This window comes from Copadichromis virginalis, linkage group LG10 (genome assembly GCF_057382275.1).
Source record: "Copadichromis virginalis isolate Kocher_CV1m ecotype Utaka linkage group LG10, C_Virginalis_male_GT1.1, whole genome shotgun sequence".
Taxonomy (NCBI): Eukaryota; Metazoa; Chordata; class Actinopteri; order Cichliformes; family Cichlidae; genus Copadichromis; species Copadichromis virginalis.
Genome location: NC_140627.1, coordinates 13,749,364 through 13,813,525, shown reverse-complemented (window position 1 = coordinate 13,813,525; position 64,162 = coordinate 13,749,364). Strand labels below are relative to the sequence as shown.

Here is a 64,162-nt window from a genome sequence, read left to right as displayed (position 1 = left end):
CTCTTAGTCAGTGAGAAGCCTAAATACAAACCTTTGTAAAGGCTGCAGCACAACACATCACAAACCAGATTTATCTCATGACACAGATGTGTTCCACTACCCCCGACTTCTCCCGGTTGAGGTTGGTAATTGCCTCATTGAAAAAGCAGTACAACTTCTATTAATATCTGCACCGAGTGGAAGATGAATGTTTATATAATGTACCTCAGAGCTGATAGAGTTTATTCCTCCCTTGCCTGTAAAAATAAGATGGACCTTTGGTGATAGTTTCTCTCAAAGGGGGGAGTGGGTGGCATGGAGGGGCGACACAGGGGGCTGGGGCTTGGCTAATTTATCTGTGCAGTGCAGGCACAAAGCCAGGAAATTAGGTGGTTTGGGATTTGGGACTTCGGCTAATATAAAACACAATATGCACACGCACACCCAGCGTCAGAGACGCAGCGCATGTCGAGATCTCTCGGGAGGAGGCCAAAATAAATATTAATTCATGATGAGATTAACCTGGTAGCTGCCTGCTGATCAGTCCCATCACATAACGTTTAAAGAGGGCACAATGGAAATCAGTTGGATCACATAAGTGTAAAGCACGCCTGTGGTTACCTGTACCTCAGGGCTCAATCTTCAGCCAGGATGACATTCTTATGGGCGCCTGCAATGTTCCAATAAGATGTAGCGAACAAGCTACAGTTTTGTCTGTGATTTCAGCCACAAACATAGAAGACTTGAAAGTTATGTGGCATACATCTTCTCCGTCAAAGGTATACAGGCACACAGTAACTTTGTTGTAACAAATTGTCATTTGAGTTATTGTGCCTTCCTATCAGCTCAAAGCATTCTGGCATTGTTACCTAGAGAATTCCCACTTACTGGATATGTTGTTTTTCCAGACTATTCTCTTAACTAAAAAATGCTTGTGTGGGAAAATCCCAGCAGATGGCCAGTTTCTGAAATACTCAGACCAGTCTGTACGGCACAAAAAACCCAATGCCACATTCAGTCAACCAAATCACCTTTCTTCCTCATTTATTCTCCATCTGTTTGAATTTCAACAAGTCATCATGACCATGTCTGCATGCCTAAGTGCACTGAGTTGCTGCAATGTGATTGGCTAATAAGATGTTTGCATTAACAAGCGATTGAACAGGCGTACCTAACAAAGTGGCCGGTGAATATATGTGCATTTGTGAGAAATAAACAAAACAGCTTCATTACTGATTTTTAGTGACTCTGCTACATTTAAACAGATCATTCAAGCTGGAGACGCCAGCAAACAGCACCTCTCACAGGCCACTTTGCTTTGGAGAAAATGGAAAAGTCAAAGTGAAAATATTTGTATATCAGTATTTGCCAAACTCATATGAAACTATAGATATTTTTATAAGAAACTTTTAACTGGGCCTGGATATATATATGGTCTCTCTTATCAGTTTCCAGGCAGAAATGCCCTGTTAGGTGTATTCTATACATACACAAAGTAATGTATAACAATGTAAACACCTCTGGTGTCTACATACATCTCTTTTCAGAACTATTTAGCTTCTATATTTATAGTTCCCTCTTGTTCTTAAAGCTGGCAAAATGTTTGCCATTCCAGTCACTCATCACACAGTGCGAGCTGTAAAGCCAACCAAACACAGTTCCCACAGAGAGTGAGAGGACTGTAAAAGCCTCGGTATGAGTCAGAGGAAGTACCTGCCTGGTCAGCACTGGATATGGGGAGCTACAGTCAACAACTTTCTGAAACCGACAGTCTAGTAGTCATTACTACTATGTGTGTGGAAGTGAGAAAGAGTGCCAGTTTGAAACTTTATCAGTTTTCACATAACAGCTTCTACAACACTGTGAGTGCCTTCACAGAAAGCTTGTCCACAGATCTTGGATATTATAAACTGTTGTATGAGACTCCATGTTGTACAGAGTGCATTTGTGGCATGCTGAGGCCTTGGGGGAGTTTCGGTTTGTACAAACTAATGGTATCTGGGAAATTTTTAGTTACCTACTTATATTCCCTGATTGTGATCAAAAGTTTTGGAAAAACCAAAGATCTTTAAAGTGAAGCCATGCCCCGAGTTTGTCACCTTGAAACTATTTTGCTTACACTATGCTTTTGTTAGCTAGTATGACGAGAGCAACAATACCATTTATTGCACTTTCCATGAGTAAATACTCAACATCTTTTCTGAGTACATGACTCAAAGGTCTGCTGGTGTTACAGGAAGATATATGGACATACACACTTTTTAAAGTAATAAAAGTGAAATATTACTCACTAGTTCAAAGAATCAAAACAATCATCAGCTCCAAATTAGCTTTTCTTTGTCAGAAGTGACATATGGCTGTAAGTGTACTTAATTTCCTGCGAGACAAACTACTTCTCAGAGGCCACTGACTTTTTCCATTTTCTCAAAAGCAAAGTGAAAATATTTATAAATCAGTATGCTTTCCAGCTTATTCTATGTGGCATACTCATATAAAACCATAGATATCTTTATCACCCCACACCATCTTTTCTGAGTACACGACTCAAAGGTTTGCTGGTATTACAGGAAGATATGTGGACTCGCACACTTTAAGTAATAAAAGTCAAATAGTACTCACTACTTCAAAGAATCAAAATAATTATCAGCCCCAAATTAGCTTTTCTTTGGCAGAAGTGAAGTATGGTTAAAACTAAGTGTATTTAATTTCCTGAGAGACAAACTAATTGTATGACTCATAGATACCTCACTTCTTTCTAAAGACTTTTTAAGGTAGTAAAGTTACAGTTTGATTTTCTGAATAAACTACAAAGGTTTCATACCACAGTAAGAGCCGTCTATAGACAGCAGCATAAACTAAGATTAAAAATGAATGTGAAGAAAGCTATCACAGAAAATGAGAGCATTAAAGGTCCCATTTTGTACCAGTTTAGCACATGTTCATATTGGTCTTACATGTCCCCCAGACAGTATATTTTGGGTTTCAGCCCCAAATACCACACAGTTCATTTTTTTGTTTCATGTCGATATTCTCCTGGTTTGCAGCTCAGTATCGAATGAGCTATTTCATTTTCTGTAGCTTTAAATTGAAAAGGAAGAACAGTTGCCCATACTTTACACTTTGAGTTTGTTTGCTGAAGTTTAAACTGAGCATCCACTGGGAAAGAAAGTGTGACTTAAGTGGGTTTGCTTTTAACGTGGCATGGTTGCTGGTTCCAGAAAGACTGGTCTGAATATTTCAGCACCTCTGAATGCACAACGCACAACCTTGAAGCAGATGGGCTACAGCCGCAGAAGACCACACCAGGTACCATTGCTTTAAGCTAAGAACAGCAAACTGAGGCTACAAATGACACAGGCTCACAAAAACTAGACAAAAGACTAAACACAAGACTAAACTAGACTAGAGGAGGAAAATGTTGCATGTTCTTATGAATCTTGATGAAAACAACAGGAACCTCATCATCTGGCACCAATAAACATAGATCTACTAGATGTACACACAGCTATGACTATACATTATACGCCAATTCAACAAAAGGCTTACCTGCTTCAAACATAAAACCATAACCAATCAATGGTCTCAACCTGATCTCAATTTCCTGTAGATTTCGGTGCCACTGGTTTTGAGCAACTCCCAGCATCATATACTAACAAGAGAAACCTAAGTTTACCTACCTTGTCTTCGGTGACATGCTAGGCTCGAGGCAACTTTAAACGCAAACTCGAGAGCGGGCAGCAGACAAGAGATGTGGGGCAGCACAGCCACCCTGCTGAAACGTACTAAAGAGAGTTAACTCAATCAGAGTAAACACCTTAACCATCACTCACCCACTAAAAAAACCCTCTGATGTTTAGTCTCCACAAAAATATCCAAAATAGAGTCCAAAATATCCCGGACGAGCCGCCTCAAAAGCCAAACAGTTGGTACCATGAAGATCATAAAACCAAAACTGGTGTGCCTCCACAGCCTGCCTCAAGCATGCCTTTATCCACATGCCATGTGTGGTCAATTGGCAATTGAAGACTCAATTGACAACTCTTTGCACTGCCACTGCAAAGAGAATAGAGGTTGCAGAGGGGCGTAACAATGGCAGGAGTGATAATAATAATAATAAGTGAAATAATCTAATACATCTATGAAATGACAAATCTTACTCTTTTGGCTGCTCTTTTTAAGGGGACACCTCAGCAGATCATCTATCTCTCACTGTCATCATCTTGCCCTGTCTCTAGCATCCTGGTCTGTCACACAAACACTCTGCAACACTCTGTCTCAAAACTGCCCAACCTGAGCTGTCCCTCTGATTTACTTATTTTTTTTCTGTCCATTTTGGTCCGTCCCAGTGAAGATCTTAGCATCTTTACTTGTGTGAACTCCAGCTCCTCCTCCTGTCTTTTTGTCTTTTACTCTTGCTGCTGTCATTCTGTCACAAGCCACCTGGGCACTCATTTCCATCCACTGCACTCTCTTCTTCACCTCTTTTGCATGCTGCCCATTCCTTTGGATGGTTGACCCCATTAAATCTACTCATTGGATGTATAAAATAACAAACATTCACACTTAAGAATCAAGTGACGCACTAAAGCAAAAAAAAAAAAGACACATCATTTCAGTCCTGCCTTTGGCGATGTATGCATTTAATGGATTACATAGAAAAAAACAGCATTCTTTGAAAAATATCTGGACATGAATACCAAAGATATCCATATATGTTTATATTTCTATAAGATATTTCTATTTACATGTTTGAACTAACACAACAACTAAATCAATCAATGAAAAAATAATGCTGCATTTTATTTATCCTCAAAAAAACACATTTGCACAGAAATGTGCACATTAATTTGTGTTACACATAAAAAGAAATAATACCCTTTTCCTAATTAAATATAGCAGGCTCAAAACATTTCTACAAAAAAATCTTCATAAGGTAATGTTAAACTATTTAAACTATGTTAAACTAGTCCTGGGACATACTTATTTTGATATGACAGAAAAATGATAAGAGACCTCTTAATCAACAACATAATTAAATTAATGTGATAGAATACTTTTCAGCGAGTTTTGTCAATGATAAATCTTTCAAATGACTTAGGTTTAATTAATCCTGATGTTATATAGAGAGATCCGTAAAGAGGTCCCCATTTATATAACTTGTTGCAGAAATAATGAAATATGAAAAAATATGTACAAAATCAAAACTTTGAGATGAAGACAAATCAAATACACAATACTCAGTGAAGAAAATTGGAAGGAAATGTTCCTTCAACACTTCAGAGGTAAAATTTTGAGGTATGAGTGTTCATATAGCCACTGATATTGTTTGCACTGTGATATGTAAACAACCTTGTCTAACACAATCATACATGCTGTATAAGGGTTCAGTACTACAACAATTAAGAGGTCAAAATACACAAAAAAAAAGTAATACTAAATAAAATATGTACAACAGAAGTTTGCGAGATGATGTTAACACAATAAATTGGCACTTTTTTTTACAATGTGTCTTTGGTGACATATGAAGCTGCCTGGAAGTAAGCAGCAAACACTTGCCTATGTTGGTTAAGTTTCATCAACCATTACATATTTCCAGCTATTTTAGGATTTCACTACTACCGGCCTTTTAATCGACCTCACATTCCCAAAAATATCCTTTTGATCTGAGAAAGTCATGAAAAACACATTTCACTCTTTAAATTATCCAGTACAGTTTTTACAGAAATGTTTAACGCATGGTAGAATTTACAGTGTCCATGTAATGCTGTAAAAAAACTGAATATATGTTGCAGTGATTGTTACACTGATAACCTTTCCCCCCAAGAGGCCAAATAAACTTAAGAAGCATTAGTATTTAGAGGTATTTCCAAACACTAAAATTCTCTAGAATTGTTTTAATGCTGTTAAAAACTGCTTTAAAACAACATTAACATAAAATAGAACATTTGCATTGGTGGAGATCTATATATGAGCCTTCTCTTAGATTTAGATTAAGAAACTGCAGCCATCTCAATACAATACATACAGGATATTATACAAAACATATGATTCACAAAGTTCAAAATCGAGAATTAACAGATTACAATAAAGAGCAAAACATGCAGTATATAAATTTCCTATTTATAGTTTCAGGTGGGGCTACAACGATGACATAATCGATAACATCGACTTTAAAAATTCGTCGACGGTCATATTCTAGAACCACGTAAATATGTTTTTGCAACTGCAATACACTATAGGAAGCTATGGGGGCAGTGTCGCCTATATGGGCTGCCAATACGGCATTTAGTACTAACGAAGAAGAACGTAGCGCGAAAAGTAAAACAGCTGGCGTGGGGAAGAGGGGAGAAAATGCAAAAAAATGTGAAAGTTAATTGCAGACTGTGCAAAACCTTTCACGACAGCACTACTGCAGCACAAGAGCATGTCCGTCAGCACCCTGGTGCGGTGACGTTAACTCTGAACGGGTCAGTTTTAGAGAGTTACGTTAGTGCGTCGCGTTGATACCTCGTTTATGTTTATGTTAATGTTTGTGTTAGCTTGCCTGTCGGAAATTTCTCATGGAAGATGCTTGCTAAGCAAACACCATTTCAGTTGTGTTAGCTAATGAGTGAAATACGATGGTAAAAACATTAAACAGGAGTAGCAACACTCTCCCTTTTTTCTTTAACATTAATATTAGCGTTTATTTCGAATAGTAAACCTCTTCTAGATGTTATTTTGGACTGGAAAATAAAATCTTTTTGATTTAATTTGAAGCTTTATTTGAACTTACGGAGAAACGTTTTTAGTTTGCGCATTGTTTTTTTTGTTTGTTTGTTTAAATACTACTAGCACTTTAATTTGTATTGCTTTATTTTTATTTACTTCATTTTTATTCTGTCCTACTGAGTAATGTTAAAAATAAATTGGATTATTATCATATTCATATGTTTTCTGTGTCATTACTTTCATTTTCTTTGGGTAGAGGCAACAGGGTGGGCAGACTTGAAGTGAAGTTGAGAGTTATTGAAATAATTGCTGACTAATCAAAAAAAATAAAATTTGCAGATTCGTCAACTACTAAAATGTAGGTCTGCAACAATTTTGGTGTAGCTCATGTTTCAAGGTCTAATCACATCTGATAGTGAGAACATATAGCTGATACTGTTTTGACAGAAGTGTATCACAACATCATTTGATTCATAAACTTGCATGTGGTGATTATGCAGAGGTATATTTTTGTGGATATACACTTTTTTCCAATACACAGCTTTTCCTCTATAATGTAATTGGTATTACTGATCAGACGATACACTACTTTATCTATTGATTATCAGTTAACTGTAATGATTTCTCCTGGTTGACAGTGTAATTGTTTTGCTGTTGATGGCTGGTTCCTAAAACACATTTCTAAATATAATCCCTAAAAGCTGAAATACTTTACTAATTTGGGTCATAATCATATACTATACTGATTACATGCTATCAAGTCCTCTTTTGAAGAATCTGGTGCTAATTTTCCAAATTGTTCTTCTAATTTCAAAAAATTGATCAAATGCCACTACTTGATAATGTAACTTATTTTCAATGTGGAAAGATTCATCTTGGTGAAGATGCCTCTTTGTCCGTCTTGCCTTCATAGTTACCCTACATGATGCTGTCTCCTTGCACCACAGGGTAGCAAGTGAAGAACTATTTTTAAATCATCTTTCAAGATCTACAAAGTAATGTGTGTTGGAAAATAGAATTATTGTGTTCCCAGTGTACCTTTTAACAAAATGCCTCTAAACAGCTTTTACACTAATCATGCTAGAGTAAAAATAAGACTGCAACCTCATTGCAACTAGAAAGGAATGGTAATTACCTGGTGATCACACAGATTTTTTTTTTTACTGTTGAAAACCAATTGCAAGTACTTGTGGTAACTAAGTGGCTGCTCAGAGGTTCAGCACTCAACCTCTCGGTGCTTGCAGTTTGCCTGGTGGGAGGAAATCTGTCACCAAACAACCATTGTCGGACTCTAACTGCTATTACTCTCACGGATTGCAGAAGGTTTGCAAATAATTGTTATCTGATCTATAAATGCAGACAAACTGACAACATATCATAATCAGTTTGAGTCAGTCTGCACTGATGAGACACAAATCAGTTTCTTTGCAAAAGAGGACTAAACCCAACTGGTTCTAGTCTTGTTATGTTCCTATATAACAGCAAGGTTGACAAGCACCTATGTCATTTCGCAATTAAATTGCAGCAGCTACATCACAATTTCTGTTTCAAATCTACGAGCTTCTGGCTTGACTCTGAATGTAAGTAGTTTGTGTAAAAATCTGTTTAATGTAGACAGCAACAGATTTATCACAGTTAATTACCATATTCTCGCAGACAAATTGCATGTAATTGCCAGCTTGACCTCCTCCAACCTGATAGCAAACTGACTCCATCTTATTGCCATTTACGGCTATTGGCTGCAAGTGGTTGCAGACCTGGTGCCTGTCTCTGAAGCAACAAATTCAAACTTGAACTTATTCACGCGTTCGTTGTACACAGTTGCAGTAATCTTGGTCATTCTGCATTCTGCAGTCATTGTTTCCCCGTGTGTGATTGTAGCACAAAGACAAATTCGTGTTACGCTGGTTCCTTCTTATGTATTATAACATACATACTTTTGAACATACATACAGTTTTTGATAGGTAGCTGAGAGCAAGTTCACAAGTAGTTCACTTATGCAGGCTTGTCTCTCTGTTTTATATTCACTGCAGTGATGGTTGCGTCTTATTTCTGCGTCAGGACATGACTGATAAACCTCTTCTGATCTGTGGATAATGATGGTGAAAGCTTCTTTGGATTCCACTCTCTGAATGAAGGTGAGCAGTAGAGTGATGTGGAGAAAAACCTGCGGGGGTGAATGAAATGGAAAATGTTCAGGGATGACAAACACTCTGAGGGTGTTTATGTTTGTTATCTGTAATAAAATGTAATATGTATAAGAAATTAAGGGCAGACTAATGATCAGTCTCACCTCTCTGCGATGCTACCCTGACACCCAGTTGTGTGTGGTCGTCTTCACCCTCTGGGAAAACCCATGAGGCCCAGCTGCTGGATCAAAATTAAAGTCCAGCCCCCCACCATCCATGAGTGTGTCATGGAGGACGGACTCCAAGTCACATTCAAACCTTTCAGTAGGCACACTGTCCAGATCACTGGGTAGGTGCTCTTGATGATGATGACTGTGTGGGTGTACAGAGTTGAGTTCTCTGTAGCTGTTGCTGCTGCCGTAGGTCACTGAGGCATCATTAGTGTGTGGAGGGAGTCCGAGGGGGAGCTGCATGCACGTCCTTGGACCAGCCATTCGAAGAGAGGGCCCTGAATGGCTAGTCAGGCGTATCATGTTACAGCTATTCAAGTCTTGTGAGGCAGCTGGACCCTGGCTATGCAGAGTATGTGGATTTACACGAGGAAGTGGGTGACTCTGAGAGGGATTCATCATTTTTACTCCATTATGACTACCCACATGGCTTTGGCTGCTATAAGTAGGTATTGGACAACTTGCCCTCCCAACTTCAGAGTGCATCATGTCCCTTCTGGTGTCTGGTTCTCCTGTCAGCAGCCCAGAAGGGAAGATATACTGGTTCTCGTAAGCCCCAAAGCTGGGCTTAGTCTCTGGAAGTGTCTGCATAGGAGCAGGGGACAGGGAGTGCATTCTCACCTGACTATACAAGCACTTCTGGTAGTCTTGCTGCTGGTGTGGGGTCAGTCCAGTGGAGTTATAGGGGCTACTCTGAAGCATGCCGGCGTTTGAGGAGCGCGGGGAGTGTGAGGAGTCAGAGCTGAGCTGGGAGGGTTTAGGAGACAGCAAGTTAAGGTTATCCAGCAGATCCATGACCTTTTCTGAGCGATGCTGGCCCATGGATCCAGACACCTCAGACAGGCTGGGCAGGGTAGAGGTTATCTTAGCACCAGCAACTCCAGGATACATTATGTGGCCATCGGACTCGCCCACATCATCCTGTTCAGAAGGGAAAGGTGAACGGCGACCACTCAGAGTACTGGCATCAGAGCTGGTACGCGTCCTAAAGGTTTTCCAGTTGTCAAAATCTTCGTTGCTGTGGGAGTTTGGACTTCCAAGCCAGGTAGAGTACTGGGAACTGGGGCTGCCTGCTCCTCCTTCAAGCCCTTCCTGTAGAGCCATCTAGAGATAGTAGAACACAAGAACACTGAGTACATGTAATCTAGATTCAACAGAATTAAAAAAAAAACAAAAACATTTGGCTGAAATATCTATGAAGGTTCAGTTCAGGAGCAGAGACCTTTTTCTTTGCGGCTCTTCCTCTACTCTTGACAAACTTATTGCTGTTGTCCATGGAGGTAGCTCTGCGTCGAGGTGACTTTCCATTCTTTCCTCCCTCTGGGTTCAGCATCCACCAGGAGCTTTTTCCTGTTCCCTCGTTCTGTATGCGCACAAAGCGACTGTGCAGGGACAGGTTGTGTCTGATGGAGTTCTGAATGGGAGAAAAGTGATTCATTTGTAAGTTTTCCCTCACACAAATATCATGGTCAGTTTAATAAATCAGTGCCTGTCACTGAATATGATACTGAACAAAATAAAGTATCGTCAGCAACATAACTTAAGAGACTCTTTTCTCCAGAAATACAGGACCTATTCAATGAAAGAGGGAAGCGGTGATAAATGTTGGACACAAGTGTGACAAAGATAGATGACAATTCATATTACACTATAGTATAATAGTGCAAAATTTGACCAAAGAAACATTTCTCGTTAGTTTCTTCACTCGGTCTGCTTTTTTTTTTTTCCTTACATTTTTCCTGTTTTCTGAATACATTCTGACTTTTACGTTGTATTCATCAGTTTTTCTCATGCTTTAACTGCTTGTATTGTTTTGAAGGCCCACGAGAGAGCTTACTAGGGTGTCCATCTTTCCTCACTGCGGACTATAATCATGTTTCCTGTGATTTCCACTGACTTTAATCAGCGCAGCCCAGCAGCAGCAACAACAACACCGTTCGCTTTGGATCCAAAGTGAAAAACAACAGTGAAAAAACAAGGAGAAAAACAACAACAAAAAACAGGGTAATTTGGAAGACACGTTACAGAAAAAAAACCATCACTGCTTAATCTTGCCTGTGCCCATCATCGAAAATTACACCTCTGAAAGAGCTCATTGAGATCACTGAGCTGCTCTCTTTTTTTGTATGTGGTCAAATTTGTCCTCGTCCAAATATGCACACACCTAAAGCCTTATTCAGTAGATTTTTAATGCCATGTTATGTATCCCAAAAAGGATGCAGTAGACTCCTCCTGTGGTAATGCTCTCAGGAAGAAAACCAGTGTCGGTCGGGAGGTCATGAAGACAGTTAGACATGGCACAGACACACTGTACAGACTGGTCTTTCTGTGACACTAATATGCAACTTGCTGAGCTTGATGGGGGGGACAATGAAAGACTAAAGTGTAACACAATACGTGCAAGTATGGAATTTCCCCCTAAACACCCATGTGAATAAGAAAGCAGCTCCCTGCAGTTAGTAAACCCAGATGTTCCCAACCGCAGGATTCAGCAGGGATATACAAAGCACTGAGATAAAGATGTTCTCATCCAAAACAATAGATGGATTGTCTCAGTGTGTCTCTGACATTTTGGGGTTAAAGTTAAGCTTCTGGCAGGAATATGACTTCTAAGCTATAAAACTACTCTCAGTGAAAGTATTATTTCAAAGTGGAAATTATCAAAGTAGATTCAAGGAATAAAACCAGAAAAAACTGCAAAATTGGAACAACTTTGACGCTTTTCAAGTATTCTTTTTTGTGCCGTCGTCATAAGAAGGTGCTGAAAGATGAGTTCAACCTCAAACTGTAAACTGACAGAGTGAAAACAGAGAGCGGTACACAAGTTAGATTTTTTTTTTGTTTTGTTAAACAGAAACTAAGAGGAGGTCACAGAGTTCGAAGCTAAGTTGGGGAGGGCGACACTGTAGGATGTTATTGCCGGCAGAGCCGGGGTCAATGAGTTCACTGTGTGCTAAACACGAGCTGCTCATACGAGCTGACGGGGACATGCAAACAGGTTGGATGGCAAAGGAAGAGCGAGGAGGAGAATCATCAGATGTGACACGCTGGGTAAGACCCGCTTCGTGAGACTCACCAAAACAGCTTCTTTGGACTGCACCCCACCACCAAAACCAGACTCCTCCCTTCTCCTCCAGTGACTTTTAAATGAGGCTTCCTGTGTCAGAGGACATCCTGCACATGTAGACTGAAGAGACCTGAGGTTGTATGGTTTCAAAATGCAATTCAATCATTGCATTTTATGCTCATTTGATTTACGACCCTTTTCTCCCCATTTTCCTTTTTTTAAATGATCTCCTGTAACTAAAGACAGGACCGGACATCTTAGCAGTGTGCTGCACAGACTCAAGCCTGCAAACCAACATTTATTTCACTAACCAAATGTGAAGTCTCGCTCACGCATGGCAGAGATCACTGTTGATATGCAAATCTCTACAGCCTTTGATTAGCACCTACTACAGATCGTGCACTGCAAGGCAGTGCTGTGGAAAGGGAAATTTTCTTCTCTGCCTTATCTTTGACAAACCTCAACTCAACTCAAAGACAACAAAAATTCCCCTTCCTTTTTAGTTCAGGAGGTGCCCCACTCAATCATTATTTCTTTGAAAGAGCCGCCTAAGGTCCAGTCTTTTTTTTTTCTGTTGTGTTACGGCATATTTTGTAGTAGTAAAATGTGTGCTTTTGTGGTTGCAAAACATTTCATGAGAAATCTATTTTTTCCTCCGCTGCCCTGCTTTGGGAACCAGGGTAGTGACGAGGTCCAGATTAAAGAGAAACTTAAGTGACATAAATGTTTAAGAGCAAAGATCCTCTTAGAGAAGTGATGCCACACAAGTCTGCAGAAGAGTATTACAAAGAAATCTGCAACATTTTCTGCTCTACACTTGAGGACATTTAGTAGTGCTGCCCCTGAAACAAACCGGTGCAGCACGGAAGAGACATTAGACAGCTTATGCAAGAAATCCTGAAATCAGGAAAGACTGAGTTGGGACAAAATCTACTTTCAGTTCGTCCTCAGAAATGGGTCATTAGGCTTCCCACATGAAAGGAGAAAACAGCACCTGCCACAACTCAGGTGAGATACCCGGTAGAACACCTGAGCTGGAGTAAGGAGAGTCATCCATCACCATCATCCATAATGCAGCATGAAATGACTCCTCCTACTGGACTTCAAAACAATCTAATTGACGCAGCTGCTGTTTCTTGTGTAGTGAAGCATGAGGCTTGCAGTAACGGTCGCAGGGTAAGTAAACAAACAGGGCTCGGTTGCAAGAACAGGTGCGGCCTCAGTGAAAGTGGCCTCAGTTGCAATTGGTCTATGCATTTTACATACAGCGCCAGCTACAACCACAGACAGGACAGAGGATCTCCCAGGAGGCTGACTGCTGGAGACCAGCTGCTTCTCAAATCAGTAACTTGGTTTTTATCTCAATGATGAAAGCTTACATGTAGTTAGTGATGGGGAGGGGGGAAGGGAGAATGACCTTGTCTTCCCATCAGTAAATTTCCCAGGCAGGAGAACGTGAGAAAATATAAATATAATTTTTTTCTTTGAAGGCTTTAAAAGTTAAAGTGTACTGTGACTTTTGATGCTAAATGTTAGCTTAGGTTTTCAACCTTTAGATATTGCAACCCTGTAGATAAGCATTTGTGTTTGTATTTGTGCCACTGCTATATTTTTTCATTATCTTTTACACAGTTAGCAGCAAAACCTATAAATGGAAAATAGTGCAGTTTTTTGCTCATCGCTGACAGTTATTCAGTCCTTCTCATTGGATTGCTTGATTTCCCAGTAAGAGAGCCAAGAGGTACTGTCCTAATCTTTGCTAACATTCGCTAACGCTAGCCACGATAAGCTGCAAAAATGCCCGGGTAAATAATGGTGCAATTTGTTGCTCACAAATTCAACTGTTTTTATATATTCAACCAAATATAAATGCTGTTAGTCACACCTGTTCAACTGCTCATTAATGCGACTGACTAAGCAGCTAATCAAATGGCCACAACTCAATGCATTTAGTGATGTCGATATGGTCAAGATGACCAGCTGAGTCTAAACTGAGCATGGGGAAGAAAGCTGATTTAAGTGATTTAGTAAAATTGTATGGCTGTTTGTACGAGACAGGCTGGTCGAAGTGATTTATAAAATGCTGCTCTGCTGGGATTTTCCCACACAACCATTTCTTGGGTTTACAGAGAATGGTCAGAGAAAGAGAAAATATTCACTGAGCAGCAGAAAAAAGGCCAGCTTGCTTTGATCTGATCGAAAGGGAATAGTAGCTCCAATGATTTTTCGCTACAATCAAGGTATGCAGAACAGCATCTCTAAATGGACAACAGTGAACCTTGAAGAAGACAGGCTATAGCAGCAGAAGACCACATCAGAAACCACTCCTTTCAGCTAAGAACAGGAGTCTGAAGCTATAGTTGTTATAGAGTAGTTATAGAGGTTGAGCAAAATTGAACAACAGAAGATTGAAAAAACATTGCCTGGTCTGATGTGTCTCAGTTTTTGGATGATTTGGTCAGAATTTAAGATAAACAACATTAAAACTTTTAAAATTTTGTATGATGGATTATGTAGAAAAAGTAGAATTGGGCTGAAAGATCTATCGCTTTATCACCTATTCAGGTTGTAAATCGTGTTTTTAAAAAACACGTAACTAAGTAATTAATTACTTTTGAAAATAAGTAATCAGTAAAGTAACTGGATTACTTTTTGGGGGAAGTAATCAGTAGGACTAGAAAGAGAGAGCATATTTCTCCTGTTTTGGCTTCCCTTCATTGGCTTCCTGTTAAATCCAGAATTGAATTCAAAATCCTGCTCCTCACATACAAGGTCTTAAATAATCAGGCCCCATCTTATCTCAATGACCTTGTAGTACCATATCACCCTATTAGAGCACTTCGCTCTTGCTCTGCAGGCCTACTTGTTGTTCCTAGAGTATTTAAAAGTAGAATGGGAGGGAGAGCCTTCAGTTTTCAGGCCCCTCTTCTGTGGAACCAGCTTCCAGTTTGGATTCGGGAGACAGACACTATCTCTACTTTTAAGATTAGGCTTAAAACTTTCCTTTTTGCTAAAGCATATAGTTAAGGCTGGACCAGGTGACCCTGAATCCTCCCTTAGTTATGCTGCAATAGACATAGGCTGCCGGGGATGCCCATGATGCATTGAGTTTTTCCTTTCCAGTCACCTTTCTCACTCACTATGTATTAACAGACCTCTCTGCATTGAATCATATCTGTTATTAACCTCTGTCTCTCTTCCACAGCATGTCTTTTATCCTGTCTTCCTTCTCTCACCCCAACCGGTCGCAGCAGATGGCCGCCCCTCCCTGAGCCAGGTTCTGCCGGAGGTTTCTTCCTGTTAAAAGGGAGTTTTTCCTTCCCACTGTTGCCAAAGTGCTGCTCATAGGGGGTCATATGATTGTTGGGTTTTTTTTCTCTGTATCTATGAAGCGCCTTGAGGCGACTTATGTTGTGATTTGGCGCTATATAAATAAAATTGAATTGAATTGAATTAATTAGTTACTGATTACTTTTTTCAAGTAACTTGACCAACACTGGTTATACCAGCAGAAGCTCAGCTGTTCTCAGATAACCTACACAGTCACAAGACAGCAATCCACTGGAGCACCTTTGAATTGTGGTAAGATGGGAGTGTCGCATTATGGATGTGCAGCAATTGTGTGATGCTGACATGTCAATATGAACCAAAATCTCTAAAGAAATGTTTTCAACAGCTTGTTAAATCTATTCTATAAAAAGCTTGAAGGCAAAAGGGAGGGGATCAGCATAAGGTGTACCTCGTGTTTTTGTCTTTTTAAGGCATACATTTCAACATTTTACTGACCTCAGTGATAGATTCCGCTGCACTCAAACAAAGTGCTTGTGCTGTGTCTGCCAAAAGGTTTTCAAACAAAGTTGTAGAGAATGAGGAAACTGGAAGAACAATTGTCTATTAATCAAGATCACATTAGCAGGGAAATTAGGAAGTGTGCTAATCTATGTAGCTGCCAGTGACTACAAAGAGCTCAGCAAAGCCATTTTACTGCTGTCAAACTTAATTTCAAAGCAGGATTTTAGGTAATACAGGCTAAAAGGTTAAGTTACTGGAAAATGTATTTGATACTGCTTGACTTCATGAGCATGGCCAACACCCTGCTTCTTTAATTTACATTAAAATCCAGACTTGACTAAATCGGAGTGATTTTCTGCTAACATGTAACTACCACTACAAAGCAGTTATCTGGTAGAAATAAGAGAATAGGAAAAACGAGCACTTGCAGAGATTACGGTCTTCCTGTGCTGCCTTCCTGTGCACCCCTCCCCCTTTCTCTTATGACCTATGATGCACAAAGCTGTGAGCATAGGGCCTGGGTTTGCTTTAACAAGGCGGCAAAAAGGTGAGAAAGCCTGCAGAAGAAGAAGAGCATGCGAGCCTGGTGCAGAGAGTGCAACTCTTTACAGCTCCACATACAGTATGCAGACTACTTAATTAACAGTGAGCATCAAAGGAAGTGACCTGTTTCTGCAATGGCATCATGAAGACGAATGGAGAGATCTGCAATTCAATAATTTAAGCACAAACACTGCACTTCAATCATATTTGAATATTCAGAAATAACGAGACTATCTCAGCCAATTATTGTGAATGAACCGCATTCTTTGCACACTTCATCGGGTGAAAAGGTCACCTTTTTAAAAAAATGTATTTCTGTCATCCTCTGACTCCGTCTTTTGTATTTTGCATAATGGATTAGAGGCCAAGTACATTTTGTGAACATAATATATTTGGAGCTGATTATTATCCTGCACAAGCTGGAGGACAATGCAAAGATCCACATGCCACAGATTCCAGCGGCTCACACGTGTAGACAGCAGACAGTACACAAGCCTCAGCCCCCAGCAAACCAGTCAGCTGATTGCTCCCCTCCTTCCCTTAAGCTATGGCCGTTCCTCTTTGAAAGCCCCTGCCTCAAGCCTCCTTTTCTTCATGGGGTTACTTGAAGCTTTTAGTGGGCCTCTTAAGTTTGAGGCAGACATCCCTTTTTAACCTTGTGATCCCGCGACAAATAGCTGGCAGTTACTCTTTTTTTTCTCTCTCTTGCTTCTTTTAATAGTTGCTACCAGTTTTCAGGTCAGTGTCCTTAACAAAGTTCACAAGGCAACAATGAAACAAAGGTTGATTAATAAATTAGATGATCCATTAGCATCTAATGCAGTGAATGCTCCTTGTTGTGATTGTGTTTGTTTTCGTGCAGCCCACATAGAGTCATGTGAAAAAGAAAGTAAAACTAAGTACACCCCACAAACATTAGTAGATTGTGGAACCAGCTTTGGCAGCAATAACTGGAAGTAAAAATTTCTGTATGACTTTGTCAGTCTTCTCACCTCACTGTGGAGAATTTCTGGCTCACTCTTCTTTACAGTGTTGCTTCAGTTCTTTCAGGTTTGCGGTCATTTGTTTATGCACAGCACTATTAATATCTCACCACAGAATGTTAGTCAGGTTGAGGTCTGGACTTTAACTGGGACATTACAACATCTTGATTCTTACCTTTTTTTCTTTAGTCACTCTATTGTAGATTTGCCGCTGTGCTTGGGATCATAGTACTGTTTCAGAACCCACTGTCAGACAGACACCCTCACGTTTGACCTCAGAATACTTGGTATACAGAGAACTTTGTGGTCAACTTCATGACTACAATGTGCCTAGGCACCGTGGCTGCAAAACTAGTCCAAATCATCACCCCTCCACCACCGTGCTTGACAGTTCGTATGAGGTGTTTGTGCTGGTATGCTGTGTTTGGTTTTTGCCACATGTGGTACTGCATTATGGCCAAACATGTCCACTTTGGTCTCCTCTGTCCTAAGGACTTTATTCCAAAAGTCTTGTGGTTTAATCAGATGCAACTTTGCAAAACTAAGGTATGTTGCTATTTTCATTTTACAGAGAAGAGGCTTTTTCTGTCGAGAGTTTTAACATTTAACATTCTAACTGAGGCCTGTAGAGTCTGAGATGTAGCTCTGGGTTTTGAGCAATTTCTCTGAGCATTGCACAGTCTGATCTTGGTGTGAATTTGCTGGGACGTCCACTCCTGACATGCTATAAACACCTGAATGCAAATAGCAAACTGTCAGAGCAACTGCTTTTACAGAAGTGCTCACAGTTGCTGATGCTCAGTTAGTCAAATTCACTGATTATCAGAACCTGGCTGCTACTTTTCCTCCTGATTCCTATGAAAGCAGTATTGGGTTGTTTTAAGCAGCAGGTGAAAGTTTCTACTCAGTTTCACTTACAAAGGATGTTGTTTGCAGTTCCAGGTTTCATATCTCAGTGTTTAGCAACATTTTAATCTTTAATGTTTGTATATGAAGAAATAATATTTGGGGCCATCAGGGATGTTTTTTCTTAACTGCAGAACTGTGAATGCCCGCTGACCACAGCATTTCCATCCAATAGTTCAATAAACATTTCACTCAAAACCACAAATGTAAACCTCCTGTTATCACTCACAGAGTCAAATCTCTCATAGCAACCCATCCAGTAGATTCTGTCGTGGACAAAACCAACCAATGTTTGTTCTGGATGAAAATTTCCATTTCTTTTTGTTTTAATCTCTACAATAAATGTAAAAAGGTTTTACTACACAGACATTTTTGTGGCCTTACTATGTGATCCACTAATGGAGAATATTACAAACTTGGTTAAAAACTGAAGCCAGTGGGGAAGAGATTTAAATTTATAATGTCTAAAAAAATGTCTTAAATTAACGTGGCTCTAGCTTTTCATTCAGGACAGTTCTAGTCACAGAAGCTGGAAAAAGGAGATTCACTACTCAAACTGGGAAACAAATCGAACAAATCTTGTTATAGCACTCAAGCAAGTGTATGGGTCACCGCAAAACCTGCCAAGAACTTTGGTTTGGGTTTTGCCATCACTCCAGTCCCGCTATTGGCTCTTATCGGCTGTAAGTTGAGGGACGATGACCTTTACCACTGTGCCATTTGGCTCATCCTGAAACCTTCAGTCTTGTTTGTCACTGGTTTCCAGAATGGTCATAAGCATACATCAGGCGTGAGACAGGCAAATCAACACATTGCAGATCTGTAGGCTTGGTGACCTTTTGACCCCCGCGCTAGATAACATAGTGCGATAAACCTCTTCACAGGAGACAGTCACTAGACTCAACTCTGCAGGCTATCACCAAAGCAACCCAACGAAATATTCTTTCATTTGCAGGGCAATGTTTTCAAAAACTTCAAAAAACGGAGGGGGGGAAACGCTTTTTTGTAATCAACATGTTTTTGGGTGACACCTCGGAACTTCAGCGGCAGTTAAACTCAAGAGCGTCACTTCCTGTTCCATTATCTAATGTCACAGTTCATTGAGAAAAACAGTGGCACTGCCAGTAAAACGCTAAAAGTACGTTGCAAGCTGTTCACTGCTACTCACAGACCCACCAGTATCCCAGGGGAAACCAGTCCTCCCCGAGTTAACGGAGGGGCCCTCTGTTGTCCCAAAGGCATCATGATCACTGAGCTGCCACACAATATTTAGAGGGGAAACCAAAAGAATCTCCATGACATACAGTAGACAGAAAGCTGCTGAGGCAGTGCCTTTCCCCTTGCCCTGCGCTCCACCTATCTATACTTTTTTAGGTGTACTGCTACAATCAAGCGCAATGCCCTCCACCCACTATTAGATCCCTGGCTTATCTTTGTGCATCACTACAGCAAGAGACGAAACTGCTTTGTTAATAAAAATGTCAAAAAGCACAATCATAACAAGTAGACCAGCAATTACGTTTTTAAGTGGCACAAATGTTGAAATGATATAAAAGTGATTTTGCATAGACTTGGATTCACACAAATGCTGTGTATATGATCTCTTATTGATTCATCCTCTTTTTTCCCCCCTGCCCTGACCCTCATGTTTTGCAGGGTGGGGATGTTAACACATGGCACTGTTTTCCATCCACCGGGCAGGAAATGCATCATAGTTCATTGTGGGGGAACCGCCGTGTTTTTTTAACAGGAAAGTGTAAAAATAACTATAAGCCAGCAGTTCCAAGGCCTGGTGGGCATGCCAGCATTCAGGAATGGCGAGGCTGAAGCAAAGATGTGTTGATTATACGTAAAATATGTGAATGATCATGAGCTTTTGCTCTTGATAGAGAACTGAGAAGCGTTCGCTGCCTCGCTGAAGGGTAACAGAACCTTTCTCTTTGTTCTTTCTCTTTATCTCTATGACTAAGGAAGGGAAAGACATTCTTCATAAAGCCAAAGTGCACCAATACAATTATTTATCTCCCGAATTTGTGTCTTAAAGACCCCCCCCCAAACAAAAAAAGCAAAGGCCTTTAGTAAAAGAAATCTCAAGGTCCTATTGAACAAGCACAAACCCTGTGAGCAGAAACCCAAAGAGAGAGAGAGAGAGCAGAAGAAAGAGATAGGATGAAGAGCAGCAATCCCTTTCTCCAGGCCGTAGCATCCGCTAAGGAAACTCTAGAAGACAGGGACACAAAGATATGAGCACACAACTCAGGAATGGAGGATGTTTGACGTAGTTCCCAGCATCCCCTTCTGCCAGTCCCTTCCCCTCGAAAACACTCCCCAGCACTGATTGAGCTGTTTATGTAGCTTCCAGTTATTTCAAACAAAAACAGGCCGATTCGTCAGTGCCTGTACATTCAAGAGTGTGCAGATTTTTAAAAGAAGTAGGTTTAACAAAGTCTGTATATATAATAATCTGTGACAAAGCTTTTCAAGTAGGGTGGTGGTGGGGGGTTAAAACAATGGGAGCTATATATGACTGAGGTTTCCCAAAGGCATTTCCTGACAACTTTCAAATCACCTCTCAAGAGAATGCAGGGGGTTACAGAAAAGGCTGCGACACTGAAAACTCAAGCAGAGTACGTTTTGTTGGGCGTGTGCGGGCTTTAATTGGCGTCTTCTGTTGGTCCACCTTTGGCTTTGTCTGCGGGCTTCTGTCCATCACGAGTGGAGTGACATCCTCACTGGCCGGATCAGCATGTTTGTGCAGGCATTAGGCAAATGTTTTCACAGCTCGTCCCCTGTACTTAATATTTCCAGGTCTGCACATTCAAATTGCAGTTTTCAGGGAGGTAGCAGGGTTTCCATGACTGTGGAAATGCTGCGCAAGTCAATGTGTTTTGTGATAATACAGGTTGGCTCCCACATAGGTGTGTTTGCGGGTGGGGGAATCCACAGAGCATACCTACACATCTTTATCCTCAGTCAAAACCCAATTTCACATCGCTCAGTCAGGTGTTTTTCTCAAACAAACCTGAAGTTTGTTTCTGCTTTTTATAGAGAAAAGCAGTCTTGGTGGCATCTATGGGATGTTTACAGTCAGACCAGCTGGTTTGTCCTCTGCTGCTTTAGAGCTGCATGTGTCCTCAGTGACAAAGCAGAGAGGCATGTGCTACCACTGACAGAGGAAACCACTCCAAAACTTCAAAGGTTACTCAGAAGCCAGAAGTCAGCAGTCCCTCTAAAAGCTAACCACCATCGGACAGGTTTGAAATCCCACCATGGTGTTAAAAGAGAAAAGGAATGGGTTACTCCTGTTATTACTTAACTGCTAATAAATCCTGAATTAAAAGTTATAATCATATTTAAAAAATGTGATGGGTTGCTTTGCATAGCACAAATGTGAGTGCTGAGTGAATATACTAAACCAAATGCGTTGCACTATGTGCACACAGTGAAAGTGAATACTGTCACTTTCCTGAAGCAAACCAAGTTTTCTAGATAAAATAAAATCACAGGTTTAAGAATTTAAGGTGTAAATATCCTGCCACGACGTCTCTAAATGCGAGTGAAACAGGGCTGGGTTTTTTTTTTTTTTTTTTTTAACTACAAAGGCAATTAATTGCACATCAAACCTTTGCATTTCCTGCTCAGCAGATTGTGCAAAACGCCTTACAGTGGCAATCGGTGCAATAAGACGCTAATGAGGATGTGGCCTTGATATGTTTTGTGCAAGTTTCCACTGTCTGCATATAAAGTCTAGCACGTTCAAATGTCACTCCCTAACTTTTCTTGGTATCATGATTTTGTCCAGCTTTGCTGCTGGCGGCTCTTTTTTCATTGGTGCTGCTTGCTGTGCTGTGGTGGTAAAGATGGTTACAGCGCATATATGCATCTCAGCTCACGCGCACACATCCTACTGACAGCGAATGTTCACGTGCACGCACACACTCACCTTCCAGCCCGCGGAGCTGGTGCTGTCTCCTTTGTCTTTGAAGTAAGGCACGCTCTTAACCATCCAGTCGTAAATCTGAGAAAGGGTCAGCCGCTTCTCAGGTGAGCTGTCTATGGCTTTGGTGATCAGGTCTGCGTAGGACATGTTCCCCCAGGCGTTTCGCCGGGACGAGCTGCTCTTCCTTTGCCCGGGTCCACCCAAAGGTGGGACCCCAGGATTTGGCACCTGTTGCTGGGACGACAGCTGTGGACCCGGGACCTGGTGCTGCTGTTGGAGCTGATGATGATGGTGTTGATGATGATGTTGGTGGGGGTAATGATGCACACAGTTGCTATCCCGGCACTGAAAAGCATTGCAAAGCGGCTTCTGCTCTGAGTATTCTTTATAGTCCTCCTCCACCAGGTCGAGGTTTCTGATGAACTCGGCGTTTGCTGCTGGCTCCTGCTGCACAGACGGTGCTGGGGAGGATGTGTTGGAGCTGGCCGGGTCGATGAGCTCCGGCCGGGGCAGCGGCCAGGTGCAGGACCGCGGGCGAGAGAGAGGCTCGAAGTCCGGGTCTATATCGCCCGGCTGCGGCTGTTGTGGCAGTAACTCAGCCATGTCAGGGTAACACCGATCCTCTGTCACATAGATGTTCACTTAAAAAGAATTCGCCAAATTGTTAGTAAAAAATATAAAACGGTGACATAAACATCGAGAGGCTAATAATGAGTCATCAAGACCGAAAACAAACCCTAAAAGAGAAAGAGTCGTTTGTAATGTAAAATAAAGAGATATCTAAAACTGAAGTTCACACCATACTGTGTCAGTTAGCAGCAACTCTCAAGTCTGCCGCTCTAACAAGTGGTAGACAGTACCACACTCCGGTGCTGCCTTCACGGCTTACTCACAGGCTCCATCCTCCGAGCTTTGCAACTTGAAGGTGCGTTCAAGTGCTGTCCTGTTGACAAATCACGCCAAATGGACCCTCAAATTTGCAAATCCACATCAAGGGTGATTTAACTGCCTATTTGATGCTACAGTTAATAGTTTGGGCACACTTTCTCATAGCATCGTATCTATGTATTTGTTGGTGCACTTGAGTTTAAAATCTTATTCCACGATTTTCTGTGCTTGGTGCTATGAGTGACAGTCATCTCGACAAAAATAAAAAGTTGTCGTTACTCAATACCAGTTTTAAAAATATGTAGTGAAAGGGTTGGTTAGTCAGCTATCTCTTTCAGTTCGCTTGTCATTCAAACACATTTTGGCGGGACTTGAATGCACCATACAAGCTGAGAGGGCATGTTTTTAGTTTCAAAACGTTCTGAGGGGGGGCTCAGCTGATTCAAAACACTGCCCTAAGCTTAAAAAAAGAAATATATTAGGGCCATTTGTACAGGTTTTTTTTTATTACTTCCATACAAATATAGCAAAAAATGTTAATGTACTCCTAAACTTTTTTTAGTTGAAGTATCTGGATGCCATCTTTAAAACTGTGGGGAATCCTAATGTAATGCACAACCACAACGTTCAGTAGCGCCATCTAGTGGCCAAGCCTTAACAACTCTACATGAGTGTCTCTCCCCCCTACTGCACTGTATGGCCCAGACAAACAGAAACCAGGAAGTGTTGCCAACATCTTATCATGCCAATCACTCTGTTTAAGGAAAAGTGAACAAAATGTGGAAGTGGGGCACTTTGAAACATCAACCTGTCAGTTTCCACTTTCTCAGACAATAGATCGAGCAGGGTGTTTTTAGACCAGAAAGGATCCGTGTGGCACGTTGTTAAACAGGTTGTTTAACTTTAAAAGCACTTCCTCTGAGAAGGGGTACAGGGTTCACGGTCTGATTGTGTTTTCTACTGTAAACTTGATCTCAGATCCTCAATACCGCTCACAGGTTATAGTTCTTGCAACCGGTCTGGGAAAACACAATCACTCATGACTGCAAGGTGTTTGTATGACCTGTGACACTTAAAGAATACAAAAATATTTTCATCTGCACATTTTCTTTGTCACACAAAGGTCATTAACAATCCATTCAGCTAAAGTGTTACTTGTTTTTAAAGTAAGTTACTCTAATGACCTTTTATAACAATATTTCAGTGTAACAAGAATAAATCAACACAACCATTTTATTTACATCACTTAATACCACTTGTGAATCACAAAAATATTGCATTGACTATGTGTGCAGCAACATTTCACTTCCTTTCAGGGCATTTTTCTCAATAGCATGACATCCAATATCTCCACTAAGTTCTCTCCTACAAGAGTCAAGAAACCAGGAAGGTTTTGACTGCCGCATAAACTGTATGAGTAATGATCACGGTGGCAAAGTCTCGCTTTAAAGTGTTGGTTTTATGTGACCACAAAGAGCAAATGCAGACATATTAAACCGTGTTAAGTTTATTCAAGGTAAACATCAGCCTCCTTAAGCACTTCCTCTTTTTGATGGAAGTAGTCCCTGAACCAGGATATATGCTCCTTCTTCTGCTGCACAGTCAGATAGGGGTTTCTGGACAGGCCGGTCACTACTAGCTCCATGAAGTGACGCACTGGCCCCTCACGAGGGAAGCCCTCCTCCAAGTGCTTCTCTAAGAAGATGTGCTCATGGAATGGGACCTTGGCTTCCTCTTCGAGGCCTAACATAGCAAGAATGAACAGTCAGTTTCTCTCTCAGAAAAATGTATTTTCCCCTCTTTTAAAAATAATGAAGTCAACCTTCGTTACTCACCAGCTTCATTGTTTACTGGGTACTGCCATAGTTTCCCTTCTTTGGTCCACTGGATCATTTCCTCAAACCCATTTCGAAGCATCTGATTGGTCGATAGAGACAACTGATTTGCAAAGTCCATGTCCCACAGAGTCGGCTTAGCTGAAAATATGATACAATGACGTTAAAAGCAAAAGATTTTGCAATGTGACATGAAATATGTTTACGGAGTGACAGGCATTAAAAGCATCACAGTCTTGACAAGCATTATTAAAGCACCATGCTTAACATGTTTGATACTGTGTCATGTTTCATCAGTTTAAGCTTGAAAAATCAACTGTCACTCATGACTTGCTTACTAGAAGTCTTCATGAGGAAGACCACTGTTAAGTCAGTGATCTTCTGGTGTGGTGCATACATTTTGAAGACAAACTTTAAAAATGTTTATTTTTAGGCGTTAACAATGAGACAAGTAACACCAAAAAGTGGCCTCTGTGAGCAAACATATGAAATGAACAGTAAGCTTCAAATTGAAAAAAAAGAAAGAAAAGAAAATCTAAATCCATCAATACCTGCTGCTGGTTCAATTCCATCTTCATCAGCAGAGGAGGTGAAGATGTTAAGTCTTTTCCCTAGCAACAAGTTCCTCCTTAAAAAAAGAAAGACATTAGACACAAGATCCATTAAAAACAACAACAAAAAAAACACAACAAAATTAGTGTGAAGAGCTGATAAAAATATTACCGTTTCCGAACACTGGACAGCTCGGAAGTGATTCCTCTGTAATGTGTATATCCTCGCCCGTCGTCATCAAACCGGATCTGATCGGCTGGCCAGGCATTCTGCCGGTTAGGATTCTTGCCTACTTTCATTTCAGCGATAATCACTCTGAGAAAATATTGTTTGATTATTTTTTGTTAAATAAGCTTTTCAGAAAAGAAAAACGGGGGGGGGGGAGTAACAATCTCATTAACTACAGTTATTGGGGACATACCCGAGGTTGTTAATGTCGCCTTTCTTCTGAGCCTCAGCGATTGCCTCGTGCTGCCTCAGCTGCCTGAGCAGCTCAGATTCAGCCTGGCTGTGGTTAGGCAGAGTGGAGGCAGCAGAAGATGCTGCAGCAACCAGATCAGGATCCAAAGTCTCACTAAAAACACAACCCAGGGGGGCACAAAATGAGTGAATGAAATGTGACAAAAGTATAGCTCCTAAGGTTTGGTTTTTAATTGTATGGACATAAGTATTGGGCTACTCTGAATTCAGGTGTTTTCATCTCCAATCAACCACTGATCCATGCAGTATACCTTTACAAACATTTGTGAATGAATGAGTCATTCTAAGGAGTTCATTGAAATCAAGTAGCTGTAATAATATGCAACAAGTCACATTAGTGGAGTTTCTTCCCTTCTAGAGATTCCACACTCAGCTGTATGTGGTATTGTTGCAAGGGAGAAACATTTTGGAACTACAGCAACTTAGCCATGAGCTGAGTCACCAAGTACTGAGGCGCACAGTGCATAGCACAGACTAAACCATTACAATCAGCACAAAAACTGTGTGCTGGGTGCTGGATGGCATAGGTTTCCATAGTTGAGCAGCTTGTGTAGGTCTAACATCTAGGTAGCCCAGTACTTTCCATGTGATGTAAGTAACTATAGATGAAATAAACTTGAAAGAGAATCATGTGGAGTGACTGCTGTTGTCATCTTACAACTTTATTGGCCAATGGTGTGAATAACACAAAAAACTTCAATAAGGCAATACAACCCTTCTCCAACTTCTCTCACCTCTGTGATGAATCATCCCCTGTAGCCTTCTGATACATACTGATGGTGCTCTCCATAGGTGCCGCCTTCGGCTTATATTGTGTAACAGACTCATAACTTTGCTTTGCCTTCAGGTTTTTGAGCTTCCTTTTGTTGGTGACTTCTACTTTCATGGCTCCAAGAAGATTCAGGAGACTCTCCTTCCCACTCTTAGCTGCATCATTCTTCGTTTTCGCTGGCTGCTTTGATGCAACCTGTTCAGTTTTAACATCTGTCTGCTGCTGTGTGGCGTCTCCATCATCTGCCTTTAACACCGCTGGCTCCTCCTTCAATTCGACCACCTCCGCTTGGTCACCCTCTTTAACTGCCTGTGTTTTCTGGTCTTGGTTATTCTTCTTTTCACAGAGCGAGCTTGAACTTGTGCTGAAGGTTTTTACCCCACATTTATTTGTAACCCTGTGTCGAGAGATAAACAGATTTGTGCATCAGAAGGAGCCAAATCTGAAAAGGTCACGATTCAGACTTTTGATAATTATTACATTAACACAATATCATCAATATTGAACGTAATAAATGCAAAGGAGGGGGCAACAGTGTCTGGAAAAAATAACATTATTATACATTATAGATTTGTATGCAATTCCATGCAGTTTTAATCTACACCATTTACAAGCATACCGCTTAAAGACAACATGACAACTTGTGATGCTTTGCATATATCTTATATAATATACATATTAGTCTGTGCATCTATACGTGAATCAAACTTTTTTTTTCAGGTCCGTGCGATTAACTTCACATACACATTACCATGGAAACAACCGCCTGAAGAGCTGTCAGTCAAGACGTCCATCCCCCTCTTTAGGCTAGAATAAGCTAGTTGCTAGCCACATGCTACTCTTGTTTAACGAAACAAGCAAAACTCAGCATATTTCGTTTGTACTTTGGCAACCTGTTCTTTGACATTAAGAAGCTCGGCAGCTGAGTCTCACGGTCATTAGTTACTCTGTTTCACAGTGTGGCCCGTTCAATCACAGCTAACAGGTTACCTCACCTGAAAACCGTCTTGTCACATTTAGCTGCTAAAACACACGAGTCGTAGACATTGACTGAAGAACTTCGAGGCGCCAACAAAGTCCGAAATATAATTCTGTACATTGTGGCTTGTTGTGATGTCCTTCCACGCTCCTGTCGTTTACCTCCGTTGTTACCACATAAGGTCACCCCTGTAAACTTTAAGAGAATGACAGTTCCGTTCCAGGATGTGCAAAGACTCGATGTTTGCTCTTCAACGTAAGAGTGCCGAGTTTTAATTTAGTCTGGATTTATTTGTAACATTGGCAATCTCAATATTAAAGTAAATTTAATTAATTTCTTTAACATTTTAGTTGATTTGATTTTTAAATAAACTTTAGGCGGTTACTGTCAGTAGTATAGTCTCGCGAGACCGCAACCGGAACGTGAGTCAAAATGGCGACGAAACACAACCGCTCATTCACGAACTGAGGTCTCAGCTGCAGTCCGCGAATTAGTTTCTTATTTGCATCAAGAGATGGATATTCAGAGAGAAGAAATAGCTTCGCAAAATCAGCATTTTTGTAAACATTGATTGTTTTTATTCGCATAAGTTCCTGCTTATATTCAGAGAGGAGAAAGCAACTTCACACAGGTAAAACGTCAACGGAAGCTAAGTTATTAGCATGCAAGCTAACATGCTTAAAAATTAGCTTACCGCAAGTTAGTGTGAAATAAGTATATATTTATTCAGAAGCGTAAAGTTACCATAATTTCTTTATTTTTCACTGATCTTAGGTTCCAGTGAATATATATAAAGTGTGGCTTGTGTGTTACATGTTGTAGTTCGCTGTTGTTCCGTCAGTGTGAACAAACCCGCTCCTTGGAGCTCAGTGTGTTTGTTTACCTACAAAGTATTTGGAAAAGAGGAACTTGGACAATCTTTAAATCACTTAACATTATATTAAATGTGTAGTCTTCGCCTCCACATTAAGTTTCACAGTCTTTTTTTTTAAGATTTTAGATTTTATTTGATGGGTGTAATTACAACGCGCTAGCTTTGCAATACCTCCAGTCCTGTGAAATACCGTGGACTTGTTTTCATGATAACGTTGTATATCATCTTAAGAACAAGCTCCAAAGACGTAATTGGTGTAGTTTTAAAACACGACTTCTCTCCTGTTGAGGTTTTGTTCGGTCTGTTATCGTTGCATTTACGTTAACAAATACATGCGAAACTTAGAGAATGTGTCTGACAGCAAATATGCTGTTGCTACCACAGGATCTATTATGAATAAGTTTTGTTGTGCTTTAACATTTGTTGCTGACCAGAAAGTTACTGTTGTTTCAGCAAACCTCCAAATAGTTTTTCATGTATTTGAGATTCTCTTATAACCCCTGCCAATCACCAGACGAGATTTTAGATCAGTGTTTGGGTCATTGTTGCACATCTCTACTATATAATAAGCCGTTATTGTATGCAGTGTCTTGAAGGGGTTCCTTTTGTGTGATTATCCACCTTAATGGTTTTGTCGTAGGGACTGCCCATCATTAATGAAAAGGGTTTTGGATGAGGGTCTCCTTGGAGATGTGTAGCTGTGAGGGTTTTTTTATGGTGAAACGCAATGGGACAATCTGTGTAGTTATTGCATTGAGTCTCGGAAACTAAAAGCACTACAAAAATGATCTACAAAAGGAAATATCTATAGTAAGTGAATTTAGCCTAAATGTCCTGGTTTGGTGGGTATGTAAACAAAGAGGAAAGAACATTGTACTTAGATCTGTGCAGGTATTCTGAGGAATATTCACTAAGCACCTCTAACATTCCCAATATACTTCAGGCCCAACAATAGCCACAGTAATCACACATAAAACCAATGTAAGGGAGCTGGGTTATCAGAACAAGACTCAGCTGTACACCTGCACTTAAAGGAAAAAGTACACTCTTTTGAAGATACTAATGTTCACATTTTGGATAGAGAAGCCACAAAGTTTGAAATATGAGTAAAGGATGCTTCCTATGTGCACCTATAGCAACTGAGGTGGTGGACTATATAACAGTCAGCTATAATGCATTCTTGAGATCAATTCGCACTCACACCTTGACCCATGTCATCTTAATGGCTCACATGATGGGCAGGCTTAGCTGACATGTTACAGAGAATTCACAGCATGGCATGTGACCTTAGCGTGTCACACCCTGAAACTTGTGACCCTGATGACACGAAGACAGAGTGGGTCAGTGACATTCAGGACCACCTTCAAGGTGGCAACACATTAGAAGTTAAATACCTGGGAATCCTCATCAGCCTTTAGAACTGAAGAAGCCTTTTCAATGAGAGCTGAAATGTCTCCCAAGACCCTACAAGAACAAGTCCACTTGCCTTCAAAGGAAGCTTTTAAGACTTGATTATAAGCTATTTATAATCAGAACTCTGTCAACAACATAGTATCACACTGTGATTGTTACTTTAAGTCCATTTGAGTATCTACAATTGGCTATGAACTATTAGAATTTTGTGTTTTAGTTCTAAGTGTGATCTTGACTTTGTGTGTGTGTCTGCGAGAGGTTATATTTACAGACCTGTGTGCTTTCTTATGTCAGCCATGGCGGAAGAACGTCGGCAGAAGCACTGTTCGGTCGTCCTGCCTACAGAGTCAATGAAGGCCATGGCAGAGTCTGTGGGAGTGGGGCAGTTACAGGAGGACAGCTGTGTAGCTCTAAGTGAAGAGGTCAGCTACAGAATAAAAGAAATTGCACAGGTAAAGTATGAATTATCAGAGAAAATATTGCCTTTTATTTATGTGGAAGAAAAATGCTCAAAAAACAGTTACTGGAAAATCCAGATTTATATTTAAATCCTCTTTGGTGGTTTTTTTTCTCCTTTTACATAGGATGCTTTGAAATTTATGCACCATGGGAAGAGACGTAAATTAACCACCAGCGATATAGACAATGCTCTCAAATTAAAAAATGTGGAAGTAAGTGAGAACTTGTGTGTTTTTAAATTAAGTACTTTTTGCTGGCTTATTAAGTGATTTGATGGATGCAGTTGGAAGGCAAGCAAGTCTCAATTAATTCCTTTCGGTACAGCCCCTGTATGGCTTCCAGTCGCAAGAGTTTATCCCTTTTCGTTTTGCGAGTGGCGGTGGAAGAGAGCTTCATTTCTACGAGGAAAAGGAAGTTGACCTCAGTGACATTATAAACACGCCTCTTCCCAGAGTCCCACTAGATGTGTCTCTTAAAGGTATTCAGAGAGTCAATTTTTTTTTGTATATTTTTGTCCAGTAGTATATTTAACTTGTACTCTGTGCTTGTTTGTTCATCACCAGCTCACTGGTTAAGTATTGAGGGGATGCAACCAGCTATTCCAGAAAATCCACCACCAGGTTAGCTCTGACCAGATTTTTTTCTATTAAAGTACAAAGTTAAATATCTGGAGAAGAAACGTAGACACATTAGATATATTTTGTTTCCTTTTTAGCAACAAAAGAGCAACAGAAAGTTGAATCTACAGAGCCTCTCAAAGTAGTCAAACCTGGTCAGGAGGAGGAAGGTACGATTCAAGGCAAGGGTCAGGGCACAACAACTCCTGACGGTAAAGGTCAGTGTCTTGTTTTCTATTTAACTTTTTTCTCTTACATTTCCCTGCTTTAGTTCATTTCAGTTTTGCCTTCACAATGCTTGTTGATAATGTTTATCTGTATCCGTCTTGTTCAGGAAAGGAAAAGGGTCTAATAAGGTTGAAACCACGCAGCACTCATGAGCTTTCTGTTGAACAGCAGCTCTACTACAAGGAAATCACAGAAGCATGTGTTGGATCCTGTGAAGCTAAGAGAGCTGTAAGTTCTGCCTCTACTTTATATTAGTATTTTGTATTATTGAACATTTTAGTAATGGTTTTGTTTTATTAATGAAAACTACAAATGTATTATACAATAAATATATATATAAAAATATAATATAACTTAAACTTGTGCATAAAACAAAATGCCCTTCACTGTTTTTTCTTGGAAGGCCAAAAAAAAGAGTTCTGTCTGAGTTTAAGTGAGTTTAAATGAGTATCTGGCGATTGCAAAGAAGAAAAGCGAACATATCCACATTCTCTGCTGTCAGCTTTCAGCAAACTGCCTAATTCTTCATGCCAGACTAAGTTAACAGGTCATCTGCACACATTCGAGTTTATTTACAATTCGCTGTCCAAAACTGACAGCGGTGGATGGAGCAGCTACAGAGTAGAGCAGGGCGATATGGCCAAAAATATTTATCACGATATATATTTGAAAATTTGCGATAACGATATAACTGACGATATAATTGATGCGAGACAAAATACAACTCCACAACATTACTAGCGCAAAAAGACAACCTTCCATTTATTTTCACGTAAACAAGAAGCTGGTTTTTATGTACATTAAAGCTTTATAAAAATGTATCAGTGCAAATGCAAATTCCTTGCTGAAAGTTTAACCCAAAGGCATTTCCAGTAGAAATGGGCTGACATATCCTGAGCATAACCATGTATAATATCCACTGAAGTTAAAAAGAGGTGCTTTGCAACATTAAACTGCAGTGTGCAGTACGTATTTTTCGGACCATAAGGTGCACGGGATTATAAGGCACATTAAGCGAAACAAAGCAGTCAGATAAATCAAACTTTATTAAACTCATTCTTCTTGCTTCCTCCACTTCTGTACCATTGATTCATTAATGTTGAATTCTCTGGCAGCTGCTCTATTCCCATGTTGTTGCAGTATATTAATGACTAACCTCGTATTGTGGATGGATTATCTCAGTTGTTCTCCTGACTGAAGTTTGGTCCGTTTACAGCATCCGGACATGCGATTGCATTAGTCTCTAACCATGAGGAACCTTCACGTTAACTTTTATAAGTGGAAAAGTGTTAGTGTTCGTCCTCCAGCTTCACTGTTTATGTTATGCTAACATAGCTGTGTCGCTAGCGATCACGTAGCACATCATTATATACCAGCTAGCCCAACTTCAGTAACCCTACAAACGTCACTGCTGTTTAGTTTCCTGTCTTCATTTATGTTGGAAGTGATAGCAGAGCTGTACGTTTGATTTTTTTCAGAAATCTCTCAGTCAGAACATGCTATATCATGCTTAGGTAACTAGCGAAACTAGCGAGCTAACTTCCGCTAGCTTCCTGCTAACTTCTAACTCCGTTAAATGTAATAACTTTTGTTTTCATGGATGCCTGGAAGTTAAACTTCATAGTTACACCTGGTAAAGCAGCAATGCTGATCGTTTTATTAAAGATGAAATAATTTAGACAACTCTCAGTGATGCTGCAGTGTTGTTTGACCTGAAGTCAAATATACGGAGTTTGGGACCCAGATTACTCCCAGATTTAAGAGCATCTTAGTCCGACAAATACGACAATAACAACGGCCGCTTGCATGTTCTGCAAAAAAATGTGCTTTGTTGTGTATCTGGCGGACAAACACCAAACCAGTTCCACATCATGGAAGTTGCACCATTTTTACAAACCAATTCTGGTTCCTCAACAATCGGCCATGTGCGTATGAAAACAAAGGCACTGCGCATGCGCGTTTTACTCCCATTCTATCGCGATATTTCATTTTCCTATCGTTGCCTAACATTATACCGGTATTACCGTGAACGGTATAATATGGCCCAGCCCTACTACAGAGCTCTCTTTTCTTCATGTTGGAGCTTGTTGATCAGGTGGTTTGATGAAGGACTAAAGCTAACTTTTCCCAGTGAAGCTTTTAATGGTAAGCACAGAAACATGTGCTGCTGTTTTGGATGCCTAGAAAATCTAATGGCACAGCCTCTGTGCACTTTGTGTGTGTGTGTGTGTGTGTGTGTGTGTGTGTGTGTGTGTGTGTGTGTGTGTGTACAGACTGTGGCCCCACATTAAACTACTAACATGGTGATAGTTGAGTCCTACAGAGTCATGGATTTCTAAAAGCATTAAAAAAAAATGTCATCTGGGATTTTTTTTTTTTTATTTAGTTGTTTGTGTTACTTATTCTAAAACGGGTTGTTGTTGTTATAAAGTAAAATAGTAGTGCAGTCTAATTCTGTCATACTATCAAAAAGTTATTTCAGGCCAGTTTGTCACCTGACTTCTCTTTTTAAAAATGTTTGTATATATTTCGCACAGGAAGCCTTACAGAGTATTGCTACCGATCCTGGACTTTATCAGATGCTTCCAAGATTCAGCACATTTATTTCTGAGGGCGTAAGCACATTTCCAACATCTTGTCTTCTCAACCATTTCTTTACCTCACAAAAAAGCCCTGAGCATATTTGTGTTCAAAGTGCTGACCTTAGGCTCTCTTCAAAGGTGCGTGTAAACGTGGTGCAAAACAACTTGGCTCTCCTGATTTATCTGATGCGGATGGTCAAAGCTCTGATGGACAACCCCACCCTGTATCTGGAAAAATACGTAAGTGATGGAAACAAATACAATGTTGTATTATTTTATGAAGCTTGTAACCCAAAACATACTTTCAATGTGATATTCAATTTTTTTTTTCTCTTTTTCTCTCCATCTACAGCTCCATGAGCTCATCCCGGCTGTGGTAACCTGTATTGTGAGTAAGCAGCTGTGTTTGCGACCGGATGTTGACAACCACTGGGCTTTACGGGACTTTGCTGCTCGTCTTATGGCCCAAAGTTGTAAAACCTTCAGTACAACAACCAACAACATTCAGTCTCGTATTACCAAGACTTTTACCAAGGTGAAGTTTTTCTTTGGTAATAAATATGTTGTTCCCATATTGAAGATGTTTTGATATTTTATATATATAGTGAAATGCACAGAGCAGTTAGGGTTAGGGTGATTGGCAGTAATAAATTGGCTATAGGTGTGAATGGGTGTCTGTTGCTCTCTTATCCTTACGAGAGATTTGCAACCTGTCCAGAATGAGCACCAACTTGTATCTTATGATGGCTGGAATAGACTTCATAAGAGACTAAATTGGATATGTGGAAAAGGGGGGATGGAGGGAATCATGCAGAGTATAAATTTGTTTAACTCTCTATCAAGTATTAAACAGGCTCTCTGGATGTATTTCATAATTTTGGCTGTAATACTTTTAAAATGACAAAATAATTCTCTTCTTTCAGCAACCATTCCATTTATCTCTGTTCTTTTTCTCTTTCATTTTCCCAAATAGTACTGTGAAGTGCACATGGTGTAGTGTAGGCGGTGTTAATTTGTCTGTCAGAAGTTAAACTAAATAGCTTCACAGTTTCTCAAAATCTAATTGATGACAGTGTAAAAATGCAGGTATGCATCAAGCTGTGTTGTGCAAGTATGTCTTAAAATTATTAATAATAATAATCAGTAACCAAATATGTCATTGCCAATTTGTAAAAAAACAAACAAATTCTAGTTGTATTTTAATGTTGTTTAAGAGTGTATCTACCCTTTTGCTCTTTAGTCTGATGGAATCTTACTGGCCCTGTTTTGTGAGCGTTGTTTAAGCAGGTGTGAACTTGGTAATCTCCTGTTGCGACTGAAGCGCTCTGAAGCTTTTCTTTGTGCTTTGCATTCTTACGTAGTAACAGTTCGATAATAAACCTTTACCTCACAAATGTATCCTCTAGTCCAGGACACAACAGTTGAAAATTCTCATGTGATTCACAGGGAGGCTTTGTAGCTTTTTTGGACTGATTCAGAACAGGCAGTCAAACACCAAGTAGGAAAACACAGCAAAACACATGAATCCACTTTTTTTTCTTCTTCCAGAGTTGGCTGGATGATAAAACGCAGTGGACGACACGGTACGGCTGCATCGCTGGACTTGCAGAACTGGGACCAGATGTGAGTGGGGTTTTGTTTCCTCTTCTTCTTGTTCTGTCTGTTGCAGTGAAACCAACCTGCTGTTTTTATCTTTTATCCTCTGTAGGTGATAAAGACATTGATAATTCCTCGGCTTGCTATAGAAGGTGCTCGGATCAAAGCAGTGATGGAAGGACCTGTGATCTCTAATATCGATAAGATAGGAGCTGAACATGTTCAAAGCCTCCTACTGGTAATATATGAACTTTTCTGAGTCTCATACATTAGTTTGTAAACTAGAGGAGTCCAAACAGATTACATAAACCCTGAGATTGTTATTAAAGTGTTTTGTTTTCCCTTCTCCTTTTTACAAAGAAACATTGTGCCAGTGTTATTGCCAAATTGCGATCTCCGCCTGACAACGTGGAGCAGTATCGCACAGAATATGGTTATCTCGGACCCATGCTTTGCTCCCATGTAATGAAGGCCAGGACTCAAGCAGCACTGCAAGCTCAGCAAGTCAACAGAACGACATTAACAATCACTCAGGTATAACTTACACCCAGTTATCACCAAAGTATCCTATACCATACCATCATTTATTTATATAGCAATTTAAAAACAACACACGGCCGACCAAAGTGCTGTACAGCAGAAATACTAAAAGTATATAAGTAAAACTATATGAATAATTATTATTATTTTTAATTTACAATTAACAACAAAATAACAGTGTCAGTTACCCGCTAATTCAAAAGTGAGGGAATGAAAATAAGTTTTGATTCTGGATTTAAAGACCACCACTGAAGAAGATTGCCTGATGTGAAGAGGAAGATGATTCCAAAGCTTCGGGGCAACAATAGAGAATGCTCAGTCTCCTCTAAGTTTCAGCCAAGACTGAGAGCAACAGCTGCTCAGGCTAACCGGCGTGAACGAGGGGGGACATAGGGCTTCGGCAGGTCGGACACATATACGGGCGCCAGACCATTTAAGGATAAAAAAAAAAAACAGTAAAAGGGTTTTAAAATGGATTCTAAATTCAATTGGAAGCCAGTGTAAGGAGGCCAGAACTGGAGTAAAATGCTCAAATTTTCTTTCACCAGTTAAAATCCGTGCGGCAGCATTTTGCACCAGTTGCACCAGAGTTCCCTGGCTAACCTTTATTAAAAGGGAGTTAGAGTAAACCAAGGGTGAGGTTATAAAAGCATGATGGCAGTTTCCAAGTCATGCCTGGGGAAAAAAAGGCTTAAGCTTTGACAGACGTCTGAGGTAATAGAATGAAGATTTTCACCACTCCATTTACGTGGCTGTTAAAATGTAAATGAATGTATATTTAAAAATACTTATCTGTAATAAGAGAATTCAAAATTAAAATGGCATATTAAGATTATTACAAGTGCTATTGGTAACTAGTACGTTTGCCTTCGTTTAATAATGAACAATGACACTTTCTTTCAGCCGCGTCCCACCCTTTCAGTCTCACAAAGCGGGCTAAGTGGGTCATCAGGTCCTCGCACTCCCAGCATCATTAAGGTCCCAAGCTCCCTCACACTGATGTCGCCACGACCTGGTACCCCATCACAGCCATCTCCTCCAGCTACTAAGTACATTGTTATGGCAACCAGTGCAGGAGCTGCCTCAACTCAGCAGGTGATTTTAGTTTTTTACCACCACTACAGGAAATCTTTATAAACTGTTTTTCCATAAAGGCACAAAGCCTTTCTCATATACTTGACCTTCATATTGGCATGATAATGTGCCAGATTTGACATTTTATAAATGCTTAGTGTTACAAAATGGAAACGCAGTGACAAAACTTACTGAATAAAGATTGCTGTTGATGATTGTGACTTCTAATAAAATCTACAACTGCTTGCATGTTTTTTGTCTATCGTCAGGTCATAACTCTCAGCTCTTCACAGTCAGCTTCACCAGTAACTAGTACTGTTCCCAGTGCTACATCTACCTTGCAGCCTTTGGTAAAACTGGAGCCTGGCAGTGGCCCTGGACTGACAGCTTCACGACCTCTGCAGAAGTACATAGTCGTGTCTCTTCCCTCGTCTGCCTCGTCGTCTTTGGAGACTAAGAGCTCTGTGCTACCCACCTCAATCTCCTCAAGTTCACTAGATGGAGGGATGAAGCTGGAACGGTCCGAGTCTCCTGGAGCAAGCACACAGTCGCCACACTGAGACTTGTATGAGTAGTGGAGATTCCTATCAAGTTGGAGCACCTGAGCACACAAGGAGATTTGTTTGGGCTGAACTTAATGGGGCAACCTCTGAGGTGATATGAGGGGGCAATATCTGAACTCTTGACTGATTGAGAGAAAATGTGACCAGAGGTAAATATGTTGATGCCCGATGAAAACCGACCAATCTGTGACATCTTCACTGTTTCAGCTTATATTCAAATTGATTTCATGTTTCTTTTTTACCCTAAAATAAATGATTTTTTATGAAATCTTTCAACTGTATGTGATTTTTACATTTCTGTTGTCATTTTAAGTGATTCTTTGGTATTGTCATTTTTGGTATGGATGGCTCTCAGAGTTTGTAAATTGCTGCCAACATCCAATATCTGAGCTTGCAAAACAATCCACATGGGCACCAAGTCAGTGCAATAAATGAAAAAGGTGCAGTACAGTGAGGACAAACAACAGAAATGCTACAGTAGAGGGATTCTGCTCTAGTCACATAAAAACTTGGCTATTTTAATTACAGCTTGCCAATTTTTTTGTACTCTTTATATTTTCAGATGAAATTTAAATATATAACTCCAAACTTGCATTAAATTTGAGGAAAATATGTATGAATTTGTATAAATCAAGTTTGCTGCTACATTGTTGTGTGTAAATGGGTCTAATGTGTAATGAAAGGCAGCTTTAAGCCCAAAGGTTATAAGATAACCTGCAAAAAAAGACTCAGCCTCAACAAAACTTAGTTTGAATTCAAAGTACCCATAAAAAAGTTTTTAAAAAAAGATTCAATCCTGCATTTGAAATGTTGAGCGAAAGGTCACTGAATGCAGAATGATTTCTGTCAGCAAGTGAAAACTGCAGAATAATGCCTTTTGTTTTATATACTGCAATATTTATAGAGATGACATATAGTGTTACTTTGTGGTAAATATGAATTTTAAAGGCTTTTCTTTGCTTAAGTCAATAAAGAAAAATAGAGGCCACAACTGCGTTGTTTTACTTTTATTAGACCTTTGAAAGTAAAAACGGTGAAAGAAGTACAATTCTTTTGCAGCTGTTAAAGTTTTCAAATACAGTGAAAATGAAACGTTGAGGCAGTTCACCCCCAAAGTAAAAGCTGCACCTATTGGAATTCTTTCAGTAAATTTAAGAGCTGAACCACATACACAAGCAAATACAGTAGTTTAAATACTGGACACTTTTCATATCTTTCTATTACTTTCACACAGCTAGTCTCCTGTGTTGTGTGATGAGGGTTGTGATTCACGTGTACATATACATAATCTTTTTTTGTTTGTTTTTGGGGTTGTTTTTTTTTTAATGTTTTTGACTGAGCTCACTTGTCACTTCGGGTGACTATTATCACAATAGGAGAAAAAATTTCAATATTTAAATTTCTTGAAGCTTTTAACTGTACCATAAATAAAATAAGAACATTAACATTTGTTGTTTTAGTTGGAAAGCCATGTATGGCTGAATGGTTGTAATTGTCCATGGGTTATCCATAACCTTTTTGTTGAGCCTTTAAAGGGGGCTCAGTGTATATAGAAAAAATAGTGGGAGCTCACTCCCATTAGCTGTTTTCACAAACTTTTAATTTCAGGGGTTTTTTTTTGTTTGTTTGTTTTTTTTAGGGCCCCATAAAGCCTGTTGTGTTCTGACGTGTCATATAAGTTGACAGGTTAAAAATCCAATATCTGTCAACTAAAGAACAAGAAAAACCAGTAGTTTAACTTTTTAAAAATGATATTCAAGAAAAATGACTAAGCACCCTAAAAACAAACAAACAAAAGTATAAGTACGAACTTATGAAATTTGTTCATATTTAAGCAATTTGCTCATTTATGTGGTTCAACACTTACTGCAACTTTGGAGGTTTACTTTTTACTGTCTTTGTGTGCGGTTTGTTTGAAAAGGAGCAGGCGGATATTTTTGTACTTGTACTATTTTAAATGCACGTAAGTGCTCCTAATTGTGCGAAATTTTGTTGTTGGTAGTTGTAAAATGGGGCTCATATAAAGACTTATTGCCTTATCCAAATCGAAAGGCATACAAAACGGTAATAATAATAAAAATCAATCAATCAATCAATAAATAAATAATACATTTTTTAAAGTTCCAAAATTATTTTGACCTTTATTTTGAAGGCGGAAGTATCAAGGCGTAGCCGCTTCCTGTACAGACTTTTTTTTTTTTTTTTTACCGCGTAGCTTTTTTAGAGCTGAAAACTGGCAAAAAAAACCTGAAACTCTGCAATTACTGTAGACATGAATTTCAAAATACGGCGTGCTGCGAAGGAAGACTGCAAAGACATATCGAGGATGATAATGGTGAATTATAGTTAACTTATCTCTGTTTTTCCCACTTCGCAGTACTTTGATAGGGCTCTGTTAAACGTTAGCTCAATATCTGAAATGTTAGATTTTGTTTCCTAATAATTCTCCAGAGTGTGTTTCTCAGTTGACATAACGGTAAAACGGCATTTTTCAGGATTTGGCGATTTATGAAAAGATGCCTGACCAAGTGAAGATTTCGCATGAAGGTAATTCTCCCATTAGTTAAATGTTACGGAAAGTAAAGATTTATTTGTCTAAAAGCATACCGTTTTTTTCTGTATAACTTTTAATGATGACTTTTTAAACCGACTGCAAAAGCATATGTATAATATGATGAACCATTGTTATATAATTTTGTTATATAATGACTGGCAGTCAGACCACAGTCCTTAAATCGAGTGCAGCCATGTTTACACTTAATAAGTAACTAGCAAGGGTTAAACTCCCAACAATCAGATTGTCATACTCAATCATCATTATAAACCCCACTATTAAAAAGTAAGCACTTTAAAATCATTAAACATAAATATCAAAGTTGTGTATTTATTCTTTTTATAATTATATAGTCAGTGGTAACTTCATTGCCCCCAATGGGAAATCGATTTGCAGTATGTCCACACATCAAACAACACAAATAACAAAAAGAGAGAGAACAGTTAAATTGTTTATGGCAGAATATGAAAGAAGGTTTTCTGAGATTGTTGTAGAGAAAACTTTTATTTTCATTTGTTGCCTCAACAGTTTAGGGACACACAACAATAATGCAAATGACAGTAACTGTCACAAGTCATGTTTATGTCATATGAAAGAAATGGAATAAGGTATAAACATTCCCAGCTCCAAACAGACCTTTCCAGCACAAATAACTTGGGTGAATTTAATTATTTTCACAGTGTCTGTGTCCCATTTTACTTTTCTCATGAAGCCAGAGAGATTAATGACATAGAACCTGGCAGAATTTAATGTTTTAAAGGTACAGCTAACCACTAGATGTCAATAGATAGCAGACTTCATCAGTTGAGTTGTTTTCATATGCTGCTCAGTTCAAGTGAAAAATCCTAGCTATGGTGGTCGCTGTAGGACAAACAACTCTTGCTGTAGTTCTGCTGTAGTTCATCTCTGTTGTTACCTCAACTGTCAATATGTTTCCACATTTATTTATGCTGGAGAAGGTTGTAGAACTTGGTGAAAGGAGTTTAAGATGAGTCAATGAGTGAGTGAAACATTTGTCCGATGACAGTGAGAGTTGAGTTGTAGAGCAGTTGATGCTGCTGTAGTGGTGTCTCTTTCCTTTCTCTGATGAAAAAACTATAGGTATGATCCATCATATCTTGATTTTGAAACTTGCCTCCACAGCAGGTGAACATCTAAAAACAAACAAACAAACAAAAAAAACTAACATTATACCAGCTAAAGTTAGGTTAGAGTGTCCTAAAAAGAACACTTTCCCTCTGATAAACAGAGGCTGGCCTCAAAGAATTTCCTGGCCAGTCACTGTATTCAAGATGGCCGGGCAGCATGGTGGCTTCACCAAACCTGATGCCTGTTCTGATGTATTTTTAGCTGATGAATTCCAGGTTTAGAATTGAACTTGGAATTAATCTTCCAGAAAACATTAGTTCGTTAGAAGATGTAATAAGACACTAAACAGTATTTATTCATGGGTACAACATTCTTTTTTTTTCTTCCTTTTTTGCTGTTAAATAATGTAAAAAAAATAAAGAAATGAGCTTCTTTACCTTTAGTTAAGTTGGTATTTAAAATGTGCTGCCTTGAAGGATGAATTTATATATAACTATAAAATTCATATATTAGATGCAGTTATTAGCTGAAACAATAACTGCAGCTCAGTGAGAACGAGTGGTAATTAGTCCAACAATGATTAACTGAATAAGATTAGGATTAGGTCCCTTAGATATAGGTGTATACAGTCAACTGCAATTCTTCGTGTACTTTTCCCTATCAACTGTCATGCAGCTTCTTTTGAAATACATCCAATCTCTCTTTTATTATAAGATAAAGATAGCTGGATTACTAAGTGTCTTTAAAAAACAAATACAACCAGATTGTTTTGATATCTTGTGTTTTTCTATTGTGCTCAGAAGTTGACGACACACTGTGATCCCAAGCTTGACACAAAAGCATCCTTTTAAGTAAAAGCCTGCTAATACCTTTGGAAAAATTTACAGTAGAGGACTGTCATTCACAACTGGCTTAATAGAGACCCTGATGCTTCTCCTACTCAGAAAATGTTATTGTCACTACTTACTATTAATGAAGAGACAATTTTAAAGAGAATTCAGTTTCTCAAATGTATGTTTTTGATGTTTCTTCTTGTTTGAGAGCTTTTTATTGCTGTTAAAATAGAGATTAAACATGTCTATATGAATAACTTTTTCTTGTGCAATTTAGAGTTAGAGCGCGATGGTTTCTGCCAGAACCCCCTCTTTGAATGCCTCGTTGCAGAAGTACCAGAAGAGCATAAGTCTAATGAGGGTAAATGTTCAATCATGGCCTTTTGTTTTTATTGTAGTCTTCCTTGTCTGCCACACTTGATCTTATCAGTATAATAAAAGGCTTCTGGCCTTGCTGTTTAGATATACATGTCTGACAAATTGTGACTGAACAAGTGTTACCTCATAAATCAACAGTGGCACATGAGGCTATTCTTCCTAAAATTAAGATAAGCATTGTTCTTTCACGTGTTAGAAACAAACATAAACCTTGCTCAGACAAAGCAATGCTGCTAAGTAATTAGGAACTTCCCAGCTCACGTCACCACAGCTGCACAGTCAGCATTAGATTATTTTAGTTTAAATTTAATATCTTTAGTCCTTATTAGCAATAGCGGTCTTTTACATTAGCAGTCCACATAAAAGTGTAGTTTAGTATAAGGAAGAGAGAGGTTTTTCCATGATATTTGTCGTAATGTTTACTTCCCTTTGAAATATTTGCCTCTTTTTGTTCATATAGGATTCACAGTTACCGGGTACGCCCTTTACTTTTACACTTACAGTACATGGAAGGGACGGGCAGTATATTTGGAGGACCTGTATGTGATGCCAAAATTCAGAGGTACAATATTTTTTGTGTATGTGTGTGTATATATATATATATATATATATATATATATATTTATATTAGGGGTGCAACGATACAAAATTCACGGTTCGGTTCGATACTTTGGTGTCACGGTTCGATATTTTTTCGATACAAAATAAAATGTTCATGCCTTTTTAATTTGTCATTTATTAAAATTATAAATATATATTTTAACTCAAAAGTACAGTTTTTAAATTTAACCCTAACCCTTGTGCGTGTTTTTTATTTTGACAGCGAATGCGCACCTGCGGACCACTTATGTGCAGCCCCGGTTATATAGCTCGTCATATTGCATCCACAGAAATTCTTTTGTCCATGAAACCATAAAGCTGCACTTTCTTTTTGCCTTATAGTCTCATTTGTCATAACTTTTCCGTTTTGTGGTAAGCTTTTCTTTGGCTGTCACTTCTTCACCCTGACCTGTCTTATTTGGCTCAGCAGAACTAAAATATATATCCTGCTGCTTTTACACACGCACTCACATAAGCTCAGCGATTCTCTGCGCGATCAACCTCTCACATGTTTAAGCTTGCTGCGGGAGATTTCACTTGTCATGTTTGCATAGTAAGCTAACGATTGATAAGACGATGTCAGAGGAATTGGTGCACAAATTATCATCACTCACCAATCAGTGCTGTCGCTCTCTATACACAGTTCGCACGATTGCAAAGTGAAAGCAAAAAACAAGCGCAAATTCAAACGCGATTTCAATATGTCACATATTGACAGTGGCTCACCGATGCCAATGACATAATTACCCAGCTACATTTCCGAAAGAATGCAAAAGCATTGACATATATTTTTCCTTCCTACAATAGCCCGACGGGCAGGGAAGAGATAGATTTTGGTAGCCCGACTGGAAAAATCGCTAGCCCCGGGACGTCGGGCTAGCGATATTGCGAGCCCTGTATCTGATTGAGGAATCACTCATCTTTGGAAAAGAGTTTATTACAGAGAAATAGCTCTTTCCAAAATAAAAGCTATACTATCCGCTTCTTCTGGGCTATATTCTCAGCAGCATATTAAACATATCAGGTCCCCATAAGGAGAATCCTGTGCTAACGGCTGTCTAAATGACTCGGGTAAAGTTTGTAGCATGCATGCTTGTTGTTTTTGTCTTTGCACTAGGATGATGTCGGCGTAAATGTGCAGTCATATTCGTTGTGTTCCCACTAGTGCTTTCAGGTTAACCTCGTTAAAATGACCTTAACGCCACAACACAGCAAATCTCCGTTAACGAGCTACCCCTGATAGCCCCGTGCATGGGGCTAGATGGCCAACACGTTAACGAGCTAACTGTGCTAACACACTAGCTCCCACCCATGTAATTGAGCATTGCGTGGCACATCCAACATACTGTTTTACTTTAGTCCATGACGCGCTTACCTTCAGGGTCATACGTCACATGAAAACCAAAATAGTTCCAAACGCCAGATCTGAATGAGGGTGGGAGAGGTTCAATTTGCCATGTTGCAAGGAGAGCTTAACTTCTGTCTCGCTAGCTTGCCCTGCGCTCTTCCTTCTGACGATGCTGTCTGTGTGGAGCGATCAGTGGATCTGCGCTCGACAGTGCAGCCTAGGCAGAGTAGTCGAACGCAGATTCACTGAGCGCTCAACACAGACAGCATCGTCAGAAGGAAAGTTGATAAAATAAATTACAAATGTTGTATTGTTCGATACATATGCGTACCTAACCGAAATCACTGTATCGAACGGTTCAATATCGATACGAATATCGTTGCACCCCTAATATATATATATATATATATATATATATATATATATATATATATATATATATATATATATATATATATCTCTCAATCTAGATGTATTTGTTACTTTATCATGTTTATAATGGTTTCCCCTGTAGGAAATGGCATTGGTACAGCCTTATTGAGCAAAGTTGCAGAGGTAAGACTGTTTTTGTTGTTGTATGGAAAACCTATTTTTTTAATTTGATTTGTTGCATTTGGACGCTTTTGATTTTTTTCTTCTGTTTTGGTTAATATCAGCTGTTTTGTGTTATAGCGAGGTAATAGTGCATGATTAAGAGCAGGACAATTTTTTTTATTTGTTCAGATTGGGAAAAAGAAGCAGTGTGTGCGGCTGCAGTTGTCTGTGCTAAATTGGAACACTCCCTCTCGAGACTTTTATGCTGCTAAAGGAGCTCAGGACCTCACTGTCACTGAAGGCTGGCACGCTATCCGCTTTGATGGACAGAACCTGGACAATTTAGCAAATGAAGCACCTAAAGATTGACAAGAAAACTATGTTCTTTACCCTTCTGTGCAAAATGGTGCTTGTTTTAAAACGTTTTTGGTATTTTTCTCCATAAAACAGCCTTAATTATATCTTGTGTGTGTCCTTGATTTAACAAATTAATTTACAGGGGGCGAAGGATGTGAAATACATATGAATTTAGTATTTTTGATGTGATACGGCTATCCCTTTTGATTTCTTCTTCTATAGACTTGAAATAGTATCGCTCAAAGTCCCATAAACACAGACCCCTGCTAAATAAAACACTGAGTAGCATAAATCAGTGGTTCGGTACATTTTTATGTTTTCATGTACGTTTCTGAGGAACTGAAAACCCAGTGTATTACTTTCACTCTTACAGTGATGCAGCTACTGTGACCAATTAAGTAATGAAAAGGAAGAGATATTAAAACAACCTGTTAAGAATGAGGCTTTTAAGAATGTTAAGAATGCGAATTTTTAAAGTGCTGTACATGACTTTATGCTTTAAATGTTATATTTTAAACTCTTCCTTACATTTAAATTATTTATCACCAATCAGCAAAATGTTTCTTGACTCTCATTGGGTAAACCAAATCCCAGATGTGACATCACAGCTTTCCAGCAGGTTGCAACTGTGAGATACTCCAAAGGTGATTTTTTGTTCCTGGAAGATGGCATTTTTAAAGTGTTGAATCTGTATTATGTGAGAATGTAAAACACAATGTGTCACCAAACTAAAATGGGCATTAAAGAATAAAGTGGGCCCTGAGAAAGTACTGTTGTTAAGTGGGTTATATGACAAGATTTGAGCTCTGAGCTTTTTTTTTTTTGTTGTTGTTGTTGATTTAAACATTCAAATGAAAAGCTGCTGTGCAAGCAAGTTCTGTGAATGTCCTTTTTTATTTGACTGTGCAAAGTAGTTAATAATGACAACAACAATGTCACCTGTGCTAAACACCGCTGAGCATCACTAGCAGAAATCATAAACGTGTTAACATTCTCATAATTTAGGGCATTCGATTACTGTGAAATGGTAAATAACTGGTAAATATATAGTAAAAAACCATGCAAAAATCTTGAGAAATGTATAAAATCAACAAAGTGACATGTAAATATACTCTGTGCTTATGATTGTTTCATTCTTTTTACTCAAGTGGCTCCTGCAGAAAAAATAAAAAACCCAAAACAAACAAAAACCGCACTGGCTGAAACCACACGTGTCCTGTTATTGTGATAAATTATGTATGGGACCATTAGAAAACAAAATATACCAACTGTGTGCTTAGTTGGAAGTGTGACTTTTGCATCAAAATTTACTTACTGTAACAGATTTTGTCCTGGAACCTATGACCGTAATTGATATTATACTGTCACAGTTTTCATTATGTCCCCTATAAATGATACCAGATTTATTTTTTTTACTCATTGTCTCTTTCAGAAAGATTCTGAAAAGATTCTTACTTTTCCGTCTACACATTAACTTCTTAGACATATGCGTTTCTGTCATAGTTGACAGACTGAAAGGGTGCCACAGTTGATCGCACGTGTCCTCTGGAGGATGGTTGGAGTGGATACGGTCTAAAATACAAAAGGCACGTTTAATTTTATTATATTAATTATACACCTGTTATATGTATAATATCTGGCGAATTAAACTTTTCAGCAACAGTTACATTTTTTCACTGTCAGTCATAATTCCGCAGGAACACAGCAGGCACGAGCCTCCACAAATGGCAAGCGTGCCTGAAGCCCAGCCAATATAAAGCGCCTCTCCAAGCTCATACCTGCAAGACAATAAGATTTATTTATATGACATTTTGATTGTGATATTTATTTAATATTAACAATTTTTAATCTATGTTATGTGCTTTCAGCTGATGCAGATTATATTGACTTACTTTGTCCCTTGGTAAAGAATGTCAAAGAACTGCTGGGTGATGTTTGCTGCGTACCAAGACACGGCAATCATGGTGCAAAGCCCTACAAAATGCAAAAACAAGTTAAATTCACAGAGTAGTGCACATATCTTTATTTTAAAAAAGTCAAGTTTAAAAACATTAGGCCAGTTGTGCAACAAAAATGCTATCTAAATGTTGCATAAGATTTTTTATATTCCTTTTTAAAAACTTTACAAGTTGTAGTTCAGTAAATCATATTAATTATGTAAATTAAAAATATGTTGTTAAATGAAAAATGTATATATCAAATATAGCTTTTTCAAATACAGGGGAAAATACATTTTGGTCAATGAGATGATCCTATAACTGGGTTCACACACTGTTTTTTTAAATGGGGTAACCAATAGTGCTGTTGAAATGCATAAACTCTTATTAATGACGGTCCTATATCAGCAGGTTTGTTAGCGTAAGGATAACCTTTTGAACTAGTAAACCATTATATAATGGTGATATGATAGCATGTCTTGTGAAAAGTAGAAATCGAACCAGGCATGCTTATATTTAACCAGGTGTTCTGTGCAAACATTCATTTGGGAGTGTGAACTGTCTTAAATCTGTCACATGACTTTATGGAGGCTAGGTTGCATTTCTCAAATTGTAAGTCTGGTTCAAATAATCAGGCAAAAATTTCACATGTAAACACTAAAATGCTTGTTTTAAATGAAAGTTTTTTTTCATTCCTTTTTTTCATAGATCTTTCATCCACCCCCAAGTCTTTACCTTGCAGTAAAAAAAACACTCCTCCAACTGCAGCAATCTTCCCCTTTAGAACATAGTTTTCTCCACCTATTTTCGAGCACTTCATTCCTACAAGCGTAGCCACCAGGCCAAACGACCCAAACACAATTGAAGCAATCATCAGTGCTCGAGAGGCCTGAATGTAGCCTGTGTGCAAATAAAAGACAGAATAACATATTGATTTATACGTTTGTGTACCGTATGGTTATATCTAAATAAGTAACAAAGATTTAAGCAGTAAGTTGGTAAGAACTTTAGAAAAAGCTTTTTTTGTTTGTTTCTATTAAGCTTCATATAAAAAATTCTTGCCCTCAGATTTTCATTTGTTTCACATTTCAGTGAGAGGCTCCACCTTGAATCTCACAGGACAGACACAATGATATGAGTTGATTAAGTTCAGGCAGACCACAAATATTTTCAAATTATTCCACATTTCACAACTGATAAAATAGTCAGCAAATTGTAAAAGTATCTGTTGTTTCAGAGAACAGGAAATGTTTATCCTTTCAGGTCTAGGCAGACCTTGTGACCGGGCTGTACAGCCCATCTTGGGTCTTTTTTTAGTACCAATCAACCAGAATACATAGTATAGAAATGTGTGCCTCAGGATTGTAGGCAAGACTGATAACTGTTTGAGTACTACAAAACTCTTTCTCTTTGGATCACTTTGATATGGTGAATATTTATATGTCACTTCGCATAACTTGATTCTTAAACAGTAACTTAAGAAATACAAACCAAAGTAGATGCTAATTGCTAAATGGGCATTGATTAATTATAATTCAGTCAAAGTTTTTATTGCATTTGTTTTTTTCTGGATTTTCTATTGCAGTTACTCTGTTCACCAGTACTTAGTACAGTAGAAATTTCCAGACAAGTAAACAACTGACACACCCTGAACAAGTAAAATGTTGATGAAAACATTCATAAAAAGGATCAACCTTTTTTACCGTTGTAAAGACTGTTTAATTATTTGTTATTAAGGATTTTTTTAAAGTCCTCTGTTATAAGAGCTGATTTTTACAACATAGTTTAAGATGGTTTCAGATAAAATCTTACTTGGAAAGTCTTGGGCTTGAGTAGCTAAGCCAGATGAATCCTTAATTGATCAATTAATAAGTACTTAACTTAATAAAACTAAAAAACAAAACAAGAACATTTATGTGTTGACCACATACCAAGCAAAGATGGGAAATCACGGCAATAATTAACGCCTGTAGAGTCAGTTGCGCAGGACATCCAGAGGTTTTCATTGTTGATGGGGTGAGATAACATTACCATCAACTGTAAATTCCTTCCAGTATCGATTTGGAAGGGCGACCCTGATCATTATCCAACTGTGAAAGCCCAGAAAGGAAGCAAAAGCTTCCACTATTGGGTTTATAACGAAAAATAGACGTAAACGTTCATCTCCAAACTATGTTCCCACACAATCTTGAAGTTGTTAGCCACTGAGCCTCAATGTGTCAGAAAATTTTCCTGCTAAGATACTACAAAAAGTACAAATTAATAATTAATTCCAGCTCACCCACTCAACATTCCCTTTATTCTGAGTTCTATTCAAACTTTTCAAAGACTCAAAATGTTACCCAACTTACGGGGCCACAGAGAGGTGCTTACCAATGTCTATAGATTTAAAGCTACATGTCACCTTTTGCCATTTGCTTTAAGTCCTGTGCCAATGTTATTAACTATTTATTGATGGGATTCAAGCCATGCTTTGGCTCCTCATTTCACTCTCTCTACAAGGGATGATGGTAACAGCTGTGGTAATAGGTGATGAGGATGCATAGTTGCATTATGACCCTAAGTCGAGTCTGCTTGCCTGTCTGCAAATCAGACAGATTCATTATTAGTCTTTTAGGATCCCAGCATTTGGTAATGAATAAAAGAAGCATTTAACTTCAAAATGTACTCTCTTCCAAACAGTTTTAAACTAAATTGCCTAAAATGAACATGTTATCTCTGAAAAACAAGTTTTACTCGTTCTGTAATGGAGTGAAGTACCACCAACCCTAAAATGGTTTTGAACATTGCGTTTACACACATGACAAAAATAGACTTACATGAGAAATTTGGCAAAAGGTTTGTTTAGATTGAACAGATGCTGTTTATTTTTTCTGTCACGCCTTCAGATTACAGCCTGTGGCAGATATTGTATTTTTTTTTTTGGCTTTTATGAAGATTATTTGATTATTATTTCATATTAAGTTTAAAGCATTTCTTTCAGTATGACTGTAAAATTTGCTAAATCATCAAGAGAATAAAAATACATATATGAGAATATGCAAGCTATGCATATAATCCCAAGTACTTTTATATTAGTTACCTAATTAAATTATTGTAAACGGCGTATTTTGGAAGATGAAAAAAATATTATGTAAAAAATTAAAACTTTACTTACCTGGAAGAGCAAAAAGGGATGGAAAGTCACGACAGTTATAGTTCCCCGTTGAATCACTTGCACAAGACATCCATAGGTTCTCATAGAGATTAGAAGTTAATATAACACTGCCGTCTTGACTGGATTCCCTCCAGTGCTGATCTTCTAGTGTTATAAGAGTCAATATCCAACTAACAAAACCTAGAAAAAGTGCTACGACTTCAATGAGCGTGTTCATCTTGGCAGTAATTTTTATTAATAATTAGTAGAAGTAATAATAATTGGAGGAGCTCTAGTTGCGACTTCAGTATCTGATACACATTTTGGGAATGTGAGAACTGACTCAGGATTTTTTTTCCTCATGCACTGGTACCTGGACTAATATCCGCATTGCTTTATAGCCTGTAGCTACAATATAAGTGTGCTAATCCCGCCCAAAATACATGACATTACACATGGTAGGCAAGTTGCCATAGAAATGTGAGTAAACAAGGAGCATGTTCATAAAACATTAACTGTTTGTATTATTAAGAATGTTTTTCAGCAGTTCCAGTTTTTTGTTAATCTCTGAATCTTGTCTTTCTGTCTGTGTCCTGTTTCTGAGGAGTTGGTAACTTTCAATTTTAATGAGGCTATTTCAAGTTCCATGGGCAAATACTTAGGGGGGAAATGCTGAATTAACAGTAAAGCAAACACTTGAAGCTGCTTAGGTGATTTATAAAGGACAGAAAAGTATCTTTTTGCGGCACTAGTTAAACATTAACAATTTTGCAGCAGGAAAAAAGACCTGTTTAAATTCCTAACATTTGTAAATACTTTTTTTAAGTGATACAGCATATCGATCCAACAATGTCTGTTCTGTTGAAAGATTAGCTTGAAAAAGTGCAGAGCTGTCACCTAAAAGAATCTGCACAAAGGCCTGACTGCTACAACTCAACCTTGTAATTCATTAGTGTCTACACATGAGAAAAAATGTATGGAAATGTAAAAAAGTCCAGAATTTATCTATACTGTACAATATATATGAAATGTATGTTTGTTTTAAATTAATTTTTTGCACGTGCAAATCTCCCCGACTGTCCCTCAGAATGAATGGTGATGTGTTTACCATCTTTGACTCAAGCAATTCTTAGTTTCTAAGAAACTTCAAATCACCCCTTAAAGTCTGTATCTTATCAAATGGGAATTCTCTTTTGCTGCCAGCAATCAAAAGCATAGTTCAAAGTACTGAAGAGGAATTACACTTTTAATGTTTTGTTAATCTTTTATCTCCCTGCCCTCCTCTCTATAAATTTAAATACTGATTTACTTGTGTCCGCACTGACCTCTTTGCTTAAAGGGAAAATTGAACTGAATTAGACAAGTAGCCGGACTTGATGTTTAAAATCAACCCTAACTCTAATCCCTTCATTTTCTTATTCAAGACAAAATAATTCAAGATACAATTTTATTTTTATTATTTCAACGATTTTAAGTGAAGGTGTTAAATTTCACCTAGTTATAGCAAGTTAATTTACTGCAAGCGTTGCATATCCCTTTCACGTTTCAGCTGTAATTACTGGATATGTGCCACGCTTTTGTACCCCTGGCTTTCAACTCTGCTCCAAATGTTGTTTCACTGTCAATGTTTTTAAATCCAAGTTAGCTTCTAGGCAGGGTTCCTATTCCACACCGTTCCTAGAAGAGATCTATAAATGTCATAAAGAAGTAGTCAATGAGGAGCAGCACAACCATTCAGTTAATGACAAAACTACTGATAAGGTGTAAACGAGACATTCCTTAACTTTATTTCTGGATGATTATTTTACATCTAAATATAGCCAAAATCAAAACATAGTCATTGTTTCTGACTTGTGTATGGGTGTGTGGTGATTTATATCTGGTACATTGTGGTTATCTAATGATTAATTGACCTGTAATTAATAAGCTGCATTGCACAGATTGTTCCATGCTTCTCCATAGCTAGCCGCGCCAGCCACCATCTACTATTAGTAATATACTGACATATGGATGAATCTGCTCTGAAACGGTTTGCTTTGCTTCAAGTAAACTAGTAGGTAAGGAAGTAAATTCATTTATAAAGAAATTTTGCATAGAAGATGTGACTGTAACAGTAGCTTCTGCACAAAATTCGCTTGAGACTATCTGATTTTCTTTGATTGTCTATTTAAATGACTTTCATAATTGAAAATATTACTTAACTGAAGAAAACTTTTGAAAATATCCCCTGTTTCAATTTTAGAGGATGATTCATATGTGGTTTGGTAATGTAGTAAATTCAGCAAAAGCCATTTAACAATGCAGCATATTTAAACCTCGGTCAGGTTTTGTGTGCTGAAGGTAGCAGAAATTTGATGAAGTAACTGCGTCAGTACTGGTTTTACTAGTACGGTACTCGACATTTCCCCATCCCTCTCTTTCTCTTTCTCTCTCGCACATTATTTTTTTTTTCCACAGGCAGTCACCATAACCAGACAGCATGTGTGTCTGCGTGTGAGTGCACTTGTTTGTTGATTAATTGCTAAACTTATGACAGCACAAAACTTCCAACATAGTGGTAGGTTCATCGTCCTGTCAAGCAACATTTGCTATGTAAAATTAAAGTTACAGGGTGATTGATTTTAAATTTCTTTCTCTGTACAAGGTTAAATTGCCTCTGAAATACGTATATTCCAAAACTTATAGCAAAAATTGTGGAAAATTTGCATGTTAAGGTAACACGCAATCCATTTCAGGAGCATTACATTGCAAGATAGAACAACAATTAATAATACATGAATTTCCAATTATCTTGTAAAATATCACATAGTTGAAGTAATCAAAAGCAGAACATACCTGTTTGTTTGTTTGTTTGTTTTTGTTTTTTAATGAAACAAGAACTTTTCACGAGGCTTAATTAGAAAGGAAAGTTATGGCAGCGGTTTTTAAAATATACCTTCTCAATACCATAGTTTTTAATTTTGTACAAAAGAATAGAATGTTCCAGTTGTGAAATTTTAAAGTAACATAGTTAAATAGTTTATAAAGAACAAAGAAAAACTGAGATACAAATACAGTACTATTGCCTTAAAAGTACTGCCCAGACAATGAGCGGCTCTAGTGGAGATCTGCACTCTCTGAGTACTTCTGGTCTTTCTCTTTTATATTGAATTGTTCACAAACAATTGTTTTTTTTTTTTTTTACATTTTTGATAGTTACTTGTCCTCAATAAATGGTAAGCTGCATTAACTGTTAGCTTTTGCATGTTCTCTCTCTGTTTTGTGTTTTGTTTTTTTTCTTCTTCATCTTCATCGGTGTCCTCTTGACCGAAAACATGCGAGTTTGGTTAATTGGATGGATAAGCATGGATTTTCATTAGAAGGAAAATCAATTATTCGTATCCTGCGTTAATCAAGGTAAATGCAACAGGAAAAAAGCATTTGAGTTTCAGAAATGTAGATAAAATAATTGATAATCTGTTGCTGTAGGGTTTGATTAAAACATCAAAAAGAAAACAGATTTATTGCAGGTTTGTTCGGGGAACACGTCATCATGTCATGATTTTCATCATTATCAGATGGTTAATAATTTATTTCAATAATTACGCAGAATGGTGTAATTAAGGTCAGTATCAGTAAGAAACGTGTTCAACTCGAGACAAACAAGATAAATGTCCTTCAATAACATACTGTTCTGACCAACAGTGAGTCATTCACTTTTTTCAACTATTCTAGAAAATCCTTGTCTTTCTTTTCTCAGTAAGAACAAGCCGCCTCTTTGTAGAAGTGAATAAATAATCAGTGAAATGTCAACACAGTTTTGCTGCAGCTGGTAAACGTGCAATGAAATTTAATCTGCTGATTTGGTCTCGTCAGTACTGTTGTGTTGGTTAACAATGTAACCTTAGAGGAGGAAGGTCCTGGGTTTGATTGCAGGCTGGGGCCTTTCTATGTGGAGTTTGCACCTTCTACCTCTGACTAGATGGGTTCACTCTGGATGCTCTGGCTTCCCTCCCACAGTCCAAAGACACACTGATGGATAGAAGATTTGGTGTTGCATTCACATTGGCAAACAAAGTAATTTTTTTGGCTCTTCCACATTTTGTCATAAGCACAAGCTGGACATTTGCTATATATTTTATCACCATGTATATTCATATAAATTCAAATGCAGGCCAGAAAGTTACAAATGAAAAGAACCAACTCTTGCCCTTCCGAAGGTTTTATTGATTGCTTTTAACTCTTCTATCTAAAATGTTTCCTGTAATAATTACTTAAATCCTGTTTCTTAATAATAAATACATAAAGAATAAAAACATATTACTACAGTGTCAATACAGATTACATTGCATGTGATTTCTATACAGTTAGCTTTTCTATAATTACTGAATAAAAATCTTACCAATGCAATTAGTGCAACATATGTTTTGACAACTTTATATTTCAGCTATGTGTTATTTCACCATGCTGTACTTTTCTATATATTCTATAAATACTATAGATATTACATCATAAGTAGATAAAATATTTGCATGCAAATTCTACATAAATAATAACAATATAATATAAATTAAATACATCAACAACAGATTGTTGTACAAATGACTGATCTTAAAAATTAGAAGTATATCTGTTTTGCATCCATCTAAATTCAAAGCATTACACATCCCCCCCCTTTGGCTTCCACATAATTAGGGTCAAGGTCATTGGGCAACTTCCCCTTCTCTCCCCAGATATTCAGCTCTCCAAACACACCAGTCTCAATCATTTCCTCCTGCCAGGGTATTGGGACGTTGCCGGACGCAAAGTCATTGTAGAACTCAGCGTCCTTGTCATCCAGGACCACACCTTTGATTGTGCTGAAGGCACCCACATCATCAATATCTTTGGCATAGACCATTTTAGGATCGGGGACAAATGGTGGAGGTAGCATTCCTTTAGATGAAACACAAGAGATAAACAAATGAGCATCTTTTTGTTGCATCGTTTTCAATAGACATGTAATTAGGAAATACGTGCGCTTGTCGATGATATTTTTTCATCACCTGCTTCTAGACGTCCCCAGTTAATGTCTTTGAAAAATGGTTGATTCTTGAGCTCTGCGCACTCGTTATTTTTGAAGCCCAGTCGTTTAGTCGGGTCCTTCTCCATCAGGCCCTCGCAGATGTCTTTGCATTCTTTGCTGAATTTTGGTGTGTAAGAAACTGGATCATTTAGAATTCTGCGAGCTACCTCTTCATTCTCGACCTGAAGAAACAACATTATATACATTTTATTAGGCACAGAGAACCGTCAAGAAGGACAAGCAGGAGAAGAGAGGATGTATGTAAAGCACCTTTTCTCCTCGTACTCTAAAAGGTCCTTTGGCAGCAATCATCTCATACACCGTGACTCCCAGAGTAAAGTAGTCCACAGAGTAATCATACTGCTTCTTCTGAAGCAGCTCTGGTGCCATGAAACCTGTATTAACATGTAACACAGTTTCACACACAATAGTCCAGAAATGCAATCTACGTGTTGGTAAAGATGTTTGAGCTGGCAGCATTAACCTGAAGGCTACACGTTTTTCTCCAATATGATAGTTTTTACCCCTCAGCCCTGAAAGGCTTATGTGGGCAGATGGGCATTCACCCAAGTTTGTGAATGCACAAACCCGAGAACAAGGGAACATAAGATTTTAAAATTGATATCAAAGGTTTATCTAAGGAGGCTGATAAGTGCAACTTTATCTTCAGGTATAACAGGAGTTAAATGACTTACCTGGAGTCCCAGCATATCCAGAAGTTGTATCTTTTCCTGGTGGAAGTTCAACAGCCAGACCCAAATCTGACAGGCGGACATGTCCTAAGTAAAAAGGCTTTGATTACAGCAGTAGCATATGGACACAAGTTTGGACATCATTTACCTACTGGTCATTTAGGGCTTTGTGATTGGGCGCTACCTGCATGTGATTTCTCTTTAGGGTTGTTTTTTTTGTTGTTTTGTTTTTTAATCTCAGGACAGGTTTGGACAGAGACTAAAAGATTTTGGCAGTGAACTGACAATATAAACAGACAAATGGAAAACAGATTAAGTGTTACAGTCTTAATTCCTTACCTGCATCATCAAGAAGTACATTTTCTGGCTTCAGATCTCTGTATACGATTCTGTGCTGATGAAGGTGTTCCAGCCCACAGATGATCTGAGCTGTATAGAAACATGCTCTCTTCTCATCAAAACCAGGATTTTTTTCATCGACGTTGTACATGTGAAACCTGCAAGAAAGGAAATAATATTGACTTTTTTTTTTTACAAACTTATTTGTCGAGATGAGGGGAGTGGATCCTTCACCCGTGTTAACTACAGGAACTAGCACGTCATAGTCTAGCAAGTCATAGTGTTTAGGTTGATGTGTGCATATTTTTGCTGTAACTGATTTTGATCTAGCACCTTAAATCACCACCATTCATGATGGTCATAACCAGGCAAAGGTCTGTCTTGGTCTGGAAGGCATAAGCCAGCGTCACAATGAACCGACTGTGAACTTTTGCAAGGATGCGCTTCTCCACAATTGCTCCCTAAAGAGAAATTAAACATTAGCAAACATGATTAACGCAACAAAACCAAGAATGTGCAATGTCAGGAGGCCCTACATCTAATGTCAAGCCAAACAGATAATTTGTATTATTTTACTTCTATAAATTAATAATAGGTTGTTATACACAGGTCCATGTAAGCCAGAGAGATTCATTGCCCTTTTTTCTCCGTATACGACATTCTGTCTTACTACTGCAGGAAACCTAAGAAGCAACAAATACTATTCATAATGGCTTTTGTACACTTCAAAGGACGCTTTGAAGGTTAACTTTCGGATTCTGATTTCTTGACACATTGCAGGTAAAGTACATAAAGCTATGTGCATGTGCAGCCTGTGCTGAGAGCAAATCAACCATTGCTGAAAACAACTGTTTAGCTGTATATGTTCATTACAACTCTGAATGCTTTCTTGAAATAATGAGCCGCTTTGTGAAGTCTTAGCATTTTACCTCATAGCCTTTGCGTTTCTTCAGCCTCTTTTTGTCTAGCTTCTTGTTCGCATACATTTTGCCTGTTGCCTTTGCCTGACAAGCAAACACTTCGCCAAAACCTCCTTTACCCAGTACCCGGAAGTCCATGAACCACTCTTCATCAAACGGCTGGCTCTCCATCCATTTTAATTGAGCAAAACGCAGGAAGTACATGCTGTTCTTAAAGCCATCCACGGCCGCTTTTTCCAAGTGCTTGAGCAGCTGTTGTTCACTCTCCTTAAATAAGTCACCACGGACATTCTTGAGGTCTTCTTTAACTCGAATGATGGCCTTTTCCTCTAGGAAAGTGCAAAAATTCTTTGAAGCTGATTGATAGTATTTATTGACTATCAATTGAGCCTTCTGCAGTCTGTCCTTCTCTTGGCACACGACATATTCTTCAATGTCTTTCCACAGCTCTCCAGCATTTTTATGGGTTGCATCACTCTCCAGATATTGCTGGAAGAGACGCTTGCCGATGGGTTGCTTGACACACATGCTGTCAAAGGTGGTGTCTAGTGTTGCTTTCATGTGTTCACAATTTCTGATATGTGGGAGTTTCAGTCTGGCACGCATCTTTTTGTCACGCAGCGCAGCTGCTGAAGCTCCATCCGTGCTGCCACGGGCTGACACATAGGCAGAGTTTGCCACTACAGTCTCCAAGCCACCGATGTCCATGGCTACACCTTTGTCTGGCAAATGAAACCAAAAATGTCATTAAAAGTGCTGATAATAAGATTTTACTACATTAAAGGGGTAGCTAATGAAGATCAGTCTCTTTTGTAACACTGTCTTGAAAACTCTCATATCATTCACTAGACTATATTACAATTCTGCACAATTTTAAATAAATATTCTAACAAAAAATAGAACCCATATTGCAAGTTGCAACAATGTTTAAAATACAAATAAAACAATGCAATGATTTTCATACATTCATAAACCAATATGTATTCACAATAGACCAAATAAAACATCAAATGTTTAAACTGAGAAAATGTACAGTTTAAGAAAAAAAAACTGAGGCAGATATAGATTTGATGGCACACCTCTATTGTAACGCTGTAATAGATGCAGTATGCAGTTTAGGACTGTCCTACTGAAATATGCAAGACCTTCCCCTGAAAGGACACCGTTTGGATGGAAGCATTTGTGGTGCCTTTCCACATTTTCAAGCTGTTAATTCCATAAGCACTAATGCACCCCAGACCATCAGAAGTGCTCGCCTTTAAACTGAGAGCTGAATACAAGCTGGATGGTGCCTCCCCTGTTCACTCCAGAGAATGTGACATCCATGTTTTCCAAAAGATCATTTCAAATTTCAATTTCTCTGACCACAGAACAGTTTTGCATTTTCCTTGGTCCATTTTAAATGAGCATTGGCTCAGAGAAGAAGGTTACTTTTCTGGATCATGTTCACGAATGGCTTCTTTTTTGAGTGATGGAGCTTTAACTTGAAGTGTGTTCACAGACAGTGATTTCTGAAGGTGTTTCTGAACCCAGTCAGTGGTAATGCCTTTTTTTAATGCTATGCTGCTATGGGCCTGCAGATCACAGTAATCCAATATTTGTTTTTGGCCTTGTTCCTGGCATACAGACATATCTCTAGATTTTGAATCTTCACAATTTTTCACTGAGGAACATTATTCTGAAATTGATACACAATCTGTAGTCTCTTGCAAATCTTGGAACCTATGCCCATATTTACTTCTGAAAAACTCTGCCTAAGATGTACTTTTTATATCCAATCAAGTTACTGACCTGTTGCCAGTTAACCTAATTAGTTTTTCAGTGTTTAGTCAGCTGTTTCTTTTTACTACCACTTAATGCTTCAGCATTTTGTTGTTCTCGTCCTAACTCATCACGATAAGGTTGAAGCGAATCAGAATAAGTTATCTTATTCCTTTGTAAGCTGCCGGGGTAGTGTCGGAGTAGCTGTGTGCCATCTTAAATTTAAGTAAACGCTAAACAATGATCCTAAAAATGTATTATCTGTTTCTATATCAATTTAGGTATGTTGTATGTAGGTAAGAATCATTGATGGTGAAAATATTAAAATGCTGTTATATGCTGCTCCCTGCTGTTCAAATGACAAAAGTGAATGATGAGGACTTCTGACAGTGCTAAACTTGGGGCGCTACAGCTGCATGACGATACAGTCACACAGGCAAAGGATTTCGGGGACCTGCATTTTATATAGACATAAATCTCTATATATTATAGAGTGATGTAGATGGTGTAGATTTATGTTAGGGGTAACATGAACTGCAAAATATGCTTTATGGATGCAGATATTAAAATGTCATATTAAAAGTATGACATTATTATTCCAAACATTCAATAGATTTTTTACTCTATCAATGAATAAATCTATGCCCAACTGAAATAAGAGTTTTGAGAACGACACAGATATTTGGTGATTTAAAAATCCAATTTTCTACACCAGTTTTCTTTCACACACATGAAGCAAAAACAGATTTTGCTAACATTTGGTATGGGTTCTTATTTATTTACTCATATATGCTCTGACTGGCTGCTCAGATTAACTCATTCTTATGTTTGTGGCGGTGCAAACATTTATGCCCTCTGGTGGACAAACTATAAAACATCAACACTCATAACACGGTTGAAGCATGTTTCTTCTTCCCTTTCTTCCTTTCATCCATCCATCCATTTGCTTTCGCCTATGCTTTCCAGGGTCACGGGGGGGGGTGCTGGAGCCTATCCCAGCAGTCATAGGGCGAGAGGCGGGGTACACCCTGGACAGGTCGCCAGTCTGTCGCAGGGCCTTTCTTCCTTTATTATTTTTTATTTAACGGCTATCATAAATGCTGATAACAGTACATCGGCGGCAGATAACTAACATCAATCAGTAATATCAGCTTGTTAATAAATTGAGCTCTAAATGCATTAGATGTATTCACTCTACAGCAGTGGCGGAGCGGGGGGGGGCTTACTGGGCTTAAGCCCGGGTTGCTTTTTCAGAAGCCCGGGGTCTTTTGGGGTGTAATTTTTTCATAGTTAGATGCCTGGCTGACAACTGTATAAAACAAAAGTTTGACCAGGTACCAAAGAAAATCATTCGTACTGTACAAATAATGTAAATATGACGGTGCATCACAAAAGATTGATATCAAACTGATCACTTGACCCATATTACGTTACTTGCTCTTCAAGTGAATCAACAAATGGCGAAATGAAAAGCCGAACAACAACAATGCTGTTTCTTTAGAAAGTCTTAGCTTACATGTGTGTTTATTTCATATTTTCAGTTGTTACCCTCCACGGCTAAATAAATCGGTTTCAGTAATGCACTGATATACAAGAATGGACATGAGGTGCTTCTTTCAAATAAATAACTCTGGTAGATGTTATTTTATATATTATGCTTTGTATGTTGTTCAGTATATTCCTATGCAAAACAAGAGAAATTTCAATATACAGCAGTATAGTCACAGTTTAAACCAGATACTTACATACACTTTATGGAAAACAAAAAACATTTTTTTTACTGTACAACATCAAAAGAGAGAAACAGAGAGAGGAGAATGAGGACAGAACTGAGTGGGAACAAGAGCAGGTGAGACACACATGTTAGTCAAATGGTTGTTTACCAAAAGTATCACCGTATCATAGGTCCTCATGTATCTCGTACCTAGTGTTTCTTTTTAGGTTTGTTATTTTTCAAATTCTATATTTATTAAGTTTTGCAGGCTTGTTTGCACAACAAGGCTAAATAATTATATAAACTTTTCTCAATCTAAATAGTGGACTTTGGTAGAATTAAACAATAAGTGTAGTGCAGGTCTATGATGATTTTTAGTGCTACTATCATCTAGTTCTGTTTCTGATTCTGTCTTGGTTAAGTCCTAAGTAGTCCTGATTTTGAACTGTTGTAGTCCTGTTTTAATTCCGGATCAGTTCTGGGTCTGATTGAATTGGTGTGTAGTCCTCGTGTCTTGATACAGCCCTGACCTTGTTCTGCCTTGCTGCTTAATTAAAAAACTACGTAGTTTAAGGTGTCCTGCACATGTGATATATATTTTTCCCTATTGAACAAAACTCAAAACAGAGCCTATTAATCTTTGTCATTTCTAACCCCCCCAATCCCAATCCCACATACATACTACCCTTTAGGGCTAAGCCCCGGGTGTATCAGATGTCTGCCTCCTTAATCTTGGTTGTTGATACAGGGGATTTACTTATGCATGACCTCCTTGCTCTTAAACAGTTCTGTTAAGTAAATGTATGTAGCTATGCATATGAGGAAGAAACCCCGATGGTGCCAATACAAACTTTTATCTGATGATTCTGTACAGCCACTGAATAATATTTCTGGCCCATTTAATTTTGAATGTAGCTCTTTCAGTGCTATTTATAATTACTTTTCAGGTTTTAATTATTTTTATGCTTCAGTGTCACCAGCACTGACTTTTTAATGTACTGCAAAAGCAAATGTATTAACACGATAACTCAGAGACAGGAGAGGAAGTCATGACAGTATTTCAAATTTGGTCAAAAGTTGAATTGATGTTACAAATATTTGGTGCTTACCTGGTAAATTTCTTGAAACGACACAGATGTACGCCGCAACTTAGCTTGTAGAAGAAAAAAACTGGAAGAAAGTAATTTTAATGTATCATGTGACAGTTGAACAAATCTCATTAGGCTATTGTCACAATCAAAAAATGCACAATGGTTAATTAAAAAAAAGATTTTACTTTATACCTAGGTACATGATGAACTCCAACTTACCTTGTTTTAAAGCAGCAAATTAAATCAGAGCTTGAGGCCAACAAATTAAATCCAATTGAACGCCATCCAACTTATATTTTCCTACTATTTTACCTGTTTGCCTTCTATTAATTAGAATATAAGCACTAATGTACAGCTCTGGCCTGTCGGTGTCTTGAATAAACCTGCTCTCTCCTCCTCTCGTCACTGTGTGATGTGTTGGACAGGTCAGTGTTTTAGGTTAAGGTTTACTTTGCACCTGAAATCCTCCTTCCTGGTGAGGATTACACCCTGACATTATTGGAGTGAGCAACTTGGCAGAAGCCACTGGTGAGTATTGGGGTGAGCATTTCAGACTATATTGTTATTTATAACTGTCCTGTTTTCCTTGTCCCAGGTACATTTTCATATGTGAATCATACCAATGAGAATTAGTGAATAGCATCATTACAAATTTCACAACAACAACACGGTGTATTGATTGGCAGAAGAAGCAGGCTGGAGAGAAATAAAATGGATTATCTCCTCGGGGTGTATGCGAGAGCAAAACACCGCAGCATTTGTTAATACAAACTTTGAGGAATGTTATTTCTGTATGACCTTAGCTTCATCAGTAAGCGGGATTTATACTCATTATGTATGTGAATTCAGATCTTTGCAGAAGCATTTTAATGCGCTCGAACAGGTGAGAAAGAGATTATGTGGGCACATGGCAGGTGATAGGATTTGGCAGGTTGTTGAGGAAATGGAGAAGAAGGATTTAGATCATCTACCTAAAGAGGACAGAATAAATAAATGAGTTGCTTGCACAGTGTAGCTGTTGGGAATATCGCCTTTGATTGAGCAGAAAAGTTAGTGTGTTGTAATACTATTCTTGTAATGTTGACTTAACTACACATTCACTACATTATGGGACTGCAAGCAGTTGCATTTCTTTTATTACAAAAGTATTTAATATCAATATAAAAACTGTTATCCTATTGATCTTTGTGCCAAGAACAAATAAATGCATTCAGCCTTCCAAAAGCTTAATTTTTTAATTGTTAATTTTTTGCATTATATGGGAATGGCCCTTTATCCCTTTATTTGATGAGATAAGCAGAGAGGAATTTTTACAGTTCACGATCTGATGTGGTGGCATAGTGCAGCCACCACAGCACTAGTTCTGTACGACTATATAGTGGCTCGATAAAGAAATAACAGTAATAACAGAAATTCTGGGCCTGTTTGGCTGTTTTAAGTCTCACTGTGTGCATCAAAACGCCCTCGGCACAAATCCTATTTAAAAGGGTTTGAGGTGAAACCGTTTTTACTGTCACGTCTAATCCAGCTCTGTGATGAAAAACAAACAAACTCACCGACCCAGACGGGGAGGTTAATCAAATTAGTCCAAAGACCGTGACAGTCTAGAGGATCTGACCACTATGTTTTCATCTGTGAAATCAAAGTTGATGTCACAGAAATGATAATCGTCTGGAAAAACATCCGTCTTATCCGGGTTTTATGCTCAATCTTCCATTGTCCTGTCACGAGACAATTTGATCAACTACTATATATTCAATATTCAATACTACACTAAGACCATTTAATTAATTTTGTGTTAAGATCTCATTATATTTGCAGTGCACACACTTTGGAGCTGTTAGAATATTCGTGATCCTCACGCAGCTGAGCAGTAAGTGTTCTTCATCTGATTAAACAGAGATGTGATTAAAAACAGCAGTGGAAGTCACTGTTCTATCTCACGCAGTAATCTCTAATTGAGCTCAGCGGAGCTGCCCTGGTTACCTGGTGTTTCTAACTTTAACTCAATGACACACATTTTACAGTGAGGTCAGTGTCCTTAACAAAAAGGTAAATCTGTGTTTGCTGCAAAAATTCTAAAATGTAAACATATAAGTCAA

At 38.5% G+C, this 64,162-nt stretch overlaps 6 protein-coding genes across 7 annotated transcripts; 2 read left to right on the top strand and 4 right to left on the bottom strand.

Annotated features, from left to right (window-relative positions):
• Positions 1-4,598: 4,598 nt before the first annotated feature.
• On the bottom strand, positions 4,599-23,102 carry LOC146700006 (forkhead box protein O1-A-like). Its single transcript, XM_085469993.1, has 4 exons — positions 22,285-23,102; positions 10,273-10,464; positions 8,985-10,154; positions 4,599-8,858 (listed from the first exon to the last, which is right to left on the bottom strand). Exons 1-3 carry the CDS (start codon positions 22,882-22,884, stop codon positions 8,997-8,999), a joined length of 1,950 nt encoding a protein of 649 aa, XP_085326119.1. The 5' UTR covers positions 22,885-23,102; the 3' UTR covers positions 4,599-8,858; positions 8,985-8,996.
• A 1,554-nt stretch (positions 23,103-24,656) lies between these two features.
• On the bottom strand, positions 24,657-28,010 carry mrps31 (mitochondrial ribosomal protein S31). Its single transcript, XM_085469992.1, has 7 exons — positions 27,804-28,010; positions 26,771-27,205; positions 25,978-26,130; positions 25,728-25,871; positions 25,556-25,632; positions 25,005-25,145; positions 24,657-24,912 (listed from the first exon to the last, which is right to left on the bottom strand). Exons 1-7 carry the CDS (start codon positions 27,905-27,907, stop codon positions 24,677-24,679), a joined length of 1,290 nt encoding a protein of 429 aa, XP_085326118.1. The 5' UTR covers positions 27,908-28,010; the 3' UTR covers positions 24,657-24,676.
• A 202-nt stretch (positions 28,011-28,212) lies between these two features.
• taf6 (TAF6 RNA polymerase II, TATA box binding protein (TBP)-associated factor) lies at positions 28,213-38,009 on the top strand. The gene is made up of 15 exons (XM_085469991.1): positions 28,213-28,418; positions 30,369-30,526; positions 30,659-30,745; positions 30,858-31,011; positions 31,097-31,153; positions 31,249-31,368; positions 31,485-31,606; positions 33,916-33,993; positions 34,099-34,200; positions 34,313-34,495; positions 35,509-35,583; positions 35,669-35,794; positions 35,917-36,090; positions 37,000-37,191; positions 37,440-38,009. Exons 2-15 carry the CDS (start codon positions 30,371-30,373, stop codon positions 37,728-37,730), a joined length of 1,917 nt encoding a protein of 638 aa, XP_085326117.1. The 5' UTR covers positions 28,213-28,418; positions 30,369-30,370; the 3' UTR covers positions 37,731-38,009.
• Positions 38,010-39,931: 1,922 nt separating this feature from the next.
• On the top strand, positions 39,932-45,530 carry sat2b (spermidine/spermine N1-acetyltransferase family member 2b). 2 transcript variants are annotated; one of them, XM_085469988.1, is made up of 6 exons: positions 39,934-40,068; positions 40,229-40,280; positions 42,487-42,570; positions 43,048-43,149; positions 45,050-45,090; positions 45,259-45,530. In XM_085469988.1, the coding sequence occupies exons 1-6, from the start codon at positions 40,006-40,008 to the stop codon at positions 45,436-45,438; spliced, it is 522 nt and encodes a 173-aa protein (XP_085326114.1). In that variant the 5' UTR covers positions 39,934-40,005; the 3' UTR covers positions 45,439-45,530. The 2 variants fall into 2 exon arrangements, with proteins under 2 accessions (XP_085326116.1, XP_085326114.1); XM_085469990.1 differs by lacking the exon at positions 42,487-42,570 and having other exon boundaries at positions 39,932-40,068.
• A 1,055-nt stretch (positions 45,531-46,585) lies between these two features.
• On the bottom strand, positions 46,586-50,777 carry LOC146700002 (claudin-15-like). The gene is made up of 5 exons (XM_085469987.1): positions 50,521-50,777; positions 48,099-48,263; positions 47,319-47,400; positions 47,094-47,204; positions 46,586-46,998 (listed from the first exon to the last, which is right to left on the bottom strand). The coding sequence occupies exons 1-5, from the start codon at positions 50,735-50,737 to the stop codon at positions 46,905-46,907; spliced, it is 669 nt and encodes a 222-aa protein (XP_085326113.1). The 5' UTR covers positions 50,738-50,777; the 3' UTR covers positions 46,586-46,904.
• Positions 50,778-54,692: 3,915 nt separating this feature from the next.
• grk1b (G protein-coupled receptor kinase 1 b) lies at positions 54,693-58,208 on the bottom strand. The gene is made up of 7 exons (XM_085471373.1): positions 57,504-58,208; positions 56,908-57,035; positions 56,575-56,732; positions 56,239-56,322; positions 55,814-55,938; positions 55,524-55,725; positions 54,693-55,413 (listed from the first exon to the last, which is right to left on the bottom strand). The coding sequence occupies exons 1-7, from the start codon at positions 58,200-58,202 to the stop codon at positions 55,130-55,132; spliced, it is 1,680 nt and encodes a 559-aa protein (XP_085327499.1). The 5' UTR covers positions 58,203-58,208; the 3' UTR covers positions 54,693-55,129.
• Positions 58,209-64,162: the final 5,954 nt, after the last annotated feature.

Excerpts from the sequence above, each read along its gene's own strand:
- sat2b (XM_085469988.1), top strand. The coding sequence starts at position 40,006 with ATGAATTTCAAAATACGGCGTGCTGCGAAGGAAGACTGCAAAGACATA. Across the intron at positions 40,069-40,228 it reads ACATATCGAGGATGATAATG|GATTTGGCGATTTATGAAAA; the intron begins GTGAATTATAGT and ends GGCATTTTTCAG. Across the intron at positions 43,150-45,049 it reads TGTGATGCCAAAATTCAGAG|GAAATGGCATTGGTACAGCC; the intron begins GTACAATATTTT and ends TTTCCCCTGTAG.
- grk1b (XM_085471373.1), bottom strand. The coding sequence starts at position 58,202 with ATGGACATCGGTGGCTTGGAGACTGTAGTGGCAAACTCTGCCTATGTG. Across the intron at positions 57,036-57,503 it reads AGAAACGCAAAGGCTATGAG|GGAGCAATTGTGGAGAAGCG; the intron begins GTAAAATGCTAA and ends ATTTCTCTTTAG. Across the intron at positions 56,733-56,907 it reads ATGAATGGTGGTGATTTAAG|GTTTCACATGTACAACGTCG; the intron begins GTGCTAGATCAA and ends CCTTTCTTGCAG.
- mrps31 (XM_085469992.1), bottom strand. The coding sequence starts at position 27,907 with ATGTACAGAATTATATTTCGGACTTTGTTGGCGCCTCGAAGTTCTTCA. Across the intron at positions 27,206-27,803 it reads TGTGACAAGACGGTTTTCAG|GGTTACAAATAAATGTGGGG; the intron begins GTGAGGTAACCT and ends CTCTCGACACAG. Across the intron at positions 25,146-25,555 it reads TGGAATTGAACCAGCAGCAG|CTAAGCCGACTCTGTGGGAC; the intron begins GTATTGATGGAT and ends TCATATTTTCAG.
- LOC146700002 (XM_085469987.1), bottom strand. The coding sequence starts at position 50,737 with ATGAACACGCTCATTGAAGTCGTAGCACTTTTTCTAGGTTTTGTTAGT. Across the intron at positions 47,401-48,098 it reads AGTGTTTTTTTTACTGCAAG|GGCTTTGCACCATGATTGCC; the intron begins GTAAAGACTTGG and ends TGCATTTTGTAG. Across the intron at positions 46,999-47,093 it reads ATGACTGACAGTGAAAAAAT|ACCGTATCCACTCCAACCAT; the intron begins GTAACTGTTGCT and ends TTTGTATTTTAG.
- taf6 (XM_085469991.1), top strand. The coding sequence starts at position 30,371 with ATGGCGGAAGAACGTCGGCAGAAGCACTGTTCGGTCGTCCTGCCTACA. Across the intron at positions 34,496-35,508 it reads TTACCAAGACTTTTACCAAG|AGTTGGCTGGATGATAAAAC; the intron begins GTGAAGTTTTTC and ends TTCTTCTTCCAG. Across the intron at positions 35,584-35,668 it reads TTGCAGAACTGGGACCAGAT|GTGATAAAGACATTGATAAT; the intron begins GTGAGTGGGGTT and ends TATCCTCTGTAG.
- LOC146700006 (XM_085469993.1), bottom strand. The coding sequence starts at position 22,884 with ATGGCTGAGTTACTGCCACAACAGCCGCAGCCGGGCGATATAGACCCG. Across the intron at positions 10,465-22,284 it reads CCAGCTCCGCGGGCTGGAAG|AACTCCATCAGACACAACCT; the intron begins GTGAGTGTGTGC and ends TCTCCCATTCAG. Across the intron at positions 10,155-10,272 it reads GAAGAGCCGCAAAGAAAAAG|ATGGCTCTACAGGAAGGGCT; the intron begins GTCTCTGCTCCT and ends TACTATCTCTAG.